Source organism: Zootoca vivipara, chromosome 2 (genome assembly GCF_965207765.1).
Source record: "Zootoca vivipara chromosome 2, rZooViv2.hap1.1, whole genome shotgun sequence".
Classification (NCBI taxonomy): Eukaryota; Metazoa; Chordata; class Lepidosauria; order Squamata; family Lacertidae; genus Zootoca; species Zootoca vivipara.
In genome coordinates this window covers 110,756,488-110,815,508 of record NC_142584.1, presented here as the reverse complement: position 1 = coordinate 110,815,508, position 59,021 = coordinate 110,756,488, and the positions used below count along the sequence as shown (strand labels likewise).

At 46.2% G+C, this 59,021-nt stretch overlaps 5 protein-coding genes across 7 annotated transcripts in view; all 5 read left to right on the top strand.

Moving 5' to 3' along the window:
* The first annotated feature begins 1,525 nt into the window (after positions 1–1,525).
* On the top strand, positions 1,526–11,156 carry LOC148687059 (zinc finger protein RFP-like). Its single transcript, XM_088663584.1, has 7 exons — positions 1,526–2,021; positions 3,054–3,149; positions 3,711–3,941; positions 4,917–4,939; positions 6,022–6,143; positions 7,909–7,941; positions 8,938–11,156. Exons 1-7 carry the CDS (start codon positions 1,593–1,595, stop codon positions 9,450–9,452), a joined length of 1,449 nt encoding a protein of 482 aa, XP_088519710.1. The 5' UTR covers positions 1,526–1,592; the 3' UTR covers positions 9,453–11,156.
* Positions 11,157–12,737: 1,581 nt separating this feature from the next.
* On the top strand, positions 12,738–21,616 carry LOC118080122 (E3 ubiquitin-protein ligase TRIM7-like). The gene is made up of 7 exons (XM_088663630.1): positions 12,738–13,364; positions 13,880–13,975; positions 14,273–14,503; positions 15,330–15,352; positions 16,614–16,735; positions 17,602–17,634; positions 20,011–21,616. The coding sequence occupies exons 1-7, from the start codon at positions 12,870–12,872 to the stop codon at positions 20,517–20,519; spliced, it is 1,509 nt and encodes a 502-aa protein (XP_088519756.1). The 5' UTR covers positions 12,738–12,869; the 3' UTR covers positions 20,520–21,616.
* Positions 21,617–24,995: 3,379 nt separating this feature from the next.
* LOC118080991 (E3 ubiquitin-protein ligase TRIM7-like) lies at positions 24,996–38,383 on the top strand. The gene is made up of 7 exons (XM_088663585.1): positions 24,996–25,445; positions 27,065–27,160; positions 27,734–27,964; positions 29,017–29,039; positions 31,279–31,400; positions 32,373–32,405; positions 34,963–38,383. Exons 1-7 carry the CDS (start codon positions 25,017–25,019, stop codon positions 35,475–35,477), a joined length of 1,449 nt encoding a protein of 482 aa, XP_088519711.1. The 5' UTR covers positions 24,996–25,016; the 3' UTR covers positions 35,478–38,383.
* A 1,802-nt stretch (positions 38,384–40,185) lies between these two features.
* On the top strand, positions 40,186–49,968 carry LOC132591587 (zinc finger protein RFP-like). Of its 2 annotated transcripts, XM_060270828.2 has the most exons (7): positions 40,186–41,008; positions 41,900–41,995; positions 42,288–42,518; positions 43,323–43,345; positions 45,239–45,360; positions 46,237–46,269; positions 48,116–49,968. In XM_060270828.2, the coding sequence occupies exons 1-7, from the start codon at positions 40,580–40,582 to the stop codon at positions 48,607–48,609; spliced, it is 1,428 nt and encodes a 475-aa protein (XP_060126811.2). In that variant the 5' UTR covers positions 40,186–40,579; the 3' UTR covers positions 48,610–49,968. The 2 variants fall into 2 exon arrangements, with proteins under 2 accessions (XP_060126811.2, XP_088519730.1); XM_088663604.1 differs by lacking the exon at positions 41,900–41,995 and having other exon boundaries at positions 40,450–41,008.
* Positions 49,969–53,861: 3,893 nt separating this feature from the next.
* LOC118080987 (zinc finger protein RFP-like) overlaps positions 53,862–59,021 on the top strand; it is a 21,699-nt gene continuing 16,539 nt past the window's right edge. The window contains exons 1-3 of one of the 2 annotated variants that reach the window (XM_088663607.1): positions 53,862–54,378; positions 55,262–55,357; positions 55,764–55,994. In XM_088663607.1, coding sequence (XP_088519733.1) covers positions 53,950–54,378; positions 55,262–55,357; positions 55,764–55,994 — 756 coding nt within the window. In that variant the 5' untranslated portion in view covers positions 53,862–53,949. Of the gene's footprint in view, positions 54,379–55,261; positions 55,358–55,763; positions 55,995–58,986 lie in introns of those variants that run through there. The other variant, XM_088663608.1, reaches the window with a different exon arrangement.

Below are 59,021 nucleotides of genomic sequence, written 5' to 3'. Positions count from 1 at the left end.
AAATTCACTCTCGACTCCGAGTATATTTAACCAATCAAAGGCAATTATGGGGTTGCAGTGCTCATCTAGCTTTCAGGCCGAGGGAGCCGGCATTTGTCCACAGGCAGCTTTCTGAGTCATGACTAAACCGCTTCTGGCGCAATGGGACAATGTGGCGGAAGTCAGACTGCATGGAAAAGCTGTTTACCTTCCCGCCGCAGCAGTATCTATTTATCTACTTGCATTGGCATGCTTTTGAACTGCTAGGTAGGCAGGAGCTGAGACAAAGAAAGAGGAGCTCACTCCATATGTTCCCTATCGGTAGGAGAAAACAGGCCAATCAGAGTATATTGAAAAGCAAAGCAGCTAGTAAGCCTGATCTTTATTAAAGGAACTGTTGCTACAGGATCCCCACTGACCCCATGCAGGAGGGAGGAGAACCCAGAACAGTGGTGTGCAAGCCCCTATATAGACTATTGAAACTGCCCAGCTGTAGCACAAGACCAAACTCCCAAAATATCAGACATACATTACAGAAGGAGGCGGTCTCCAGCAGAAATCAGGATACCTGTTAAAGGTCACTGATTGCATTACCTGGGGAGTCTGACCATGCTTTTGGCATGGTTAATACTTTAGTTCATGAATCCAGGTCACAGACTCACCCTATTCATACACAAATATGCCCTTAAGACCGCGTTTGTAAGCAAAAAGCCAATGGGAAGGCTTTCCCCATTTTTCTCCCTTAGTGCAGAGGAATATTTGAGCATAGCTGCCAAGTTTTCCCTTTTCTCGTGAGGAAGCCTATTCAGCATAAGGGAAAATCCCTTTAAAAAAGGGATAACTTGGCAGCTATGATATTTGAGGTTATTGGGAGAGTCAAAATGGCTTCAGCATTCCTCTCCCATACTATTTCAGACACATAGTTCATATATGTAGATATGTGTGCATTAATGAGTGTTTATTCTATATTGGAGACCTTAAAATTCTTATAACAAAGTGAGGTTTCACAGACAAAGGGCTGCATTCATTGAGAAAATGGGGCTAAGTGAAAGCACTTGATGTTAACAAGTGCCCTGCAGTGTGATTGGCAAATATCTGGATACCATTTAGCTGAGCAATGTTTGCAAAGTCCGTTTTCAGGGTCGGTTCCACATTATCAGACGCTGGCGATTTTGTCAAAACTACTCTAAAAACTGGCACTGGGATGGAGGGCTGGGCTGTTTCTCCTCCATATGTCTTGGCTACTAACTAGAAAGAGGAGTGTGAATGGAGCAAGGCGGGGGAGGGGGGAGACGGCAGTTCATTCATTAGCTTGCAAAGTGGTCTGAGGTTGACGTGCTGGTTGTAAACAAAACAACAACTACAACAAAACTCCACCAGCTCTCACAGGGAAATGATTCCTTAAACGAGCAGCCACCAAGGATGAGCACTCCATTTAAAATAAATAAAAATATATATTTCCACCATATCAAAGCGGCTCGGAGCTCCCGCCGACTTCAAGGCAGCAGGGATGCTGAGTAATCGCACCTGAATTTCCTGGAAAGGGGACACGCCCATTTGCAGACGCAAAAGAGAGGAAACGAAACCAGCTCTCTCTTCCTCGAGTCTCCGCCATGGCTGCTGCTCGGAGTCCCGTCCGCGATCTCTGCGAGGAAGCCACTTGCTCCATCTGCCTGGAGTATTTCAGGGATCCAGTGATCATCCCGGAGTGCGGGCACAACTTCTGCCGATCCTGCCTGATCCAGTGCTGGGGGAAATCCGAGGGAGAGGCTTCCTGCCCTCAGTGCAGGGAAACAGTTGAGCAAAGCAGCATCAGGCGAAACCAGCAGCTGGCAAATTTTGTGGAAATAATTAAGAAATTCAGCCATCTGGGGGGGAAAGAGGAGGGAAAAGGAATGGGGAGAATGTGCGAGAAGCACCAGGAGCCCCTGAATCTCTTCTGCAAGGAGGACGGAAGCCCCATCTGTCTCTTGTGTAATGTTTCCAAGGAGCACAAAAGCCACGAAGTGGTTTCTGTAGAGAAGGCGTCCCAGGAGTACAAGGTGGGAAAAGGCAGGGGGTCTTTCTCGGTGGTGGGGGTAGAATTGCAGCAGACAAGAGGGGCTTGCAAAAATAAAATTAAAAATAATAAAATGTAATTTATTCTCTCCACTTTTGCGGGATAAATAGCAAAACCCACATGTTTCTCAGTTCTGAGCCCCATTTCTGCCTCATATGGGATGAAAAAGGGGAACATTTGCAAAAGACCCAGGGATGTGGGGTAGGGAGATAACATACAACTCAGCTTGCCTCTTAATGTGTGTTGAAAAAAGCCTTGGGAGGGTCAAAATGGCTTCAGGATTGTCTTCCTGTACTGTTTCAGACATGTGGGTTATATATACAGTTATGAGTATCGGCAGGTTGTTCGGGCGCTCCGAGAGAGAGGGAAGGGCCGGTGCTCCGGCCAGCTGGAGACGCGCGGCTTTGCCGGCGGCCTCCTTTCCCTCCTGCACGTCCACCAGCTCAGCGGAGAGGAGGGAGGGAGGGAGGGGAGCGGGAAGGAGGGGCCATCCAGAGCTGGCGCACTGCCGGGCCGGATCCGTCCATGCCCAGGGGGCGAAGGCGGCTTGCTGCTGCTGCTGCTGCTGCCGGCTAGGCGGCGTAGCGGGGTAAGGCTACCTTCCCTTCCCGCCCTCCCTCTCCACCCTCCGGGCACCGAGCCTGCGTGCGCTCTTCACCTCTCTTGGACTCGGAGAGTTACGCGCGCTCTCCCGCCTGCCCTGGTGGGGGCGGCCAGGAGCAGCAGCCGCCTCCTCCCTCCCCTTCGAGTATCATGGACAGCAAGCCCCTCCAGGATAGACCCCCAGCTTACAGCCTTGCTAGCCAAGCGGGCGCCGGCTACGAGTACGCTGCGCATGTTGTCTCTGGTGGGCAATCCGCCGCCGCCGCCCGTGTTAAAGACGGTGGCAGTCAGCAGCTCTCTCGTTGCTGCTGCTGCTACTGCTGCCGCCGCCGCCACCGCCGGAGCTGTGCAAGCAGAATGAGCGGGAGCCTACAACATGTGTAACGCACCCCAATTTGGATTTTCTTTTCAGGATCAGATCAGCAGCTGCCTAGACAATGTGAGGAAGAGGAGAGAGAAAATTCTAGTATTGAAAGCCCACACAGAAAAGGAAAGCCAAGACCTACTTGTAAGCATCATTGTTACTTTAAAGTGAAAAAGTGCTATACCTGTAGTCTAGAATCAATATCTGGGGGAAATGAAGATGGAATACAGAAAGAGATTTATTTCTGAACAGCCTTATCTCCCACAGAATACGAAAGAGCATTTAAAGGGGGGGTGGGCTTGTAAATTTTTATCAAGCTCTTTTTCTGCTGAATATGTCAGAAGTGGCCCTCCAATGGAATTTGGATAACTGGCCTCTTCATCCTTTAACAGCAGACCTGCTTGTAAGCACCATTGTTACTTTAAGGTGAAAAAGTGCTTTAGTCTAAAATCAATATCTTTGAGCATTGGAGAAATGAATATGGAATACAGAAAGGGGTTTCTTTTTGAACAGCCTTATCTCCCACAGGGCATGAAAGACCGTTTTAAGGAGGTGGTGGACTTTTGCTTATGAATCTCTTTCCCTGCTGAATATTGGTGTAATCTCTCTAAAATAATTCCAATAACTGGCCTCTTCCTCCTGCAACAGCAGACTCAGTGCCTGATATTGGCCCACTGTTTCGTTATTTCTATCTCCTTGCTGCAGAAACAAACAGATGCAGAGAGGGAAAAGACTGTAGCTGAGTTCAGGCAACTGCAACAGTTTCTGGAAGAACAGGAGAAACGTATTCTGGTCCAGATGGCAGAAGTGGAGAAGGAGATTGCAGCAAAAAGGGAGGAGCACCTGGCTAGACTCACCGGGGAACTCTCCTCTCTTGACAGCCTCATCTGGGAGATGGAGGAGAAGCTTCAGGAACCAGCCAGTGAAATCCTGCAGGTCAGGCTTGGTCAGGTGGAGTGTGCTGCTTCAAACAGTGGTACCTCGGGTTACAGACGCTTCAGGTTACCGACACCACTAACCCAGAAATAGTACCTCGGGTTAAGACCTTTGCTTCAGGATGAGAACAGAAATCGTGTTCCGGTGGCGTGGCGGCAGCAGGAGGCCGCATTAGCTAAAGTGGTTCCTCAGGTTAAGAACAGTTCCTGGTTAAGAACAAACCTCCAGAACGAATTAAGTTGTTTACCCGAGGTACCACTGTACAGGCAGGAGGATAACATATCTAAGTCCCCGCCCCACAAAAGAAGCTGCTTTAAAGAAAACAATTGGCACATGAAGGGTGAAAGGGCCTGGGGTCACAAAAGGGGATCTGCTAGATTAAACTATAGGCCCCTTCATTCTAGCATCGTGTTCTTGCATTGACCAACCAGAGGTCTCTGGGGAAGCCTTAAGAACCAGTAGCGTTCTGCCCCCCCTCTGCTTCCCTGCAAGTGGAACTCAGCTGCTTAGTATTGATAACTGATCCGGAGGTTTGGAGCACGTTGTCAGCAATATGCTGGTGACTCTCCATCTGCAGGTGAGGCAGTGGAAGTGATGGACCAGTGTTTTGCCTCAGTAATGGACTGGATGAGAGCCAAAAACTGAAGCTCAATCCAGAGAAGACTGAGGCACTGCTAGTGGGTGGTTCCCTAGACCAGATGGGTGGGAGATGGCCTGCTCTTGATAGGGTTACACTTCCTCTGAAGGTGTGGGTACATAGGTTGGGGGTTGTAGGTGGGGCTGCCTCTAAAGACAGTTTGGATTATTTGGTTGCTCTTGTCTTTATTATGAATTTTATGTTTTTATATTGTGATTTTATCTTGTGAACCGCCCAGAGACCTGCGGGTATAGGGTGGTATAAAAAAATTGATATGAACAACAGCAACAACAAACTGATCACTTTTTCCTTTTTCCTTTTCCTTTCTTTCCCTCCAGGATTTTGGAAGCTTCTTACAGAGGTAAGTGATGGAAAACCCCTGCCTTATTCTGATTCAAGGAAAGTTCCTCTTTAACAAGTGAGAAACTCTGCTTCCAGTTCTTCCTTCCATTTCACAAAATCACAGACAGAAAGAGGGACACATTTTCGTTGTCATTTGTATCTATTGGTTCCATCTACAGTCACAGACCGGAAGCCATTCTCACTGCATATTTCTGAAGGCCTTTCTCTGTGAAAGGGGGGACACCCCAGAGGTGCTTGTAAATATATTCACTATAATTTAGAGTTAAATATCCAGTATATTTCAGGCTCCTGCAGGTTCTTCCTCAGTCATAAGAATGTGAGTAAGGGCCCTGCTGCATTCGACCAGTGGCCCATCTAGTCCAGCATCCTGTTTTCACAGTGACTAACCGGATGCCAGTGGGAAACCCATGAACAGGATCCGAGCCCCAGAGGGCACTCCCCTCCTGTGGTTTCAGAGGCACCATTGTCTTGGACACAGCCATCGTAAATAGTACCCTCTGAGAGCCTTGTCCTCCAGACAACTTCAGACACTCATGAATTTTGAGAATCTTCCATGTTTAGAAAATATTGCCTTAATTTCCAATATTTGTTCCATTTTTCAATGTAACCACTGTGCTAAAATACATTTCTAATGTGAATTGTAAAAGCCATCCTAAAGAATTATGAACTTCCTTATGTTTTAGAAATGCACAAAACAAATCTATTTTGTTTTGCTAATTTATCACGTGAAATGCTTCACTAAAATGGGTGTAATCCTAAAATCTCTATGCAAGGACCCAGTATTGTTCACTTTTTTCCAAAAATTAATTTGCATAGATCAGCTTTTTACCTTCAATTTCATATTCATATATTTCCTTAAATATGTTTTGGAAGCGGGTGTCTTTCAGTTTTTCTTCAACTTGTTAGATGCTTTCTAGATCCACACGTCATCTAGATGCTCCCTTCTGTCGTAGGAAAAGCCCTGCTCCCAAGTCTTCATGATATAAATCATGCCTTTATAATCAGATTGAGACGCCTGCCTTGTCAGAAGGCTTCTTGCATTGGAAGGATGTTGGCTTGACTTTGTTCTTCTCCTCCCAGGTCTCAGGCAAAGCAGAAATTTAGGAATCCTCCTGTGGCTTTTCCCCCTGCCCTAAAGTGGAGAATCTGGGACTTCTGTGATATAAATCCCTTCCTGGAGGCTGTCATGAAGAAATTCAGAGGTAGTAAAGGGCTGAAAATATTTTATACTGGATGTTGAACATGTTCCCAGTAGTGATGTATGGAAGTGAGAGCTGGACCATAAAGAAGGCTGATCGCCGAAGAATTGATGCTTTTGAATTATGGTGCTGGAGGAGACTCTTGAGAGTCCCATGGACTGCAAGAAGATCAAACCTATACATTCTGAAGGAAATCAGCCCTGAGTGCTCCCTGGAAGGACAGATCCTGAAGCTGAGGCTCCAATACTTTGGCCACCTCATGAGAAGAGAAGAATCCTTGGAAAAGACCCTGATGTTGGGAAAGATTGAGGGCACTAGGAGAAGGGGACGACAGAGAACAAGATGGTTGGACAGTGTTCTCGAAGCTACGAACATGAGTTTGACCAAACTGCGGGAGGCAGTGCAAGACAGGAGTGCCTGGCGTGCTCTGGTCCATGGGGTCACGAAGAGTCGGACACGACTAAACGACTAAACAACAAAAGGGCTGAAAATATTTTATACTGGATGTTGAACATGTTCATGATAGGCTCCAAGTTATTAGCAGTGCCAGGAAAATGGAGGGTTTATTTATTCTCTTTCAGTATCTAGAAGCCACACTTTCATATGTAGACGACTCACAATTGATTTTTCTTATTGAAATGGGACGGTAAACCCTTCTTGCTGGGATCTTGGGGGAGCCTCCCAGATGCCAGTCAGCAAGGCAAAGGGCTTGAAAGCGGTTGCCACGAAGGGGTTGGCCACCACGCAAATCACTTTTAAGACCAGGGGTCCCCAGACTACGGCCCGCGGGCCAGATGCGGCCCAATTGGCCTCCCAATCCGGCCTGCGATGACGCCCACTGCCGCTGCCCACTCTTACGGCACGCAGCGCGGTGGCGCACTTCCAGATCGGAAAAAAGTGCCGAGAATTGTTTGTGCGCATGCATATGGGCCTCTCCTGACCCAGAAGAGGTCATTTCCGGTGCACATCCGGGTCGGGGGAGGCCCATACGCATGCGCGCAAATGATTTTCGGTGATTTTTCCAACCTGGAAGCGCGCCATCAGGCCAGAAAGTGTGTGTGCGCATGGGTATGCGCACGGGTGCGCACTCCCCTGCCCTCCGGCCCAAAGCCGGGTAAGTCTGGGGACCCCTGTTTAAGACCTTATTCGGCTCTGAGAGACTCCTGTGAGATCTTATGGGACCGTCTTGAGGGTGATTCCGGGTGTCGCTCTGACTTTCACGACTTTCCTTTAGGCACAATCCCCAGGAATGTGACCCTCCCTTAAGTTGCCAGTTGTCTGTAAAAAATTGTACTTGACCACTTCACAATTTCTCAGCCAGGCTTTGGGTTCTTTCACACATCTCACTTTTTGGGCATTTCTCCTGTTCCTTTGGCCCTGAAATTGATGTAAGGGGGGGGGCAGATGGAGGGAGGGGCTGTCCAAGAGCCAGCCAGGAGCAGAGGGGACTGGGGTTGAGGCCTCTCATCCTGGAACAGGGATGTCTAGATCTTGTTGTGGATGGGGAGATCTTCTGGGGGTCTGCTCCTCCAAGATTTGAGAAGGCCTGAACCCTGACATCACCCCTGCCCTGGTGATGCATGGTGAATTTCAAATAGTTTTAACTGCAACTCCCATAATCTCCAGCTGGCATGTGCTATGGTTAGGGAGGATGGGACTTGTAGTACACAACACCTGGCTACAATCTCATGAGCTCATATTGTTCTTTCCAGGTTTGTTACCTGAATAATGGTTTGATGCTAAATCTCGGTTTCTTTTCCTCTTCCAGACACTGTGGAGTATGAACTTCAGCTGCGAAAAGGTACATTTCTGGGTCAAACAGAGGCACAAATTTGGGAGAGAGGGGATTCACACCTCAAAAGACCAGGCAGCTGCAGCTCTTCCGTCTGTGCCTTTTCTGTGCCGAATCTCAATCAGACACGGGTGGTGTGAAGCCAAATGCTCCTGGCACATGAGGGGGAAATATCCCTTGGATCCTCACAAGATCCTCTTAATTTCCCATTAAGAGTGGGCAATGCATGAGCACAGATAGCTCAGAAAATGGCTGCAACAGCCTTTGGGGGCTGGAAGGTAAATGGGTTCTGGTGTCAGTTTCAGGGAGGTGGGGGCTGCCTGAGTGTCAACTCCAGGGGTCCGGCTTCCCTGCAAGATGGGGGTCTTCCCTCAGCTTCTGTATTGGAGGGGAGAGATGACTTCTATAGATGACCCTTGGGGTCCCTTCCAACTCTATGATTCTATGAAGTGCTGTCAAGAATCCCAAGAAGGACATTTCACGGGGTTCAGGGAAGCCTAACCACTTTCTTGCTTTTCCTGGAAGGATGGAGTACAACATACCTTAAATATGTAACTGAAACATGAGAGCATCTGCTGCCAGTTTTACCTGGCATGTCAAGCACAGTCTGTCATGTGAGGTAAAAGATTAAGATGTGAATCAGGGAGTCCCTGCTTTGACTCCCCTCTGCCTTGAACTGTGGGGGTGGGGCTGGCCTTAGACAAGCCACTGTCTCTCAGCCTCAGTCCTCCCATCTGATAAATGGGCATAGTAAGATTGACTCAACTTACAGGGTCATTGCAAGGGTTCTATGCAGATAATGTGAGCTAAGTACTTCAAACACTCGAAAGAAGTGCAAATGTTTCAAGAATCCTTATGAAGAACTTGATGGAAATCCCTCTTTCGAATGCAGAGCCATGGAGTTCCTGTTCATTTCAGAGGGGATGCTATTTCTGTCATGTGCCTAAAGAAAAGTCAGCTTCCCAGTTGACGTCGTTTCTCTTCTTTCCTCCTCTGCCCCCACAGAAAACGTAACTCTGGATCCAGACACAGCAAATCCCTGCCTCATCCTGTCTGAGGATCGAAAGAGTGTGAGATGGGGAGAAGTGTGTCAAGACCTGCCAGACTACCCTGAGAGATTTGACACACGAGCCTATGTGCTGGGACGTGAGGCGTTCAGGGAAGGCAGACGTTTCTGGGAAGTCGCTGTGGGGAGTGAGGTGCAATGGTCTGTGGGGGTGGCCAGAGAGTCTGTGCAGAGGAAAGGCAATTTAATCCCTGGTCCTAAGGAAGGGATCTGGCGCATAGGGAAGTGGAAGGATCAATCCAGGGTCTCCACCTCCGATGGACACCCTGTTTCGATTCTGGGTGGGGAGCCCAAGAGGATCCGAGTGGCCCTGAACTGTGAAGGGGGACGAGTATCCTTTTACAATGCTGATACAGCAGTCCTTCTCCATTTATTCTCAGAAGCCTCCTTCTCAGGAGAGACCCTCCAGCCCTTCTTTAGCGTGGTCAAGAAAGCGAACCTGACACTCGCTTGACTGAGGGTGGAGACAGACAAGTGTATATTCATTGCCATCATGGCACATTCAGTCTCCTCTTCAGGACTGAGCTGACTGGCACTTGAGAAGCCATATTTGCAGAACTGTGATTGGCCATCCCTTGTGCCAATCATGATGCAACTCTCCCTTCTCAGGACAGCTTTGTAAATGACACTGATTGATTGGGTCACCTGTCAGTCCCCAAACTAGCCTGCTCTCTGTCCCTTGGGAATCGGCTATTTCTGTCAGTGCAGGAGGTGCAAAAGGAGGAAAGAAGCAAGAAAATGATTTAGGAAACAGCAGCAACCCCCAACACATTCCTGTTTCAATGTAGTTCTCTGTCCAACCTCCAATTCTGACAAGTTTTCGACAGACAATACCATCATCTTTTCTGAATAACATCAGAAATATGCACGAACATCACTTAAATTCTTCCTCAGCCTCAATCCTGAACTCAGATTCCCTTTTCCTCCCCCAACATCTTCACTGGCCAGGGAGATGAAAGTTCAAAAATCCCTTTTTTTGCTACTCCTCAGGGAAGCTTATGTAGCAATTCAGCAAAATCTCCATATCTAAAGAGACTTTTTGTGAGTTGAGTACAGTTGCCCAAAATTCACACACAACTTACTTGCGATTAAAACACAAATTAATAAATAGAAAGAGGGCTAGAGATGAGGAAAAACTGTTAGAAGCGACTCTTGAGAGCCAAGAAAAGTCTCCAGAACCCAGAGAGTTTCTAAGTCCACCTTGCTTACTGACCTCTAGGAAGGTCAAGATCTCTGGCTTCAGACAAGTGGGATGGTCGCTTAGGGGGCATTTTCAGGGGTCTTTTTGACTTACACTATATTGCCTTTGCATGCTAACCCCAGAAACATAACCCACCACCCCTCGGTGTAACAAAATTCCCTCTGACAGTGAAGAGCCTATGTCAGACGTTCTGAGGAAAGAAAAGTGACAATCTAGACTGGATTTGTGGAGGTGGGGGTGGGTAAATTACCATGTATACAATTATTTTCTCCAAGATGCTTTGTAGCGAACAATCAGATACTTATCTGTATTTTTTAGGGATAACATCTTCTTAGGAAGGCTTTTAATGTTTCATAGATTACTGTGTTTTATTTTTCTGTTGGAAGCTGCCCAGAGTGGCTGGGAAAACCCAGCCAGATGGGCGGGGTATAAATAGAAAGAGGGCTAGAGATGAGGAAAAACTCAGAAAAGTCTCCAGAACCCAGAAAGCAATGGGGGGGGCCCTTTGGCAATGATGGGAGGAGTTTCTAAGTCCACCTTGCTTACTGACCTCTATGAAGGTCAAGATATCTGGCTTCAGACAAGTAGGATGGTCGCTTAGGGGACATTTTCTGGGGTCTTCCTGACTTACACTATATTGCCTTTGCATGCTAACCCCAGAAACATAACCCCCCCCTCGGTGTAACAAATTTCCCTCTGACAATGAAGAGCCTCTGTCACACATTCTGAGGAAAGAAAAGTGACAGTCTAGACTGGATTTCCAGGGGAGGGGGTGAGGTGGGTAAATTCCCATGTATACAATTATTTTCTCCAAGATGTTTTGTAGCGATCAATCAGATACTTATCTGTATTTTTTAGGGATAACCTCTTATCCTTTTGTGTAATGGGACTGAAAGCATTTGGGGATATGTTTCATGCGCTAACGTGTTTGATTCTATTAAAATTATACTACTTGTTGCTCCTGTGTTGATTTGAACTAAACAGGTATAATATCCATTCCCCATGACACTTCCTGCAGGGATTTTAGGAGGGTGATATCCTGTTTTATCCTCAGAGGAACCCTGTGAGGTAGAAGAGGATGAGCTGAGACACTTAGAAAAAGTTTATGGTCAAAAGGGATTTGAACCTGGGCCTTGTCACCCCAAGTCCAACGCACTCTACACTCAGAATCTGAAATCTTAACAAGGGTCCCTTCAGAGATGTGCTTGAAAGTCCTCCCTGCAAAGTTACTCTACAGTGGTACCTCCGGTTAAGAACTTAATTGGTTCCGGAGGTCCGTTCTTAAGCCGAAACTGTTCTAAACATGAGGCGTGCTTTCGCTAAGAGGGCTTCCCGCTTGCATCCTGGGGCAAAGTTCGCTACTAGGTACATCTACTTCCAGGTTAGCGGAGCTTGTTACCCAAAGCGTTTGTAAGGAGGACGGTATGTAACCTGAGGTTCCACTTTATATGTTGTAGCTCCTCTTCAGACCTTCCTGTGTTGGCCGTGAATGTCTGCAGGAGGAGTCAATCCAATTATTCCAATTGAAAATGAAAGCATATCCCCCAAGTCTGCCCATCCCTTTATTTATGGAAATTACACAACCAGGAGAGAAGTGAGTCTCAGCCATATCTGCCAGGTCAGATTCCTTTTGTCGTAGTCGTCCTCCCCCCCAAAAAAAATTGCCCTACTTTTAAGCACACAGTCAGTTGTGGGCAAATGGGAATGAAATGAATGCCAATTGCAATAATTCCCCACCCCATTTTCATCTGAAGCATTGCAACCAGTGCCAAACAGATGGGGCATACAAACAGGGAGAGGTATTTTAATTCAACATTTTTACCATAGTCACCCAAATGGCGATTCTCAAATCGGAAGAGGAAGTGAAGGCAGCAGATCTTTCCAATCTATTCCGAGCTCTGTGGGGCAAAGAAGGAATAGTTCCATGCCCACTTCCCTGGGATAAGCCCCTTTGAACTTACTCAGAGTTGACATAGGAGTGCTCTTTATTTTCTGGATAGACAAAAAGGATTAGCTCACAGGTTTAGGTGATTGCGTAGAGAAAGGACTTCTTCACATATATGGTTTGGGCCACAGGCTTACACACCCATTCAAAGTTGGTGAGAGGAAGGGTTTGAGACCAAAAGCCCTTTCCTGTTGTTCACCTCCACAACTTCAACTTATTCAGAGGCACACTATCTCTGCACCAGGAGGTTTCATTGAGGAGGATGCTGTGCTTTGTTCCCTGTGACATTTCCCTGTTTAAACGGCAGGCGGCCACGCCCCCCGGCCACCCCGATTGGCCAGCCGGGGGCGTGACGCGACTAGGAGTACCAATGACGCGGGGGACATCCCTCTGCCCACAGAGACTTCTCTCCTGCAACTGCGCCCCCCCCCCAAGAAGGGAAGCAGTCTTCTCTCTACCTCTCCTAAGCACATGGCTCCTTAAATTAGCAGCAAGGAATTCTGCCAATTCTCTTTTTAAAAATAAATTTCGATGTCAAGGAGACCCTGTTCCACTTCAATGCATGTCTCTAAGGCAGCCGAGATCCTGAATTATTCTGCTTGAATTTCCTGGGTGGGGGAAGCAATACCCCAGATCTCCTTGCTAACTCCACATCTGCAGGGCGGAAGGGAAATCTTGAGTCACGCCCCCTGGGAAGGATCTCCCCCTGGGAAGGAAACGGAAACATGTCCATTCGGGCGCGAAAAGCCAAGAAAACGAAACCAGATCTCTCTCTCCGTCGAGAGGCAGCCATGGCTGTTTCTGGGGATCCCGTCCGGGATCTCTGCGAGGAAGCCACTTGCTCCATCTGCCTGGGTTATTTCAAGGATCCAGTGATCATTCATGAGTGCGGGCACAACTTCTGTCGATCCTGCCTGATCCAGTGCTGGGAGAAATCCGAGGGACAGGCTTCCTGCCCTCAGTGCAGGGAAACGGTTGAGCAAAGCAGCATCAGGAAAAACCAGCAGCTGGCAAATTTTGTGGAAATAATTAAGAAATTTAGTCATCTGGTGGGAAAAAAGGAGGCCGAAGGAAAGGGCAGAATGTGCGAGAAGCACCAGGAACCCCTGAAGCTCTTCTGCAAGGAGGATGGAAGCCCCATCTGTGTGGTGTGTGACAGATCCAAGGAGCACAAAAGCCACGAGGTGATTCCTCTAGAGGAGGCGTCCCAGGAGTTCAAGGTGGGAAAAGGCAGTGGGTCTCTCTTGGGGGTGGAATTGTTGCAGACAAGAGGGGCTTGTAAAAATAAAAATATAAAAGATAATGTTGTAATGTATTCTCTCCACTTACAGTCCAAAAGGAATTCTCCAACAAGAGATCTTGTGCAGCCTAATAAAACTAAACTTCTAAAACTTTATACAATAAATATTTCTTTTTCTTTTTGAAAAAATTAAGTGCACCAGTGGACCCCCCCCCCCTGAATGCAGGCTGCAGTGACTCCCCTGGGCTGAAAGAGGATTAATTTAATAAAAAGGAAGGGGGAAATGTTGGAGGTGCGTTCGGTGTGGGGGACAAATAGGAAAAAAAACCATGTTTCTCAGCTCTGATATAGGGCAGCCCCATTTCTGCCTCTTCTGGGATGAAAAGGGGGAACCTCTGCAAAAGACCCAGGGATGTGGGGCAGGGAGCAAATATACAATTCACCTTGTCTGTTGATGTGTAACGCAGCCCAACTTGAACTTTGTTTTCTTTTCAGGATCAGATCAACAGCTGTCTAGACAATGTGAGGAAGAAGAGAGAGCGAATTATAGTACTCAAAGCAGACACAGAAAAGGAAAGCCAAGACCTGCTTGTAAGTATCATTGTTACTTTAAGGAGAAAAATGCTATAGTCTAGAATCCATATCTGGGTAAAATGAAGATGGAATACAGAAATGGGTGATTTTTTAACAGCCTTATCTCCCACAGAATATGAAAGACCATTTAAAGGGGGACGGGCCTTGTAAGTTTTTACGAAGCTCTTTCTCAGCTGAATATGTCAGGTGTGCCCTTCCAATGGAATATGGATAACTGACCTTTTCATCCTTTAACAGCAGACTAGATGCCTGATATTGGCCCACTGTTCTCTTCTTTCAATCTCTTTGCTGCAGAAACAAACAGATGCAGAGAGGGAAAAGATGGTGGCTGAGTTCAGGCAAATGCACCAGTTTCTGGAAGAACAGGAGAAACTTCTTTTGTCCCAGATGGCAGAAGTGGAGAAGGAGATTGCAGCAAAAAGGGAGGAGCACCTGGCCAGACTCTCTGGGGAACTCTCCTCTCTTGACAGCCTCATCTGGGAGATGGAGGAGAAGCTTCAGGAACCAGCCAGTGAACTCTTGCAGGTCAGGCCTGGTCTTGATGCAAGAGGGAGGAGTGTGCTGCTTCAAATGACAGGCATTTCTTAGCACACACACCCCTAAAAATGCTGCTGGAATGAAAACAATTGGTACATGAAGGGTGAATGGCCTGGGGTCACAAAAGGGGCCCTGCTAGATCAAACCACAGGCTTCACTTTAGCATCGTGTTCTCGCATTGACCAACCAGAGGTCTCTGGGAAGCCTTAAGAGCCAGTAGCGCTCTTCCCCCCTCTGTTTCCCTGCAAGTGGTACTTAGCTGCTTAGTATTGATAACTGATTGGAGTCATCCAGAGGTTTGGAGCACGTTGTCAGCAATATGCTGGTGATTCCCCTTTACATCTGCAGGTGAGGCAGTGGAAGTGATGGACCAGTGTCTTGCCTCAGTAATGGACTGGATGGGAGCCAACAAACTGAAGCTCAATCCAGATAAGACTGAGGCACTGCTAGTGGGTGGTTCCCAAGACGGGATGGGTGGGAGATGGCCTGCTCTTGATGGGGCTAGACTTCCTCTGAAGGAGTGGGTACATAGCTTTAGGGTTATATATGGGTCTGCCTCTGAAGACAGTTTGGATTATTTGGTTGCTCTTGTTTTTGTTTTTATTATGAATTATATATTTTTATATTGTGATTTTATTTTGTGAACTGCCCAGAGACCTGCGGGTATAGGGTGGTATACAAAATTGATGATGATAACAACAACAACAGAATAGGCTCCCCTTACATCTTTCTTTCTTTCTTTCTTTCTTTCTTTCTTTCTTTCTTTCTTTCTTTCTTTCTTTCTTTCTTTCTTTCTTTCTTTCTTTCCCTCCAGGATATTGGAACCTTCTTGCACAGGTAAGTGATGGAAAAACCCTGCCTTATTCTGATGCTAGGAAAGTTCCTCTTCAACAGGTGAGAAACTCAATCTCCAGTTCACAAAATCACAGACAAAAATAGGGACACATTTTTGTGGTAGCTATTGGTCCCGTCTACATTCACAGACAGGAAGCCATTCCCACTGAATATCTCTGAAGGTCCTTCTCTGTGATGGATTCATCTACTCTGCAATTGATACCAAAAGGGGGGACATCCCAAAGGTGCTTGTAAATATCTTCACTATTACTTACCCTTAAATATCCAGTGTATTTCAGGCTCCTGCAGGTTCTTCCTCAGCCATAAGAATGTGAGAAAGGGCCCTGCTGGATCTGGCCAGTGACCCATCTAGTCCAGCATCCTGTTTTCACGGTGACTAACCAGATGCCAGTGGGAAACGTGTGAGCAGGATCCGAGCCCCAGAGGACACTCCTCTCCTGTGGTTTCAGAGGCACCTCTGCCTTGGATCCAGCCATTGTGAATAGTGGCTGCTGAGAGGCTTGTCCTCCAGACAACTTCAGACACTCATGAATTTTGAGAATCTTCCATGTTTTCAAAATATTGCTTTAATTGCTAATATTTTCTCCATTTTTAAAATATACCAGTAACCACTGTGCTAAAATACATTTATAATGTTAATTGTAAGTGCCATTCTAAAGCATTCTGAACTTCCTTATGTTTCAGAAATGCACATACCATTTTCATTTTATTTTGCTCATTAATCACTTGAAATGCTTCACTAAAACGGGTGTAGTCCTAAAATCTCTGCGTAAGGATCCAGTATCTTCCTTAAAAAATATAATTTGCATATATCGGCTTTTTTACCTTCAACCTCTTATTCATATCAAAATAAAAAAAATTCCTTCAGTAGCACCTTCTATCTGACCAAGTGTGCATGCACACAAAAGCTCATACCAAAATAAAAACTTAGTTGGTCTTTAAGGTGCTACTGAAGGAATTTTGCTTCGACTCAGACCAACACGGCTACCTACCTGTAACTCATATTCATATATTTCCTTCAGTATATTTTGGAAGCAGGAAATGCTGGTTTTTCTTCAACTTGTTAGATGCTTTCTAAATCCAAACATCATCTAGATGCTGCCTTTTGCCATAGGAAAAACCCTGCTCCCAAGTCTTCATGATATAGCTATCATGCCTTTATCGTCAGGATGAGACGCCTGCCTTGTCAGAAACCTCCTTGCATTGGAAGGATGTTGGCTTGACTTTGTTCTTCTCCTCCCAGGTCTCAGGAGAAGGAGAACTTAGAGAATCCTCCTGTGGCTTTTCCTCCTGCCCTGAAGTGGAGGATCTGGGACTTCTGCGATATTCATCCCTTCCTGGAGGGAGTCATGAAGAAATTCAGAGGTAATGAAGAAGGGCTGAAAATATTTCATACTGGACATTTAAAATTGTTCATGAAAGGCTCCAGGTCATTAGCAGTGCCAGGAAAATGGAACTCTTGCGAGATCTTGGGGGAGCCTCCCAGATTCCAGTCAGCAAGATAAAGGGCTTGAAAGTTCTTGCCACAAAGGGTTTAGCCACTACTCAAATCACTTTTAAGACCTCTGCCATGATCACTGGGCTCTGAGAGGCTCCTGCAAAATCTCATGGGGCCATCTTGAGATCTCAGATGGCAGGGGTGATTCTGGGGTTTTTCTGACTTTGCACAATTTGCCTTTATGCACAATCCCCAGGAATGTGACCCTCCTTTAAGTTGTGAGTTGTCTGTAAAAATTTGTCCTTGACCTCTTCGCATATTTCTCAGCCAGGCTTTGGGTGCTTTCCCACATCTCACCTTTTGGGAATTTCTCCTGTTCCTTTGGCCCTGAGATTGATGTAAGGGAGGGGGGGGCAGAAGGAGGAAAGAAGGGGTTGCTGTCCCAGGAGCAGAAGGGACTGGGGTTGAGGCCTCCCATCCTGGAACAGTGATGTCTGGATCTTCTTGTCGATGGGGAGATCTTCTGGGGGTCCTGCTCCTCCAAGATTTGGGAAGGCCTGAGCCTTGACATCACTCCTGCGCTGGTTGTGCAGGGATAGCCTGAATTTCAGATAGTTTTAACTGCAACTTCCATAATCTCCAGCTGGTGTGTCCAGTGGTTAGGGATGATGGGATGATGGGACTTTTAGTCCACATTACCTGGCTATAATCTCATGAGCTCATATTGTTCTTTCCAAGTTTGTTATCTGAATGATGATGTGATGTTAAATCTCAGTTCCCTTTGCTCTTCCAGACACTGTGGAATATGGACTTCAGCTGCAAAAAGGTACAAATAATAATAATAATAATAATAATAATAATAAATTATTTATACCTCGCCCATCTGACAGGGTTTTCCTAGCCATTTCTGGGTCAAACAGAAGATGTGATCTACTTCTCAAAAGACCAGCCACTGCAGATCTTCCATCCATGCCTTTTTCTGTGCCCAATCTCAGTTTGACACAGGGGTGGTATGAAGCCAAATGCTCCCGGCTCATGAGGGGTAATATCCCTTTGAGCCATACAAGATCCCAATCTCTTTTAGGAGAGTTTATGTAAGAGTAAGGTGTAAGAGTGGGAAATGCATGAACACAAATAGCTCAGAAAATGGCTGCAACATCCTTTGGGGGCTGGAAGGTAAATGGGTTCTGGTGTCAGTTTCAGGGAGGTGGGGGCTGCCTGAGCTGGAAAAGGTGTAGCAGATGGCAGCATAAAGGAAACTGTTACTTATCTTTAAAATTATATTCTGGGATTCTTTTAGACAACAGCAGTGAGTAAAATGTGTTGGGATATCACCATTGGGAGGTCCAGCCGGCAGCCCCCTCTTCGTCCTCAGTCCCGGTGATTCCCATGGAACACGACTCAAGGTCTCAGTGACCTGAGCACGCAATCAGCAGAGATGCCCACGCAGTTTCAGCGGAGATGATAAGGCAGCAGAGAGGCATTTTAAAGCGGTTTATTTACAGTGTCTCTGAAGAGAGAGCGAATGAAGCTTGCTTTCTTCCATCAGTCCAAACAGTACAGTAAAGAAAGTACAAACAGAAATGCCTAGACATGTGACATACATCAGCAGCAACATGCCTAAGCCTTAAGGTGGAACTGAATCTCCTGACAAAATGCATAAAGGCTCACCAATACAACAATAAACTAGAAAAACCCATTACATTTTTTTTTTAAAAAAAGACTAATACTGTAGCAGCACTGGCAACATCCAACATCCCACATAATCTCCAAAGTACAGATGTGTGTCTTTAAAAGAAATCGCTTGACTAACTTTCCATAATGGGGGGGGGGGGACAGGGAACTGCAGAGCAGATCTTCTTCCTAATGTCCACCAGCCTGGCAAATTTTTAATAGGCCTTCTCATTATGCTTCCACTGCCCACCTTTTCCATAAATGTGAGGAACAGTGAAGAAAAAGATGAATCATATAGCAAATCAGGTCTGGGGAGCCAGGATGGGGCTTTTGCATTGAAGGTGACAGGTGGGAATGGGACTTCCTATCTTTTACTGAGTTTGGCTTTAATAAAGTTATTTAATTATATATATATATATATATATATATATATATATATATATATATATATATATCCCTTTATCTTGGGATTGCAACAATAAATGCATTAACACAATTCATAGGAAAAGAAAGCCATTCATATCAACAATGTAATAGATGTCCATTTAAAAGATAGAACTATCATTTTTCTGCATCGCTCTAACCAAACTGCAAGAGATAATCGAGTTAGTTCTTGGCTGACTGCTCATAGTTTACCCGGGGGAAAGAAACCATCGGCCCAAAGGCCTACCAGGGACTCCTGACAACACAGCAATAAACCTAAGGTTACGTACAAGTTACAACTCAAACACAAACAGTGTAACCGGCTTCGTTATACCACAAATAAAATCTGTTCTTTACTGTATCATATTAACAAATCAACAAAGATGAGACATACAATTCAGCTGAAGGATCAGAAGACCCAGAGGGTCAGATACTGAAGTCCATTCCACATGTGTTTGTTAATTTAGTCCAATAGTAATTCCACAATGCAGAAGTTCAAACAATTACCGGTACAAAAATCCATACCAAATGTATTTGTTCATGAAGTCCAAAAACAATCCATACGTGGGTTTTTGAAATTTCATACGATTACAAGAGTTCAATCCATACGTAGGTTATTGAAATTTTATAAGATGACAAGGGTGGAAAAGGACAATTTTCTTTCCTTGGAGGTTTTTAAGCAGAAGATGGGGGAAGGGGTCTGTCGTAGATACTTTAGTTCGGATTCCTGCATTACAAGGGGTTGGACTAGAGGACCCTTCTGCCAGGAACGGTGGGGGGTGGGGGTGGCCTTTGACAAGCCGCTCTCTCTCAGGCTCAGTCTGAAAATGGGCATATTAAGTCTGAAAAATGGACATAGTAAGATTGACTTAATTTACAGGGAAGTTGCAAGGGTTTTATGTAGATACTGTGTGTTAAGTGCTTCGAACACTTGAAAGAACTGTAAATGTTTCAAGAATCATTATTAAGAACTTGATGAACATCCCTGTCTCGAATGGAGTCCCTGTTCATCTCAGAGGGGATGCTATTTCTGTCATGTGCCTAAAAAAGAGTCAGCTTCCCAGGTGACGTCGTTTCTCTTCTCTTTCCTCATCTGCCCCCACAGAAAACGTAACTCTGGATCCAGACACAGCACATCCCATCCTCATCCTGTCTGAGGATCAAAAGAGTGTGAGATGGGGGGGGAAGCCTCAAGACCTGCCAGACAACCCTGAGAGATTTGACACACATGGCAATGTGCTGGGATGTGATGGTTTCACAGCAGGCAGACATTTCTGGGAGGTCATTGTGGGAAGAGAGGAGATATGGGCTGTGGGGGTTGCCAGAAAGTCTGTGAAGAGGAAGGGCGAGTTCTATTTTGATACTATGGAAGGGATCTGGGGTTTGGGAAAGTGGGACGGTGGGTACAGGTTATGCTGCCCCCATGAGGACCCTGTTCCAAGTGAGGAGCCCAAGAGGATCCGAGTGACCCTGAACTGTGAAGGGGGACGGGTGTCCTTTTACGATGCAGATACAGCAGCCCTTCTCCACGCATATCCGGCAGCCTCCTTCTCAGGAGAGACCCTCCAACCCTACTTTTACGTGACGGATAAAGGGAACCTGAGCCTCTCTTGACTGAAGGTGCAGAAAGACAAGCGTATATTCATTGTCATTAAGACATATTCAGTCTCCTTCAGGACTCAGCAGACAGGCACTTAAGGAGAAACCATATTTGGAGAACTGTGATTGGCCATCCCACTTAAAACCTTCCTCAGCCTCAGTCCTGCTCTCAGATTCCATTTTCCTTCCATTTTCCTTCGTCAAAACCTCCACTGGCCAGGAAGATGGAAGTTCCAAAATCCCTTTTTTTGCTACTACTCAGGGAAGCTTCTGTGGAAATTCAGCAAAATCTCTATATCGAAAGAGACCCTTTTGTGAGTTGAGCAGTCGGCCCAAAACTCACACCTTACTTGCGTGACTGCAGCCTGGAGCCCTTTGTCAAAACACATTAATATATAGAAAGAGAAAACTGTTGGAAGGGACTGTGTGAGATCTCACAAGAGTCTCCAGAGCCCAGAAGACAATAAAGAATTTTTTATCCAGAAAAAAGAGGAAACAATGGGGGGCCTTTGGGAGTAGAGCAGGCATGTCAAACCTGCGGCCCTCCAGATGTTTTGGACTACAATTCCCATCTTCCCCAACCACTGGTCCTGCTAGCTAGGGATCATGGGAGTTGTAGGCCAAAACATCTGGAGGGCCACAGGTTTGACATGCCTGGAGTAGAGGGAAGAGTTTCTAAGTCCACCTCTAGAAAGGTTGCATAAAGCTCTCAATATCTCTGGCTTTCGACAAGTAGGGATGGTTGCTTGGGGGGGGCATTTTCTGGGGACTTTCTGACTTATGCAATATTGCCTTTGCATGCTGACCCCAGAAATGTAACCCCCCTGTGCAAGCCTTGGGCCTTGATGTAACAAAATCCCCTCAGATTGAAGAGCCTCTTGTCAGAAGTCTGAGGAGAGAACAGTAAAAATCTAGAGGATTTCGTGGGGTGTGGGGGTGTAAATTCTCATGTACACAATTATTTTCTCCAAGATGCTTTGTAGCGAACAGCCAGATTCACTATAGTTAGATTTGTATTTTCAGAGATCCCCAGTTCTTATCCTTTTGTATAACGGGCCTGAAAGAATGTTTCCTGTGCTAACATGTTTGGTTCTATTAAAGATTCTACTTCTTGTTGCTCCTGTGTTGTTTCAAACTCAACAGTATAATGTCCATTCCCCATGACACTTCCTCCAGAGATTTTAGGAGGGTCATAATCTGCTTGATCCTCAGAGAAACCCTGTGACATAGAAGAGGCTAAGCTGAGAGATTTAGAAAAAGGAGACATGTTAAAAGTTTATGGTCAAAAGGGATTTGAACCTGGGCCTTGTCATCCCAAGTCCAACACACTGGGCACTCAGAATGTGAAATCTTAACAAGGGTCCCTTCAGAGATGTGCTTGAAAGCCCTCCCTGCAAACTTCCTGTTGTAGCTTCTCTTCAGACCTTCCTGTGTTGACTGAATGTCTGCAGGAGGAGTCGATCCAGATTGAGTGAGGGGCAGATTTCAGGGGCTTCCCTGCATAAGCTCACGATTAAAAACGAAAGCAAATACCCGAAGTCCTAGAAGGCTTAAGGTTGGGGCTATCTGCCACCCATAACCTGAGCATAAAGGTTTTCTTCCACATGGGCAGGTGATAAATGGGTTCAGTGGGGGAAAGCTAGGAGTTGTACAACAGATTAAAAATCCACTAGCATCCATCCTATATTATATGACTGCAGAAGCGACCTTTTCCCATCTTTCGCACTAGCATTCTTAAAAAATACAATTTTAAAAATCCATATGAAAAAGGCTCTGAAGTCCAGCTACCTTCACACCTGCAGGGGGCAGCAGAGACCACGAGTCACCGGCTTCAATTTCCTGGAAAGGACAACGCCCCCCCCCCCCCGCTCATTCTTGAATGGGCAAGAGAGAGAGTGGAACTTAACCCGCCCTGCCGCCCCATAGCTGCCTCTGGGGTCCCATCCATGCAGGACCTCTGTGAGGAAGCCACTTGCCCCATCTGCCTGGAGTATTTCAGGGATCCAGAGATCATCCCTGATTGTGGACACAACTTTTGCAGAGCCTGCCTGAGCCAGTGCTGGGGGGAGTTGCAAACTGGGGCATGGTGTCCTCAATGCAGAAATACGGCTCAGCGAAACGGCGTCTGCCCAAACCGGCAGCTGGCAAATGTGGTCGAAATTACCAAGAGAGTCAATCTTCAGGGGACCCCAAAGGACCAGAAGGAAAGGGGGGTTCTGTGGGAAGCTGCAGCAGTAGATCCTGAAGCTCTTCTGCCGTTGTGTGTGACAGATCCAATGAGCACAAAAGCCATGAGCTGATTCCTCTAGAGCAGTGCTCCCCAACCTTTTTATCGCCGCGGACCAGTCAACGTGTGATCATTTTACTGCGGCCCGCTGAGGGGGGGACGTTGATTGCTTATATTTTATTTAGATTGTTTTGATTTAATAATTTTAATTTAATTGTATTTAATGTTCCTTGGGTGGACCGGTACCAATTGATCCATGGACCGGTACCGGTCCGTGGCCCGGGGGTTGAGGACCACTGCTCTAGAGGAGGCTCCCCAGGAGCACGAGGTGGGAAAAGGCAGTGGGTCTTGATGGGGGGGGTGGATTTGCGAGTGACATGTGGAGGGGAGTCTCTCCTTCCACTCCAGCTTCTGCCATGAACTTTAGCGGCAGGTGGGGTGGCCTCAAACCTCCTGTTTGAAAAACGGGGACGATAAAATTGACTTTGCACACAGGGTCCACCTAAGGATTCGATGCAGATAATCTGTTTGAAGTGCTTTGAATACTTGAAAAAACATGTGACTTCATGAATTATTATAAATAACTTGTGGAGCATCCCAAACGCAGTGCATTGAGCGGGAATGAAATTTCTGTCATGTGCCTAAAGAAAAGTTCGTCTCTGAGCTTATGCTCTGTGTGTTCTTGTTCCTCGCCTGCCCCCAGAGAAAATGCAACTTTGGACTTGCCTCATCCTGTTTGAGGATCAAGAGAGTATCAGAGATGGAGATGTGGATCAAAATCTCCCCAACAATCCTGAAAGATTTGACACACTCGTCTCCATGTGCTGGGGCATGAAGGGATCACAGCGGGCAGACATTTCTGGGGGGTCATTGCAGGGAGTGAGGAGCATTGGGCTGTAGGGGTGGGTGGCCAGGAGGTGAAGGGCAAGTTCACTCCTTGTCCTGAGGGTGGGGTCTGGGAGATGGAGAAATGGGAAGCTGAATCGGGCACCTCCTTCCCTCCTGATGCCACTATTCTGTCCCTGCACAAGGAGCCCAAGAGGATCTGATGGACCCTGAACTCTGAAGTGTCCCTTTCACGGTGCAGATCCAGCAGCCCTTCTCCATGCATTCCCAGCACCCACCTTCTCAAGCCCTTTTTTCTCTCCAGGGAAAACCCATATATGCAGGATAGCAATGGGCCGGCCCTTGTGTAAGTCGTGGTGAAACTCGCCCTTCTCAGACCACCTTTCTACACAGCACTGATTGGCTTGCTGTTGGATCAGTCGGGAGAGGAAGCCGGTCTGCAACAGAGGAAGCAGTCAACAGCAGAAATCCTGTCTCCACGGGATACCTGATAATGGTTACTGATTGCACTACTTGGGGAGTCTGGCCATGCTTTTGCGATGGTTAATACTTTAGTTCCTGAATACAGGTCACAGGCTCACCCTATTCATCCACAAATATGCCCTTAAGGCTGGATTTGTAAGCAAAAAGGCAATGGGAAGGCTTTCCGCATTTTTCTTCCTTACTGCAGAGGAATATTTGAGGTCATTGGGAGAGTCAAAATGGCTTCAGCATTGCTCTCTCGTACTATTTCTGACACATAGTTCATATATGTAGATATGTGTGCATTTATGAGTGTTTATTCTATATTTGAGACCTTAAAATTCTTATAACAAAGTGAGGTTTCACTGACAAAGGGCTGCATTCATTGAGAAAATGGGGTTAAGTGAAAGCACTTGATGTTAACAGGTGCCCTGCGGTGTGGTTGGCAAATATCTGGATACCATTTAGTTGAACAATGTTTGCAAAGGCCGTTTGCAGAGCTGGTTCCACAGGTTATTGCACATTATCAGACGCTGCCGATTTTGTCAAAACGACTCACTAAAAACTGGCACCTGGATGGGGGGCTGGGCTGTTTCTCCACCGTATTTCTTGGCTACTAACTTGAAAGAGGAGTGTGAATGGAGGGAGGGGGGAAGGGGGCGGCAGTTCATTCATTAGCTTGCAAAGTGGTCTGAGGTTGACGTGCTGATTGTAAACAAAACAACAACTACAACAAACTCCACCAGCTCTCACAGGGAAATAGTTCCTTAAACGAGCAGCCATCAAGGATGAGCATTCCATTTAAAATAAATAAAAATATATATTTCCACCATATCAAAGCGGCTCGGAGCTCCCGCCGAGACCTAGGCAGGAGGGATGCTGAGTAATCGCATCTGAATTTCCTGGAAAGAAAACACGCCCATTTGCAGACGTAAAAGAGAGAAAACGAAACCAGCTCTCTTCCTGGAGTCTCCGCCATGGCTGCCGTTCGGAGTCCCATCCGCGATCTCTGCGAGGAAGCCACTTGCTCCATCTGCCTGGAATATTTCAGGGATCCAGTGATCATCCCGGAGTGCGGGCACAACTTCTGCCGATCCTGCCTGATCCAGTGCTGGGAGAAATCCGAGGGAGAGGCTTCCTGCCTTCAGTGCAGGGAAACGGTTGAGCAAAGCAGCATCAGGAGAAACCAGCAGCTGGCAAATATTGTGGAAATAGCCAAGAAATTCAGTCATTTCGGGGCAAAAGAGGAGAGAGAAGGAAAGGGGGAAATGTGTGAGAAGCACCAGGAGCCCCTGGAGCTCTTCTGCAAGGAGGACAGAAGCCCCATCTGTGTCTTGTGTGATGTTTCCAAGGAGCACAAAAGCCACGAGGTGATTCCTCTAGAGGAGGCGTCCCAGGAGTACAAGGTGGGAAAAGGCAGTGGCTCTTTCTTGGGGGTGGAATAGCTGCAGACAAGAGGGGCTTGCAAAACAAAACAAAAAGTAATGTACAGTATTCTCTCCACTTGCAGCCCAAAAGGATTTCTTGTGCAGCCTGATAAAACTAAACTTCTGAAACTTTATATAATAAACATTTCTTTTTCTTTTTGAGGGATTAATGTGTGTCACTGACCCCCTGAATGCAGTAACTTCACTGGGGGAAAAGATTATAACATCTAGGATTTAATTTAATAAAAAGGAGGGGCCATGTTGGAGGTGTGTTCGTTCTGGGGGATAAATAGGAAAACCCACATGTTTCTCAGCTCTGATATAGGGCAGCCCCATTTCTGCCTCATCTGGAATGAAAAAGGGGAACATTTGCAAAAGACCCAGGGATGTGGGTCCCTAGGGTGCTACCATACAATTCAGCTTGCTTCTTAATGTGTGTTGAAAAAAGCCTTGGAAGGGTCAAAATGGCTTCAGGATTGTCTTCCTGTACTGTTTCAGACATGTGGATTATATATACAGTTATGAGCTTTTATGTTTATATATATATATATATATATACACACACACACACACACACACTAGGTGGCCCTGCACGCGTTGCTGTGCGTTAGTCTGTGAAATGGAGGGTAATAGTCCCCCTTCAGATCCCCCTGAGCCTCAGAGTCGAGGCGAGACACTATGGAGAGGGCAGGTTTCATCCCTGTGTCTCCCCCCCCCCCGTTCTGACCCATTACGTATCCCTGCCCTCTATTGCCCCCCCCCCACCTCCACTTGGCCTAGTCTGGAAAGCGGCCTAGTCTGCAAAGCCGAGGGGAGATATTGTGGAGAGGGCAGGTTTCATCCCTGTGTCTCCCCCCACCCTGTTCTGACCCATTACGTATCCCTGCCCTCTATTTCCCCCCTACCTCCACTATGACCAGTGTATCTCATGATGTTTTGAAGGATGGTATTTATTTTTGTCTTGTGGATTTGGGGGGGGGTAGTGTTTCTAAATGGTAAAGTAAAAACCCCTTGCCGTGCAGGGGCCTACATAAGTCAAAGGCCGTGCTGCGTTCTGTGCCAACCCCCCCCCCCTGGCAGGCCCCGACCTCCACTTGGCAATGTTGGTTTTTTTTGGGGGGTAGTGGTGCTAAATGGTGAAGTAAAAACCCCTTGCCGTGCCCCAAGTGCGTTGCTGTGGGTTCCCCCCCCCGGCCTGTCAGGGGCCTACATAAAACAAAGGCCTAGATAACGGCCGCCTTGGTGGTTTCAGTTGCTTGGTTGATGAAGATGTCATTTGGTTTGTGGGTGTGGTTTAGATTTCACAGGAAGGGAGGGGGTGTACTGTGGGAGGAATTCCACTTGAGGGCGCTGTTTGACTTGGTGGAAATCCAGGTCTGTACCTGCCCAGGTATGCGATTTGAGGGATTTTTGTCCGCAACAACGTGCGGGGAGTGGCCTGGATCGTTGTGTCAAAATTTCAGGACGATCGGTCAAGCGGTTACGGAGAAAAGTGGAACCTGGATTTTCACGATTTTTACATTTTTATATATATAGATATATATGACCAAAATTCCTACAACATGTGTAACGCAGCCCAATTTGGATTTTCTTTTCAGGATCAGATCAGCAGCTGCCTAGATATTGTGAGGAAGGAGAGAGAGAAAATTCTAGTATTTAAAGAAGACACAGAAAAGGAAAGCCAAGAACTGCTTGTAAGCATCATTTTTACTTTAAGGAGAAAAAGTGCTATAGTCTAGAATCAATATCTGGGGGAAATGAAGATGGAATACAGAAAGAGATTTATTTCTGAATAGCCTTACCTGCCACAGAATATGAAAGAGCATTTAAAGGGGGGTGGGCTTGTAAGTTTTTATCAAGCTCTTTTTCTGCTGAATATGTCAGAAGTGGCCCTCCAATGGAATTTGGATAACTGGCCTCTTCATCCTTTAACAGCAGACATGCTTGTAAGCACCATTGTTACTTTAAGGTGAAAAAGTGCTTTAGTCTAAAATCAATATCTTTGCGCATTGGAGAAATGAATATGGAATACAGAAAGGGGTTTCTTTTTGAACAGCCTTATCTCCCACAGGGCATGAAAGACCGTTTTAAGGAGGTGGTGGACTTTTGCTTATGAATCTCTTTCCCTGCTGAATATTTGTATAATCTCTCTAAAATGTCAGGCATGCCCTTCCAAGGAAATTCCAATAACTGGCCTCTTCCTCCTGCAACAGCAGACTCAATGCCTGATATTGGCCCACTGTTCTCTTTCGATCTCCTTGCTGCAGAAACAAACAGATGCAGAGAGAGAAAAGACTGTGGCTGAGTTCAGGCAACTGCACCAGTTTCTGGAAGAACAGGAGAAACGTATTCTGGCCCAGATGGCAGAAGCGGAGAAGGAGATTGCAGCAAAAAGGGATGAGCACCTGGCCAGACTCTCCAGGGAACTCTCCTCTCTTGACAGCCTAATCTGGGAGATGGAGGAGAAGCTTCAGGAACCAGCCAGTGAAATCCTGCAGGTCAGGCCTGGTCTTGATGCGAGAGGGTGAAGTGTGCTGCTTCAAACTACAGTGGTACCTCGGGTTACAGATGCTTCAGGTTACAGACACCACTAACCCAAAAATAGTACATCGGGTTAAGACCTTTGCTTCAGGATGAGAACAGAAATTGTGTTCCGGTGGCGTGGCGGCAGCAGGAGGCCGCCTTAGCTAAAGTGGTACCTCAGGTTAAGAACAGTTCCTGGTTAAGAACAAACCTCCAGAACGAATTAAGTTGTTTACCCGAGGTACCACTGTACAGGCAGGAGGATAACATATCTAAGTCCCCGCCCCACAAAAGAAGCTGCTTTAAAGAAAACAATTGGCACATGAAGGGTGAAAGGGCCTGGGGTCGCAAAAGGGGATCTGCTAGATTAAACTACAGGCCCCTTCATTCTAGCATTGTGTTCTCGCATTGGCCAACCAGAGGTCTCTGGGAAGCCTTAAGAACCAGTAGCGCTCTGTCCCCCTCTGTTTCCCTGCAAGTGGTACTTAGCTGCTTAGTATTGATAACTGATCCAGAGGTTTGGAGCACATTGTCAGCAATATGCTGGTGACTCTCCATCTGCAGGTGAGGCAGTGGAAGTGATGGACCAGTGTCTTGCCTCAGTAATGGACTGGATGGGAGCCAACAAACTGAAGCTCAATCCAGAGAAGACTGAGGCACTGCTAGTGGGTGGTTCCCAAGACGGGATGGGTGGGAGATGGCCTGCTCTTGATGGGGCTAGACTTCCTCTGAAGGAGTGGGTACATACCGGTAGCTTGGGAGTTGTACATGGGGCTGCCTCTGAAGACAGTTTGGATTATTTGGTTGCTCTTTTTTATGTTTTTATTATGAATTTTATATTTTTTAATTGTGATTTTATCTTGTGAACCGCCCAGAGACCTGCGGGTATAGGGTGGTATAAAAAAATTGATATGAACAACAGCAACAACAAACTGATCACAGTTTCCTTTTCCTTTTTCCTTTTTCCTTTTTCCTTTTTCCTTTTTCCTTTTTCCTTTCCTTTTCCTTTTCCTTTCTTTTCCTCCAGGATTTTGGAAGCTTCTTACAGAGGTAAGTGATGGAAAACCCCTGCCTTATTCTGATTCTAGGAAAGTTCCTCTTTAACAAGTGAGAAACTCCGCTTCCAGTTCTTCCTTCCATTTCACAAAATCACTGTCAGAAACAGGGGCACATTTTCGTTGTCATTTGTATCTATTGGTTCAATCTACAATCACAGACAGGAAGCCATTCCCACTGCATATTTCTGAAGGCCTTTCTCTGTGAAAGGGGGGGACACCCCAAAGGTGCTTGTAAATATCTTCACTGTAATTTAGAGTTAAATATCCAGTATATTTCTTTTTTTTTTGACCAATAAGTTTTTATTCATTTATACAACAAACCAACAATACGTTTATACACATATATGACACAAATTCAATACCTTTTGACTTCCCTCCTCCCACCAAAATGGTAAATTAGTTCAAGCTATTCTCGTACTTTCTAGTTTTGTCACATTCTCTTCGATGTAGGAGTTATGTCAAAACCGTTAGCGATTTCATACTTTTGTAATTGTCTTTAGCATAATTTATAAATTTACTCCATTCTAATTGAAATTTCTCGTCTCCCCGGTCCCGGATTCTATGGGTTAACCTGGCCATTTCCATATATTCCAAAACCTTCGTTTGCCACTCCGCTATCAAAGGAATCTCTTGGGTTTTCCATTTCTGGGCAATTAACGTTCTGGCAGCCACAGTGGCGTACAGAAAAAATCTTTGATCTACTTTTGGGATTTCTTTACCAACCAACCCCAGCAAGAAGGCTTCAGCCTTTTTTGGAAAAGTATATCTCAGGATTTTTTTCAACTCGTTATACACTTGTTCCCAAAATTTCTTAATCTCTCCACAATCCCACCACATGTAGAAGAATTCCCCAGCTGATGTTTTATACTTCCAGCACAGTTTGTTTTGATTCCTGTACATTTTTGCTAATCTTACAGGCGTCAAGTACCAGCGATAAACCATTTTCATGATATTTTCTTTCAATACAACACAAGCTGTGAACTTTAAGTTCTCATTCCATGGTTTTGACCACGTATCAGCTGGTATATTATGCCCTAGATCTACACCCCATTTTATCATTGATTCTTTTACAGTTTCATCTAAGGTGTACCAGTCTAGTAATAAACTATACATTTTGGACAGCAGTTTTTGATTATTTCCCAACAGTTCAATTTGGAAGATAGATTTTTTTGAGGTGTGGGAACGTAACAAGATGCTTCTAGAGAAGAAAACTCCTTGGTGGATCTCCCCAGTAAATGTTGTAGCTTTGCAAAAATTCAATATGGAAGAGAAGGGTGTCATCTATGAAGAAATCATGATCAGGACGAACGACGATTATAAATTAAAAACATATGAACAAATTAAGGACCGAATGGCAGGATGGCTGCAATATTATCAAAAAAATGATCTATTCAACAAAGATAAAAGAGATCAGGGCTTTGAGGAAATATCCAGTATATTTCAGGCTCCTGCAGGTTCTTCCTCAGCCATAAGAATGTGAGAAAGGGCCCTGCTGGATTCGGCCAGTGGCCCATCTACTCCAGCATCCTGTTTTCACAGTGACTAACCAGATGCCAATGGGAAACCCATGAACAGGATCCGAGCCCCAGAGGACACTCGCCTCCTGTGGTTTCAGAGGCACCATTGTCTTGGACACAGCCATCGTGAATAATAGCCGCTGAGAGGCTTGTCCTCCAGACAACTTCAGACACTCATGAATTTTGAAAATATTCCATGTTTAGAACATATTGCCTTAATTTCCAATATTTGTCCCATTTTTCAATGTAACCACTGTGCTAAAATACATTTCTAATGTTAATTGTAAAAGCCATTCTAAAGAATTATGAATTCCTTATGTTTTAGAAATGCACAAAACATCTATTTTGTTTTGCTCATTTAGCACGTGAAATGCTTCACTAAAATGGGTGTAGTCTCTATGTAAGGACCCAGTATTGTTCACTTTTCTTCAAAAATTAATTTGCATATATCAGCTTTTTTACCTTCAATTTCATATTCATATATTTCCTTAAATATGTTTTGGAAGCAGGTGTCTCTCGGTTTTCCTTCAACTTGTCAAGTGCACTCTAGATCCACATGTCATCTAGATGCTCCCTTCTGCCATAGGAAAAACCTGCTCCCAAGTCTTCATGATATATCCATCATGCCTTTATTGTCAGAATGAGACACCTGCCTTGTCAGAAAGTTCCTTGCATTGGAAGGATGTTGGCTTGACTTTGTTCTTTTCCTCCCAGGTCTCAGGCAAAGCAGAAATTTAAGAATCTTCCTATGGCTTTTCCTCCTGCCCTGAAGTGGAGGATCTGGGACTTCTGTGATATAAATCTCTTCCTGGAGGCTGTCATGAAGAAATTCAGAGGTAGTAAAGGGCTGAAAATATTTTATACTGGATGTTTAACATGTTCATGACATGCTCCAGGTCATTAGCAGTGCCAGGAAAATGGAGGGTTTATTTATTTATTCTCTTTCAGTATCTAGAAGCCACACTTTCATATGTAGACAACTCACAATTGACATTTCTTATTGAAAGGGGACTGTGAACCCCTCTTGCTTGGCTCTGGAAACTCTTGCAAGATCTTGGGGGAGCCTCCCAGATGCCAGTCAGCAAGGCAAAGGGCTTGAAAGCGGTTGCCACGAAGGGTTTGGCCGCCATGCAAATCCCTTTTAAGACCTTACTGGGCTCTGAGAGACTCCTGTAAGATCTCATGGCTCCGTCTTGAGATCTTGGTGGCACAGGTGATTTCGAGGGTCGTTCTGACTCTGCACAATTTCCCTTTATGCACAATCCCCAGGAATGTAACCCTCCCTTAAGCTGCCAGTTGTCTGTAAAAAGTTGTACTTTACCACTTCACAATTTCTCAGCTGGTTTTGGGTGCTTTCACACATCTCACTTTTGGGGCATTTCTCCTGTTCCTTTGGCCCTGAAAGTGATGTGGGGGGGGGCAGAAGGAGGGAAGGAGGGGGGCTGTCCAAGAGCCAGCCAGGAGCAGAGGGGACTGGGGTTGAGGCCTCCCATCCTGGAACAGGGATGTCTGGATCTTGTTGTGATGGGGAGATCTTCTGGGGGTCTGCTCCTCCAAGATTTGGGAAGGCCTGAACTTTGACATCACCCCTGCCCTGGTTGTGCAGGGATAGCCTGCATGGTGAATTTCAGATAGTTTTAACTGCAACTCTCATAATCTCCAGCTGGCATGGCCAGTTGTTTAGGGATGATGGGACTTGTAGTCCACAACCACCCTAACTACAATCTCATGAGCTCATATTGTTCTTTCCAGGTTTGTTACCTGAATGATGGTGTGATGCTAAATCTCGGTTTCTTTTCCTCTTCCAGACACTGTGGAGTATGAACTTCAGCTGCGAAAAGGTACATTTCCGGGTCAAACAGAGGCACAAATTCGTGAGAGAGGGGATTTGCACCTCAAAATACCAGGCCACTGCAGCTCTTCCGTCCATGCCTTTTTCAGTGCCAAATCTCAATCAGACACAGGGGTGGTGTGAAGCCAAATGCTCCTGGCACATGAGGGGGAAATATCCCTTGGATCCTCACAAGATCCTCTTAATTTCCCATTTAGAGTGGGAAATGCATGAGCACAAATAGCTCAGAAAATGGCTGCAACAACCTTTGGGGGCTGGAAGGTAAAAGGGTTCTGGTGTCAGTTTCAGGGAGGTGGGGGGTGCCTGAGTGTCAACTCCAGGGGTCCGGCTTCCCTGCAAGATGGGGGTCTTCCCTCAGCTTCTGTATTGGAGGGGAGACATGACTTCTCTGCTTAAACTAGAGAAACTTGAGTAAAATTAAAAGTGCAGGACAGAATTACAGCACCGACCAGGGGGAACAGCTCAATTGGAAGACAGAAGTCCAGTCTGGCCTGATCCTGGACACCACAAAAAGGGAATCATAAGAACGGGAAAAGGTGCAGCAAATGGCAGCATAAAGGAAACTCTGATATATCTTTAAAATTATATTCTGGGATTCTTTTCGAAAACATCAGTGAGTAAAATGCATAAAGGCTAATCAATACAACAATAAACTAGAAAAAGCCCATTACATTTAACAATGATTTTTTTACTAATAGCAGCACTCACAACATCCAATATCCCACATAATTTCCAAAGGCCGCTGTACAAATGTGTGTCTTTAAAAAGAAATCGCTTGACTAATTTCCCATAACGTGGCAGGAGGGGGAGAGGATGGCAGAGCAGATCTTCTTTCTAATGTCCACCAGCCTGACCAATTTTTCAATGGGTTTCTCATGATGCTTCCACTGCCCCCTTTTCCATAAATGTGAGGAACAGTGGAAAGAAAGCTGAATCATATAGCCAATCAGGTATGGGGGGCCAGGATGAGGTCTTTGCATTGCAGGTGACAGGCAGGATTGGCACTTCCTAGGTTTAACTGTGTTTGGCTTTAATAAAGTTATTTAATAATTATATATATTAATAATATATATACAATAATAATTTATTATTTATACCCTGCCCATCTGGCTGGGTTTCCCCAGCCACTCTGGGCGGCTTCCAACAGAATATTAAAAACAACACAGCATCAAACATTAAAAGTTTCCCTAAACAGGGCCACCTTCAGTTGTCTTTTAAAAGTAAAATAGTTTCTTATTGCCTTGACATCTGCTGGGAGGGCGTTCCACAGGGCAGGCGCCACTCCCGAGAAGGCCCTCTGTCTGGTTCCCTGTAACCTCACTTCTCACAGCGAGGGAACCGCCAGAAGGCCCTCGGCGCTGGACCTCCGTGTCCGGGCTGAACGATGGGGGTGGAGACACTCCTTCAGGTATATTGGTCCGAGGCCATTTAGGGCTTCAAATGTCAGCATCAGCAATTTGAATTGTGCTCGAAAACGTATATATATAAACCACCCTTTATCTTGGGATTGCAACAATAACTGCATTAAAACAATTCATAGGAAAAGAAAGTCATTCTTATCAGCAATGTAATAGATGTCCATTTAAAGGATAGAACTATCGATTTTCTGCATCACTCTAACCAAACTGCAAGAGATAATCAAGTTTGTTCTTGGCTGAAACAAACCGTCAGCCCAAACGCCTACCAGTGACTCCTTGGCTGACTTCTCATAGTTTGCCTGTGGAAAACAAACCATAGATCCAAAGGCTACCAGGGACTCCTGCAGAACACAGGAAGGGGGTCGACTCTCCTTCCTTGGAGATTTTAAAGCAGAGGCTGGGTGCCCGCTGTCATTAATGCTTTATTTGGGATTCCTGTATTGCAGGGGGTTGGACTAGATGACCCTTGGGGATCCTTCCAACTCTATGATTCTATGAAGTGCTGTCAAGAATCCCAAGAAGGACATTTCACGGGGTTCAGGGAAGCCTAACCACTTTCTTGCTTTTCCTGGAAGGATGGGGCACAACATACAAATGAAACTTGAGAGCATCTGCTGCCAGTTTTACCTGGCATGTCAAACACAGTCTGTCATGTGAGGTAAAAGATTAAGATGTGAATTAGGGAGTCCCTGCTTTGACTCCCTTCTGCCATGAACTGTGGGGGGTGGGGCTGGCCTTTGACAAGCCACTGTCTCTCAGCCTCAGTCCTCCCATCTGAAAAATGGGCAAAGTAAGATTGACTCAACTTAGAGTCATAGCCTGGCGTGCTATGGTCCATGGGGTCACGAAGAGTCGGACACGACTAAACGACTAAACAACAACAACAACAAAAGAGTCGTTGCAAGGGTTCTATGTAGATAATGTGTGCTAAGTACTTCAAACACTTGAAAGAACTGCAAATGTTTCGAGAATCCTTATTAAGAACTTGATGAACATCCCAGTCGTGAATGCAGAGCCATGGAGTCCCTGTTCATCTCAGAGGGGATGCTATTTCTGTCATGTGCCTAAGGAAAAGTCAGATTCCCAGTTGACGTCGTTTCTCTTCTCTTTCCTCCTCTGCCCCCACAGAAAACGTAACTTTGGATCCAATCACAGCAAATCCCTGGCTCATCCTGTCCAAGGATCGAAAGAGTGTGAGAGAGGGGAAAGTGTGTCAATACCTGCCAGACAACCCTGAGAGATTTGAGAAACATCCCTATGTGCTGGGACGTGAGGCGTTCAGGGAAGGCAGACGTTTCTGGGAAGTCGCTGTGGGGAGTGAGGGGGAATGGTCCGTGGGGGTGGCCAGAGAGTCTGTGAAGAGGAAAGGCGTGTTAATCCCTGGCCCTAAGGAAGGGATTTGGCGCATAGGGAAATGGGATGATCAATACAGGGTCTCCACCAACACTGGGTGCCCTGTTCCCATGCTGTGTGGGGAGCCCAAGAGGATCCGAGTGGCCCTGAACTATGAAGGGGGACGGGTGTCCTTTTATGATGCAGATACAGCAGCCCTCCTCCACTCATTCTCAGAAGCCTCCTTCTCTGGAGAGACCCTCCAGCCCTTATTTAGCATGGGCAAGAAGGCAAACCTGACACTCTTTTGACTGAGGGTGGAGACAGACAAGCTTATATTCATGGCCATCATGTCACATTCAGTCTCCTCTTCAGGAATGAGCTGACTGGCACTTGAGAAGCCATATGTGCAGAACTGTGATTGGCCATCCCTTGTGTCAATCATGATGCAACTCTCCCTTCTCAGGACAGCTTTTGTAAATGACATTGATTGATTGGATCTCCTGTCAGTCCCTTAACTTGCCTGATCTCTGTCCCTTGGGAATCGGCTACTTCTGTCAGTGCAGGATGAGCAAAGGGGGAAAGAAGCCGAAAAATGATTTAGGAAACATCAGCAAACCTCCGCCCGCCCTACACACATTCCTGTTTCAATGTAGTTCTCTCTCCAGCCTCCAACTTAAGATTTCTAGAGATAATACCGTCATCTTTTCTGAATAAAATCAGAATTATGCACGGGCCTCGCTTAAAACCTTCCTCAGCCTAAATCCTGCTCTCAGATTCCCTTTTCCTCCCCCAAAACTTCCACTGGCCAGGGAGATGGAAGTTCCAACCCCCCCCTTTTTTTTGCTATTCTTCATCATAACTTATGTGGCAATTCAGCAAAATCAGAGACCTGTTTCCTAGTTGAGTACAGGTTACAGGTAGGTAGCCGTGTTGGTCTGGGTCGAAGTAAAATAAAAAAATTCTTTCAGTAGCACCTTAAAGACCAACTAAGTTTCTATTTTGGTATGAGCTTTCGTGTGCATGCACACTTCTTCAGATACAGTGAAATAGAAGTCCCCAGGCACTTATGTAGAGAAGGGGTGGGGATGGGGAGGGGAGGGGGGATCACTCAGAAGGGTGGTGGAAGTGGGTGATTGACTGACTGATAGCTGTTGATGACCGAAAACGACTGCAAATGGTTTTGCATGAAAAAGCAAGGGTTGAGATGGCTGAAGATCGCTTATCATGTATAATGAGATAAGAATCCGATATCTCTGTTCAAACCAGGTCCCTCCATGGTTTTGAGCTTGGTGATAAGTTGCAATTCAGCAACTTCTCTTTCCAGTCTATTTCTGAAATTCTTTTGTAGTAAGACAGCTACTTTGAGATCTTGTATAGAATGTCCTGGGAGATTGAAGTGTTCTCCTACTGGTTTTTCTGTCTTCTGGTTCCTGATGTCAGATTTATGTCCATTTATCCTTTGGCGTAGGGTTTGGCCTGTTTGTCCAATATAGAGAGCTGAAGGGCACTGTTGGCATTTGATGAGTACTAGTTGAGTACAGTCGGCCCAAAACTCATATGCAACTTAATTTCCGTGATCGCAGTCTGGAAACGTAACCCCCACATAGGTCCATGTAACAAAAATCCCCTGAGATAGTGAAGAGCTTCTGTGAGAGGTTTTGAGGAGAGAACAGTAACAATCTAGAGGATTTCAGGGTTTGTGTGTTAAATTCCCATGTATACAATTATTTTCTTCAAGGTTCTCTGTAGCTAAGTGTCAGATACTTACCTGTATTTTTAGAGATCCCCTCTACACCAGTGTGGTGTAGTGGTTAAGAGCGGTAGACTTGTAATCTGGGGAACAGGGTTCGCATCTCTGCTCCTCCACATGCAGCTGCTGGGTGACCTTGGGCTAGTCACACTTCTTTGAAGTCTCTCAGCCCCACTCACCTCACAGAGTGTTTGTTGTGGCGGAGGAAGGGAAAGGAGAATGTTAGCCGCTTTGAGACTCCTTCGGGTAGTGATATCAAATCCAAACTCTTCTTCTCTTCTTCTTCTTATCCTTTTGTATAACGGGCCTGAAAGAATTTAGGGATATGTTTCCCCTGCTAACATGTATGTATGTTTCGATGTAGCTCTCTCTCCAACCTCCAATTCTGACAAGTTTTCGACAGACAATACCATCATCTTTTCTGAATAACATCAGAATTATGCACGAACATCACTTAAATCCTTCCTCAGCCTCAATCCTGAACTCAGATTCCCTTTTCCTCCCCCAACATCTTCACTGGCCAGGGAGATGAAAGTTCAAAAATCCCCCCCTTTTTTTGCTACTCCTCAGGGAAGCTTATGTGACAATTCAGCAAAATCTCCATATCTAAAGAGACATTTCTGAGTTGAGTACAGTCACCCAAAATTCACACACAACTTACTTGCGATCAAAACAAAATTAATAAATAGAAAGAGGGCTAGAGATGAGGAAAAACTGTTAGAAGGGACTCTTGAGATCTTAGAAAAGCCTTCAGAGCCCAGAAAGCAATGGCAATGGGGGGGGGAAGAGTTTCTAAGTCCACCTTGCTTACTGACCTCTAGGAAGGTCAAGATCTCTGGCTTCAGACAAGTGGGATGGTTGCTTAGGGGGCATTTTCGGGGGTCTTCCTGACTTACACTATACAGTGGTACCTCTACTTACGAATTTAATGCGTTCCGAACGCACATTTGTAAGTCGAAAAAAATTGTAAGTCGAATCCCATAAGAATGCATTGGGAGAAAAAATTCGTAAGTAGAAGCAACCCTATCTAAACCACATCCAAGATGGCGGACGGAGCTCCATTCGTAAGTAGAAACATTCGTAAGTAGAGTTATTCGTAAGTAGAGGTACCACTGTATTGCCTTTGCATGCTAACCGCAGAAACATAACCCACCAACCCCCATGCAGGTTTTGGACCTCGATGTAACAAAATTCCCTCTGACAGTGAAGAGCCTCTGTCACACGTCCTGAGGAAAGAAAAGTGACAATCTAGACTGGATTTCTGGGGGTGGGGGTGGGGGTGGAGTAAATTCCCATGTATACAATTATTTTCTCCAAGATGCTTTGTAGCGAACAATCAGATACTTATCTATATTTTATAGGGATAACCTCTTCTTATCCTTTTGTATAATGGGCCCGAAAGAATTTGGAGATATGTTTCCTGTGCTAACGTGTTTGATTCTATTAAAGATTATACTTCTTGTTGCTCCTGTGTTGTTTCAAACTCAACAGTATATTATCCATTCCCTATGACAATGACACTTCCTCCAGGGATTTTAGGAGGGTGATTTCCTGTTTTATCCTTAGAAAAGCCCTGTGAGGTAGAAGAGGATGAACTGAGACACTTAGAAAAAGGAAACATGTTAAAGTTTATGGTGAAAATGGATTTGAACCTGGGCCTTGTCACCCGAAGTCCAACGCACTCTACACTCAGAATCTGAAATCTTAACAAGGGTCCCTTCAGAGATGTGCTTGAAAGTCCTCCCTGCAAAGTTACTCTACAGTGGTACCTCCGGTTAAGAACTTAATTGGTTCCGGAGGTCCATTCTTAAGCTGAAACTGTTCTAAACATGAGGCATGCTTTCGCTAAGGGGGCTTCCCGCTCGCATCCTGGGGCAAAGGTCGCTACTAGGAACATCTACTTCCGGGTTAGCGGAGCTTGTTACCCAAAGCGTTCGTGAGGAGGACGGTATGTAACTTGAGGTTCCACTTTATCTGTTGTAGCTCCTCTTCAGACCTTCCTGTGTTGGCCGTGAATGTCTGCAGGAGGAGTCAATCCCGTTTGAGTGAGCGGGAGATTTCAGGGGCTTCCCTGCATAAGCTTGTATTTTGCACCTGGATCCATTTCTTGATCTCAGCATTCCAATTAAAAATGAAAGCAAATGCCCCAAGTCTGCCCATCCCTTTATTTATGGGGATCACACAACCAGGAGAGAAGTGAGTCTCAGCCGTATCTGCCAGGTCAGATTCCTTTCGTTCCCCTCCCCTTCCATCTGCCCTATTTTTAAACACACAGTCAGTTGTGGGCAAATGGTGGGAACGAAAGGAATGCAAATTGCAATAGTTCCCCACCCCATTTTCAGGTGAAGCATTTCACCCAGTGCTAAACAGATGGGGCATAGAAACAGGGAGAGGTATTTTAATTCAACATTTTTACCATAGTCACCCAAATGGCAATTCTCAAATCGGAAGAGGAAGTGAAGGCAGTGCACATCTTTCCAATCTGTTCCGAGCTCTGTGGGGCAAAGAAGGAAGTGACCCTATAACCCCGTGCCCACTTCCATGGGATAAGCCCCTTTGTACTTAGGGCTGCCTTTAGGTATTTTCTAATTGTCAGGTAGTAGTTTATCTCTCTGACCTGTGATGGGAGGGCGTTCCACAGGGTGGGTGCCACTACCGAGAAGGCCCTCTGCCTGGTTCCCTGTAACTTGGCTTCTCACAGTGAGGGAACCACTGGAAGGCCCTCTGCGCTGGATCTCATAGGAGTGCCCTTTATTTTCTGGATACAGACCAAATGGATTAGCTCACAGGTTTAGGTGATTGCGTAGAGAAAGGACTTCTTCACATATATGGTTTGGGCCACAGGCTTACACACCCATTCAAAGTTGGTGAGAGAAAGGGTTTGAGACCAAAAGCCCTTTCCTGTTCACCTCCACAACTTCAACTTATTCTGACACTTCTGTTTCTAGTGTATCTGAAGAAGTGTGCATGCACACGAAAGCTCATACCAAAATATAAACTTAGTTGGTCTTTAAGGTGCTACTGAAGGAATTTTTTTATTTTGCTTCGACTCAGACCAACACGGCTACCTACCTGTAACTAGAACTTATTCAGAGGCAGACTGCCTCTGCACCAGGAGGTTTCATTGAGCAGCATGCTGTGCTCTGTCCCCTGTGACATTTCCCTGTTTAAACGGCAAGCGGCCGCGCCCCCGGCCACCCCGATTGGCCAGCCGGGGGCGTGACGCGGTTAGGAGTATCCATGACGTGGGCGACATCCCTCCGCCCACAGACAGTTCCCTCCTGCAACTCCGCCCCCCTCGGAAGGCGAGCGGTCTTCTCTCTACCTCTCCTAAGCGCATGGCTCCTTAAATTAGCAGCAATGAATTCTGCCCATTCTCTTTTTAAAAATAGATTTCGATATGAAAGAGACCCTGTTCCACTTCAATGCATGTCTCTAAGGCAGCCGAGATCCTGAATTATCCTGCTTGAATTTCCTGGTTGGGGGAAGCAATACCCCAGATCTCCTTGCTAACTCCACATCTACAGGGCGGAAGGGAAATATTGAGTCACGCCCCTTGGGAAGGATCTCCCCCTGGGAAGGAAACGGAAACATATTCATTCGGCGCGAAAAGCCAAGAAAAGGAAACCAGCTCTCTCTCTTCCTGGAGAGGCAGCAGCCATGGATGCTTCTGGGGATCCCGTGAAGGATCTCTGCGAGGAAGCCACTTGCTGCATCTGCCTGGAGTATTTCAGGGATCCAGTGATCATTCATGAGTGCGGGCACAACTTCTGCCGATCCTGCCTGATGCAGTGCTGGGAGAAATCTGAGGGAGAGGCTTCCTGCCCTCAGTGCAGGGAAACGGTTGAGCAAAGCAGCATCACGAGAAACCAGCAGCTGGCAAATTTTGTGGAAATAGCCAAGAAATTCAGCCATGTGGGGGGGAAAGAGGAGGGAAAAGGAAAGGGAAGAATGTGCGAGAAGCACCAGGAGCCCCTGAAGCTGTTCTGCAAGGAGGACGAAAGCCCCATCTGTGTCGTGTGTAATGTATCTAAGGAGCACAAAAGCCACGAGGTGGTTCCTCTAGAGGAGGCGTCCCAGGAGTTCAAGGTGGGAAAAGGCAGTGGGTCTTGGGGGGGTGGAATAGGGGCTTGCAATAATAATAATAAATAAATAATGTTGTAATGTATTCTCTCCACTTGCTGTCCAAAAGGACATGTCCAAAAGGAATTCTCCAGCAAAAGATCTTGTGCAGCCTGATAAAACTAAACTTCTACAACTTTATACAATAAACATTTCCTTTTCTTTTTGAAAAATTTAAGTGCACCAGTGACCCCCCCTGAATGCAGGCTGCAGTCATTCCCCTGGGCTGAAAGCTCTAGGATTAATTTAATAAAAAGGAGGGGGGATGTTGGAGGTGTGTTCGGTGTGGAGGACAAATAGCAAAAAACCCATGTTTCTCAGCTCTGATATTGGGCAGCCCCATTTCTGACTCTTCTGGGATGAAAAAGGGGGAGCCTCTGCAAAAGACCCAGGGATGTGGGGCAGGGAGCAAATATACAATTCACCTTGTCTGTTGATGTGTTGTTTGTTTAGTCGTGTCCGACTCTTTGTGACCCCATGGAGCAGAGCACGCCAGGCACTCCTGTCTTCCACTGCCTCCCGCAGTTTGGTCAAACTCATGTTCGTAGCTTCGAGAACACTGTCCAACCATCTCATCCTCTGTCGTCCCCTTCTCCTTGTGCCCTCCATCTTTCCCAACATCAGGGTCTTTTCCAGGGAGTCTTCTCTTCTCATGAGATGCCAAAGTATTGGAGCCTCAGCTTCAGGATCTGTCCTTCCAATGAGCACTCAGGGCTGATTTCCTTCAGAATGGATAGGTTTGATCTTCTTGCAGTCCATGGGACTCTCAAGAGTCTCCTCCAGCGCCATAATTCAAAAGCATCAATTCTTCGGCGATGAGCATAACACAGCCCAACTTGGGCTTTGTTTTCTTTTCAGGATCAGATCAGCAGCTGCCTAGACAATGTGAGGAAGAAGAGAGAGAAAATTCTAGTATTTAAAGCAGACACAGAAAAGGAAAGCCAAGACCTGCTTGTAAGCACCATTGTTCCTTTAAGGTGGAAATGCTATAGTCTAGAATCCATATCTGGGGGAAATGAATATGGAATACAGAAAGGGGTTTCTTTTTGAACAGCCGTATCTCCCACAAAATATGAAAGACCGTTTTGGGGGGGGCTTTTAAGTTTTTACGAAGCTCTTTCTCAGCTGAATATGTCAGGTGTGCCCTTCCAATGGAATTTGGATAACTGGCCTCTTCATCCTGAAACAGCAGACTAAGTGCCTGATTTTGGCCCACTGTTCTCTTCTTTCAATCTCTTTGCTGCAGAAACAAACAGGTGCAGAGAGGGAAAAGATGGTGGCTGAGTTCAGGCAATTGCGCCAGTTTCTGGAAGAACAAGAGAAGCTTCTTTTGGCCCAGATGGCAGAAGTGGAGAAGGAGATTGCAGCAGAAAGGGAGGAGCACCTGGCCAGACTATCTGGGGAACTCTCCTCTCTTGAGAGCCTCATCCGGGAGATGGAGGAGAAGCTTCAGGAACCAGCGAGTGAACTCCTGCAGGTGAGGCCTGGTCTTGATCCGAGAGGGTGAAGTGTGCTGCTTCAAACTACAGGCAGGAGGATAACATGTCTTAACCCCCAACCCCCAAGAAAGCTGCTGTAAAGAAAACAATAGGTACATGAAGGGTGAAAGGCCTGGGATTGCAAAAGGGGACCTGCTAGATCAAACCACAGGCCCCTTCATTCTAGCATCGGGTTCTCGCATTGACCAACCAGAGGTCTCTGGGAAGCCTAAAAAACCAGTAACACTATTCCCTCCTCTGTTTCCCTGCAAGTGGAGCTGAGCTGCTTAGTATTGATAACTGATTGGGGTTATCCAGAGGTTTGGAGCAGGTTGTCAGTCAGGTGAGGCAGTGGAAGTGATGGACCAGTGTCTTGCCTCGGTAACGGACTGGATGAGAGCCAACAAACAGAAGCTCAATCCAGATAAGACTTAAGCAGTATAAGCGGGTGGTTCCCTAGACTGGATGGGTGGGAGATGGCCTCCTCTTGATGGGTTGACACGTCCTCTAAAGGAGTGGGTACATAGCTTGAGGGTTGTGCATGGGGCTGCCTCTGAAGACAGTTTGGATTATTTGGTTGCTCTTGTTTTTGTTTATATTATGAATTTCATATGAATTTTATTATGAATTTCTTATTTTTGTCATTTTATTTTGTGACCTGCTCAGAGACCTGCAGGTATAGGGTGGTATACCAAATTGATGACGACAACAACAACAACAACAGTAGAACAGGCTCCCCTGACATCTTTCTCTTTCTTTCTTTCTTTCTTTCTTTCTTTCTTTCTTTCTTTCTTTCCCTCCAGGATATCGGAAGCTTTTTGCACAGGTAAGGGATGGAAAACCCCTGTCTTATTATGATGCGAGGAAGGTTCCTCTTCAACAGGTGAGAAACTCCAGTCTTCAGTTCACAAAATAGGGACATATTTTTGTGGTAGCTATTGGTCCCCTCTACATTGACAGCAGGAAGCCATTCCCACTGAATATGTCTGAAGGCCCTTCTCTGTGATGGATTCATTTACTCTGCAATTGATACCAAAAGGGGGAACATCCCAAAGGTGTTTGTAAATATCTTCACTATAAAGGCCCATTAGGTCCAGTCGTGAACGACTCTGCGGTTGCGGCGCTTATCTCGCGTTATTGGCCGAGGGAGCTGGCGTACAGCTTCCAGGTCATGTGGCCAGCATGACAAAGCCGCTTCTGGCGAACCAGAGCAGTACATGGAAACGCCGTTTACCTTCCTGCCGGAGTGGTACCTATTTATCTACTTGCACTTTGACATGCTTTCGAACTGCTAGGTTGGCAGGAGCTGGGACCGAACAACGGGAGCTTGTGAGGGATCCCGTTTCCCACCCCTCATTGTGTTAACAACAGAGGCTCTCCCTGTGCTTCTCTGCAAACAGGAGAAAAAACCTCCAGTGTCCAAATTGGACTTGTCTCCAGAGTACCTCAGGCACTGCGTTCGAAACCTATTGCCACCAGTGGGTCTCCCTCCCTGGGATCCCTACTGCTACAAGGTGCCTCTCCCTTAGGCAACTATTTGGCTCCTTTGGCTTTGCTAACCAGCCCTTTGTATGACAGGAGAAAAAGAAAACAGTTTCCTCTTCCACAGGAAAGCTTTGTTCTCCCCTCTTTGTCACACCTCTGAAGGTACTGAGACACTGCCGAGTCAGTGAACGTTTAAGCACATTTAACTTTATTATTTAACTTATAAACATGAATTTCTCTGGTTCTTCAAAGCACATATCTTCTTTTCATATAACACAGACATGTTACCACAGCTCCTGCATCTCTCTCTAACCCTCTACTCCCAACTGCCAACCCCCAACTGCCATTTAGAATGCCCTCTAGCTCCGCCTCCCAGGGAACACCTGCCTATAATGGGAGTGATAGATTAACCCATGATGAACCGGAATCATCATCAGGCACCATTCCGCCACAGAGCTCACCCCGTCGCAGGGATTCGAACTGCCGACCTTCTGATCAGCAAGCCCTAGGCTCTGTGGTTTAACCCACAGTGCCACCCGCGTCCCTTCACTATAACTTGCCCTTAAATATCCAGTGTATTTCTGGCTTCTGCAGGTTCTTCCTCAGATATAAGAATGTGAGAAAGGGCCCTGCTGGATTCAGCTAATGGCCCATCTAGTCAACCATCCTGTTTTCATAGTGACTAACCAGATACCAGTGGGAAACCTGTGAGCAGGATCCGAGCCCCAGAGGACACTCCCCTCTGGTGGTTTCAGAGGCACCACTGCTTTGGACCCAGCCATCGTGAATAGGAGCCACTGAGAGCCTTGTCCTCCAGCTTCAGACACTCATGAATTTTGAGAATCTTCCATGTTTAGAAAATACTGCTGTAATTTTTAATATTTTCTGCATTTCTAAAATGTAGCCACTGTGCTAAAATACATTTATAATGTTAATTGTAAAAGCCATACTAAAGCATTCAGAACTTCCTGATGTTTCAGAAATGCACATACCAGTTCTATTTCATTTTGCTCATTAATCACTTGAAATGCTTCACTAAACCTGGTGTAATCCTAAAATCTCCGCGTAAGGACCCAGTATTGCTCACCTCCACATGCCATCTAGATGCTCCCTTTTGCCATAGGAAAAAACCAAGTCTTCATTCTGCCTTAATCATCAGGTTGAGACACCTACCTTGTCAGAAACTTCCTTGCATTGGAAGGATTTTGGCTTGACTTTGTTCTTCTCCTCCCAGGTCTCAGGGGAAGGAGAACTTAGAGGATCCTCCTGTGGCTTTTCCTCCTGCCCTGAAGTGGAGGATCTGGGACTTCTGTGATATAAATCCCTTCCTGGAGGGAGTCAAGAAGAATTTCAGAGGTAGTAAAGAAGGGCTGTAAATATTTTATACTGGATGTTTAGAAGCGTTAACGACAGGCTCCAGGTCATTAGCAGTGCCAGGAAAATGGAGGGTTTATTTATTTATTCTTTTTCAATATCTAGAAGTCACACTTTCCTATATAGATGACTCACAATGGAAAGAGGAGGATAAACTCTTCTTGCTGGGCTCTGGAAGCTCTTGCGAGATCTTGGGGGAGCCTCCCAGATTCCAGCCAGCAAAGTAAAGGGTTTGAAAGCTCTTGCCACAAAGGGTTTGGCCACCACGCAAATCACTTTTAAGACCTCTACCATGATCACTGGGCTCCGAGAGGCTCCTGCAAAATCTCATGGGGCCATCTTGGGATCTCAGATGGCAGGGGTAATTCCGGGTGTCGTTCTGACTTTGCACGATTTTCCTTTAGGCACAATCCCCAGGAATGTAACCCTCCCTTAAGTTGTAAGTTGTCCGTAAAAATTTGTACTTGACCACTTCACATCGCTCAGCCAGGCTTTGGGTGCTTTCACACATCTCACTTTTTGGGAATATCTCCTGTTCCTTTGGCCCTGAGATTGATGGGGGGGCAGAAGGAGGAACGAAGGGGTTGCAGTCCCAGGAGAAGAGGGGATCTTCTGGGGGTCCTGCTCCTCCAAGATTTGGGCAGGCCTGGACCTTGACATCACCCCTGCCCTGGTTATGCAGGAATAGCCTGTATGGTGAGTTTCAGATAGTTTTAACTGCAACATCCATAATCTCCAGCTGGCGTGGCCATTGGTTAGGGATGATGGGACTTGTAGTCCACAATGCCTGGCTACATTGTCGTTGCCAGGTTTGTTATCTGAATGTTGGTTAAATCTCGGTTTCCTTTTCTCTTCCAGACATTGTGGAACATGGACTTCAGCTGCGAAAAGGTACATTTAATAATAATAATAATAATAATAATAATAATAATAATAAATTATTATTTATACCTTGCCCATCTGCCAGGTTTTCCCAGCCATTTCTGGGTCAAACAGAAGCTGGGATCTACTTCTCAAAAGACCAGCCACTGCAGATCTTCCGTCCATGCCTTTTTCTGTGCCGAATCTCAATAAGACACAGGGGTGGTGTGAAGCCAAATGCTCCTGGCACATGAGGGGGAAATATCCCTTTGAGCCATACAAGATCCCCAATTGGCAGCAGCTAGCGATTCCGGCCCGCTCTCACTCAACCACCCCCCCCCCACTCTCAAACAACCCACCCAAGGCTAGGGATGCTTAATGCAAGCTGTAGTCAGAGTTCAGCAAAATGAAAAGCCAGCTGCAGCGAAAAGGGGGGAACCAAATTATAACGGAGAGAACCGGGGACCCGAAGGCTGAACAGACCTGACACAGGAACCCCAGAAGCCTCCTCTCGTGTAAGCGGCTCCTCTCCCACTTTGCTGCCATGGCTCTCCTTCCTTCCCGACTCAACTCCGCTCACTGTAAAGCAAGGAAAGCGGGGGCCGTGTAAGCGACTCCTCTCCCGCTTTGTAGCAACGCAAAAGCGAGCCACGGAGGAGGGAAGGAAGGGGAGTCCAAGGTAGTGGAAGGTGGCGGAGGCAAGGCCAGGCAGTGCGCCTAGTGGGAAGTGCGCAGACTCTAAGCAGGTTGAGGCGCATGCAGGCCGGCCGTGCCTCAACGCCTCCCGCGCACAGTCTGCCCGCCGCTCCTAAACCTTCCCGGGGCTTCAGGGGAAAGGGGAGACTGCTGGCAACAGGGGAGGGTGCGGCAAGGGCGTGCGCCGCACTCGGGCAATTTGGCTCCAGGGACCACACATTTGCTCCATAAGGCGCACAGACATTTCCCCTTTTTAGAAGGAAAAAAGTGAGTCTTATGGAGCGAAAAATACGGTAATCGAGTTTGTTCTTGGCTGACTGCTCATAGTTTTGCTGGGGGAAACAAAACATAGATCCAAAGGCCTACCAGGGACTCCTGGATCGCTCAGAAGGAAGTGAATTTTTCTTTCCTTGGAGGTTCTTAAGCAGAGGTGGGGGGGGGGGGTCCTGTCATGGATGCTTTAGTTCGGATTCCTGCATTACAGTAGGTTGGACTAGAGCAGCGTTTCTCAACCGCTGTTCCGCGGCACACTAGTATGCCGCGAGACGCTGGCTGGTGTGCTGCGACGTGCGGCGACGAGAAGGGCGATTTGCATTGTCACGTGCCTGGCGGCCGCCAATATGCAACACTGACCCGGCGGAAAGCAATATTTCTCCTCCTCTTTCCCAAAGCTCAGTGCAAACGAGCCTGGCGGCCGCCAATACATACCACTGACCCACCGGAAAGCAATATTTGGCAAGTGTTTCTTACAGTCATAATTATAATATAGGGCGGCACAGAGTTAAATTTTTTAACTTTTTTAATGGTGGTGTGCCTCGTGATTTTTTTCACGGAACAAGTGTGCCGTGGCCCAAAAAAGGTTGAGAAACACTGGACTAGAGGACCCTTCTGCCATGAACGGTGGGGGTGGCCTTTGACAAGGCGCTGTCTCTCAGCCTCAGTCCTCCCATCTGAAAAATGAGCAAAGTAAGATTGACTCAACTTAGAGTCGTTGCAAGGGTTCTATGTGGATAATGTGTGTTAAGTGCTTCGAACACTTGAAAGAAGTACAAATATTTCAAGAATCATTAATAAGAACTTGACAAACATCCCTGTCCCTGTTCATTCTGTCATGTGCCTAAAGAATAGTCAGATTCCCCCTTGATGTCGTTTTTCTTCTCTTTCCTTCTCTGCCCCACAGAAAACGTAACGTTGGATCCAGACACAGCACATCCCTGTCTCATCCTGTCCAAGGATCGAAAGAGTGTGAGATGGGGGGGAAAGCCTCAAGACCTGCCAGACAACCCTGAGAGATTTGACACATATGGTGATGTGCTGGGATGTGAGGCGTTCAAGGAAGGCAGACATTTCTGGGAGGTCACTGTGGGAAGAGAGGAGGAATGGTCCGTGGGGGTTGCCAGAAAGTCTGTGAAGAGGAAAGGCACGTTTACCGCTGCTCCTGAGGAAGGGATCTGGGGTATGGAGAAGTGTGACTGCTACCCCAATAATGCCCCTGTTCCAAGTGAGGAGCCCAAGAGGATCCGAGTGACCCTGAACTGTGAAGGGGGACGGGTGTCCTTTTACGATGCTGATACAGCAACCCTTCTCCACTCATTCTCAGAAGCCTCCTTCTCAGGAGAGATCCTCCAGCCCTACTTTTATGTAATGGAGAAAGCGAACCTGACACTCTCTTGACTGAAGGTGCAGGCAGACAAGCGTATATTCATTGCCATTATGACATACCCAGTCTCCTCTTCAGGACTCAGCAGACAGGCACTTAAGGAGAAACCACATTTGCCGAACTGTGATTGGCCATCCCTTGTGTCAATCATGATGCATCTCTCCCTTCTCAGGCCAGCTTTGTAAATGACACTGATGGATTGGGTCCCCTGTCAGTCCCCAAACTTGCCTCTTCTCTCTCCCTTGGGAATCGACTACTTCTGTCAGTGCAGGAGGTGCAAAGGGGAAAAGAAGCAAGAAAATAGTTTAGGAAACAACAGCAAACACCCCCCTCCACATTCCTGTTTTGATATAGTTCTCCCTCCAACTTCCAACTCTGACTTAAGATTTCTAGAGATAATACCATCATATTTCCTGAATTATGCACAGGCTTCACTTAAAACCTTCCTCAGCCTCAGTCCTGCTCTCAGATTCCATTTTCCTCCCCCAAAACCTCCACTGGCCAGGGAGATGGAAGTTCCAAAATCCCTTTTTTTGGTTCTCAGGGAAGCTTATGTGGCAATTAAGGAAAATCTCCATATTGAAAGGATTGTTTGCGAGTTGAGTACAGTTGACCCAAAACTCACGTGTAACTTACTTGCGTGATTGCAGCTTGAAGCCCTTCGTCAAAACACAAATTAATAAATTGAAAGAGGGTGAGAGATGGGGGGAAACTGTTGGAAGGGACTGTGAGATCTCACAAGAGTCTCCAGAGCCCAGAAAGCAATTTTGGGGGGGGGGGTGGATTGGCAGTGGGGGAAAGAGTTTCTGTGTCCACCTTGCTCACCTGCCTTTAGAAAGGTTGCATAAAGCTCTCAAGGCTTTCAGACAAGTAGAGAAGGTTGCTTGGGGGGCATTTTCGGGGTCTTCCTGACTTAGCAATATTGCCTTTGCATGCTGACTCCAAAAACATAACTCCCATGTAGGTTTCGGGCCTCAATGCAACACAGCGAAGAGCCTCTGTCAGAAGTTCTGAGGAGAGAACAATGACAATCTAGAGCAGGCATCCCCAAACTTCGGCCCTCCAGATGTTTTGGACTACAATTCCCATCATCCCTGACCACTGGTCCTGTTAGCTAGGGATCATGGGAGTTGTAGGCCAAAACATCTGGAGGGCCGCAGTTTGGGGATGCCTGATCTAGAGGATCTTGGGGTGATGGTAAATTCCCATGTATACAATTATTTTCTCCAAGGTGCTTTGTAGTGAACAGTCAGATACCTGTATTTTTAGAGATCCCCTCTTCCTATCCTTTTGTATAACGGTCCTGGAAGAATTTGGGGATGTGTTTCCTGTGCTAACATGTATGATTCTATTAAAGATTGTACTTCTTGTTGCTCCTTTGTTGTTTCGAACTCAACAGTACAGTGGTACCTCTACTTACGAATTTAATGCGTTCCGAACGCACATTTGTAAGTTGAATCCCATAGGATTGCATTGGGAGAAAAAATTCGTAAGTCGAAGCAACCCTATCTAAAAATTCGTAAGTAGAAAAAATCCTATCTAAACCGCATCCAAGATGGCAGACGGAGCTTCGTTCGTAAGTAGAAACATTCGTAAATAGAGTTATTCGTAAGTAGAGGTACCACTGTATAATATCCATTCCCCATGACATTTCCTCCAGGGATTTTAGGAGGGTGATAACCTGTTTTATCCTGAGAGGAACCCTGTGAGGTAGAAGAGTCTGAGCTGAGAGACTTAGAAAAAGGAAACACTTTAAAGTTTATGGTCAAAAGGGAATTGAACCTGGGCCTTGTCATCCCAAGTCCAACACACTGGGCACTCAGAATGGCTCCCTTCAGAGATATGCTTGAAAGTTCCTGCAAAGTTCCTATATATGTTGTGGCTCATCTTCAGACCTTCCTGTGTTGACTGTTAATGTCTGCAGGAGGAGTCGATCAAGATAGAGTGAGTGGCAGGTTTCAGGGGCTTCCCTGCATAAGCTCATATTTCGCACCTGGATCTCAGCATTCCGATTAAAAATGAAAGCAAATCCCTGCAGTCTGCCCATCCCTTTATTTATGGGAGTCACACAACCAGGAGAGAAGTGAGTCTCGGCCGTATCTGCCATGTCAGTTACAATATCGGTAGTTCCTCACCACATTTTCAACAGAAGCAGCCAGTGCCAAACAGATGGGGGCATACATCTAAAAATGCTCAACAACTTTGTCCTCCCCTTAAAAAAGCTTGGTCCTCCCCCCCTCCAATGACAATGGGTAGATCATTGCCAATTGCTTTATACTAAGAGCAGTGTTAGTGATATTTCCAGTGAGAGAGAGAAAGAACTTTGTGGAGGGGCCACAAAGTGGGAACATGGGCGGGGCTACAGGCACGGCTGCAGTTACGACGGCTCCGAGGCATTGCTGCATATCAGCATAATATTTCAACCATGTCATGGGTTCAAGCCCCACCTTAGGAAAAAATTCCTGCATTGCAGGGGGTTGGACTAGATGACCCTTGTGGTTCCTTCCGACTACAATTCTATGATTCTATTGATATATTACTATAGCATATGCATCATTCTGCTTTCTTGAATTGTCCTACTCCTAGGCATAGCAGCCAACTACTAGAGGCCTAGGTGTCCCCCCCCCCAATTACTGGTAAATACTGTATTTGAAAGAGTCATCACCCCATGTTGATGGGCTTTCTATGTGGGGCTTATCTGGCCCCCCCCCCGGATTTTATGAAGGATGGAAGAGGGAGGGAAGGAAGGAAGAAATAGAGAGAGGGATAACTCACATTTGTGGGTGCCTCTGGGTGACGCTGTGATGCTGGAACTCTGCAGCAAGAGGAAGATACCGGCACGCCTGTACAGGAGCCTTGTAAGCAGCTTTCTCTCTGCTTGATTTACAGCAGGCACGTCCAACAGGTAGATTGTGATCTACCAGTAAATCACTGGATGTCTGTGGTAGATCACTGCTAGATCACTGACACCCCAAAAAAAAGCTCAACCAAAATTTTCCTCCTCCCTAAAAAAAGCTGAACTATGACCTGAAGCCCTAAACAAAAATGGGCCCCCCTCCCTCCTAAAAGAAGCTCAACAAGTTTGACCTAAACCCCAAAAAACAGGGCTTCCCTTCCTTAAAAAAACTCAACAGCTTTGACCTGAACCCCCCAAAAGGGGGTAGATCACTCCCAGTTTTTAACACTGTGAGTAGATCAGTCTCTTGGGAGGTGGCCACCCCTGATTTACAGTATACAGATGCAGGAGGAGTGGCAGACTGGAACACCACTGCTTTTTATAAACATCACTGTGTCTATCAAAGGTACAGCCCCCCCCCGCTTTTCTTATTCACTTCCTTTTAGCCTTGCAGAGCCACCTTAGTCAATGCACCCTCATTAAATCGCCAATAGAACTCTAAATGTGATCCCTGAATGCTCATTAACAACTCCCACTGAAGAACAATAGGGTGAAGTGGTGGCTATCAAATCTTGCCTTAAAGGGTATTCTGCTCCGTTGTCTTAACTGCTTAACTACCGGTAGCCACTTTGCTTTATTTATTTGATGTGTTTTTGTTACAGCTGTGTTCCCACCCCCCGCCCCCAGCAAGCAGAGACTGAGCTGCTCTTGCTAAAGCAAAGCCCTTTCCACTTCAGTTTTTGGAGGGGAAAAGTGCTGGTTATGGTCTGTAAAATACATTAATTTTTTGCTTCGGGGGGGGGCAGCTGGCCCCCCTGCCTACGCCCATGTTATCGGCAGAAGTGCTTTTGCACTCAGCACCTCTCACATTCCATGCCGCAGCGAGAGCCAGGTACTGAAGCCCGTTCCCCCTGTCCCTGGGGGGAATTTTCAAGGATGATTACCCTCAATCTATTATTTCTCAGACCTTTCAAAATGATCCTGGCTCCACCCATAAATATTAAAGGCATTCACCTCTCTTTCAGTCTTTCCCCACTCATTCATCAGTTAAAGGTGGGTGTGAGACATTGGCGTTAGATCAAGGACTGCAGGTTTAGCGTGCAAACTATTACCTTCGAGTGGGGCACACTTTTTAAATATTAAAATAATAATATCCAACCCATCTGCTGGGTTTCCTCAGCCATTCTGGGAAGATTACAACATACCTAGAAACATAATAAAAAACACCAAGCATTAAAAACCTCCCAAAACAGGAGGTTTTCCTATGGAAAGGACCTAAAATTCGGAGCCTTGCAGCATTTGGCACATATAAGAACTTTAGCCCACAGCCCACGAGGGAGGAAACAATATTCCTGTTCACTTTTGCCACATTTTCTATAGGTATTACCATGCCTCCCTATTGTTCACTTTTTTCCAAAAGGAGTTAGAGTTTGTTTTTCAGGCACCGCAAAATTAATCAGATTCCCACGAAATCCTGTGTGAAGAGAAGTCCTTCCTTAGGGAGCTGGGTATGTTTAGCCTGGAGAAGAGAACATGGTAGCCATGTTCAAATATATAAAAGGATGTCATATAGAAGAGGGAGAAAGGTTGTTTTCTGCTGCTCCAGAGAAGCGGACACGGAGCAATGGATTCAAGCTACAAGAAAGACTATTCCACCTAAACATTGGGAAGAACTTCCTGACAGTAAGAGCTGTTTGACAGTGGAATTTGCTGCAAAGGAGTGTGGTGGAGTCTCCTTCTTTGGAGGTCTTTAAGCGGAGGCTTGACAGGAATTATTTGATGGTGTTTCCTGCTTGGCAGGGGGTTGGACTGGATGGCCCTTGTGGTCTCTTCCAACTCTATGATTCTATTATTCTTTTGTATGCCCTGACTCTCCCTCCCTTCAGCATCACTGGGTCTTCACAGCATATTAAAAAGGACCCAATCATGTTTTGATTTTGAAAGACCCAGTTTCTTGTATTGCTAAAAATGCCATGTAATCTGAGTTTTCACTTTGGGCCCCCCAGTGTTTTTGCACATTATCAGAGTCTGAGAGGCTGGCGATTTTGTCCAAACTCACTAAAAACAGGCACCATGATGGAGAGTTGGGCTGCTTCTCTTTACATCAAGGCTAAGAGGTGAAAATGGAGCAAGTTGTGGGGGAAATGGAGTTAGGATTCATTCATCGGTTTTCAAAGTAGTCTGAGGCTCATATGAAGTTAGGGGAAAAACAACCACACTTCTCTCCAGCTCTCACTGGAAATGGTTCCCTAAACGAGCAGCTGCCAAGAGCATTCTTTTTAAAATAAAGAAATTAGTTTCCTCTACACGAAAGAGGCTCTGCTCCAGCTAACCACAGCTCCATATCAGCAGAGATCCGGAGGCACAGAGTCTGAATTTCCTGGAAAGGAAACGCCCATTTGCAGATGCAAAAAGAGAGAGAAAATGAAACCAACACTCTCTTCCTAGGGAGGTGGCCATGGCTGCTTCTGAGGGTCCCGTCGTGGAGCTCTGCGAGGAAACCACTTGCCCCATCTGCCTGGAGTATTTCCAGGATCCAGTGATCATCCCGGAGTGTGGGCACAACTTCTGCCGAGCCTGCCTGACCCTGCATTGGAGGAAATCCAAAGCAAAGGCTTCCTGCCCTCAGTGCAGGAAAACAGTGGCGCAAGGCAGCATCAGGCGAAACCTGCAGCTGGCAAATTTTGTGGAATTAACTCAGAAATTCAACCTTCTGGGCAGAAAAAAGGAGGCAGAAGGAAAGGGGAGAGTTTGTGAGAAGCACAAGGAGCCCCTGAAGCTGTTCTGCAAGGAGGATGAAGCCCGCATCTGTGTCGTGTGTGACAGATCCAAGGAGCACAAAAGCCACGAGGTGGTTCCCATAGAGGAGGCATATCCGGAATACAAGGTAGGAAAACACTCTGGATCAGTGGTGGAGCGTTCCTTGCTGGTGCCCGGGGCATGCCGCACTCTGTGGGGACAGGTTATGCCAGTGGAGCGACCCACAGTAACTGGGGCTAAGTGGGGCTGCATTGAGCTGCCTGCTCAGCCATGCAGTGAGTGGGGATCTTGGCCAGCCAACGTGGCCGCTGCTGCCCTGCTTTGAGGGGTGCAAGTCTCACAGCACACTGGAGTCCAGCACTGCTTTGTGAGACTTGCAAATGCTGTGTGGGGCTGGCAGGGTGCCAGCCTGTTGAGTCCTTCTTACCTGCCTTACAGATGGAAGACGTTGCGCGAAGGACGCACGCAACAGCTCACGACAGGTGCCCCCTAGGCTGCCCCATGCTACGCCTCTCCTCTGGATTTGCTTGGGGGATGGAATAGCTGTAGACAAGCCAGGCTTGCAAGATCATAGAATCATAGAGTTGGAAGGGACCCAAGGGTCATCTAGTCCAACCCCCTGCAATGCAGGAAAAATGCCAAGATAATCTTGAAATAATGTATTCTCCCCACACACTCTAGCAGGAGCGTTTGTGCAGCCTTATGAAACTTCTGAAAACTATTCAATAAACAGTTTCATCATCTTTTGAGGGATTAATTTCCCTCTATGTCTCCTGTAGCTTATTGGAGTAACTCCCCACAGTTCTTCCTCTGGAAACAGCTCCCAGTCAAAGCTCCTAGAACTGGAAGGTGGGGCAAGGCAGGAGGCAGGAATGAAGGGGAACCTCTGCAAAGGACTGGGGAATGTGGGGCAGGGAGCAAGCATATGATTCAGTTGCCTGTTATTATGTGTACTAAAACGCCAAAAAGGGGGGGAAAGCAACCAAAGTTTGATTTTGTTTTCTTTTCAGGATCAGATCAGCAGATGCCTAGACTATGTGAGGAAGGGGAGAGAGAAAATTCTGGTATTTAAAGCAGATGCAGAAAAGGAAAGCCAAGACCTGCTTGTAAGCATCATTCTTTGTTTAAGGTGAAAAAGTGCTATAGTCAAGAATCCATATCTGAGGGGAAAATGAATATGGAATATAGAAAGAGGTTTCTTTTTGAACAGGCTGATCACCCACAGGGCATGAAAGACCATTTGAAGGAGGGGGTGGGATTGTAAATTTTTATGAAACTCTTTTCCTGCTGGTTACAGGTAGGTAGCCGTGTTGGTCTGGATCGAAGTAAAATAAAAAAAATTCCTTCAGTAGCACCTTAAAGACCAACTAAGTTTTTTTCCTGCTGGAATGATCTCTCTAAAATGGCAGACTTGCCCTTCCAAGTGAACTCTGATAACTTGTATTTTCATCCTGCAACATTAGACTATATGCCTGATATGTTCACTTCCTTTTTCTGTTTTTGCTGGTGCAGAAGCAAATGGAAGCAGAGAGGGGAAAGATGGTGGCTGAGATAAGGCAGATGCATCAGTTTCTGGAAAAAAAAGAGAAGCTTCTTCTGGCCCAGATGGCAGAAGTGGAGAAGGAGATTGCAGCAAAAAGGGAGGAGCACCTGGCCAGACTCTCCTTGAAACTCTCCTCTTTTGAACACGCCATTCGGGAGATGGAGGAGAAGCTTCAGGAACCAGTAAGTGAATTCCTGCAGGTCAGGCCTCATCTTGATGAGAGAGGGTGGAGTGTGTTGCTTCAGGCTACAGGCATTTTTTAGTCCTCCCCCACATAAAAATACATGGTAAAAAGTGTCAGCCCTGGCATAGGAGCCAACTCCCTTGGACACCCCAATAAAACATTTGAGCCCCCCCCCCTAATAATTGGCATTTCTATTGAAATGGGGGGTGTACTGCATCCTGCGATTGATTATGTGGGGCAGAGCTTACCTGCTTCCCCCTCCCAATATTTTGTTCAAGTCGTCACCCCTGAGCCCCCCAGGGTTGGCAAGAAGGGCCCTGCTAGATCAAACCTCAGGCCCTCTCAGTTCTGCATCCTGTTCTCACATTGGCCAACCAGAGGTCTCTGGGAAGCCCACAGGCCAATAGAGCTCTGTAATTTTGTTGTTGTTGTTGGTTTTAATTTTAATACAATTCCAGTAGAGGCCACATTATCATAATGCCAATTAAAAACAACAGCCAATTATTCATAAGCCAAATTAAAACATTTTTGGATGACTTCCCATGTTCTGGATTTCAGGATGCAGATGATCTTATTTCTTACTGCTTTCGTAATCTTGATTAATCCAATTACCACCATTCCGATCTTAGTCCCTTATTTGAAAGCCACAACTTTCTTGACTTTCATTTGTTGTTACAAATTTACTAACCGTCTGCTTCATTGACTATGCAAAAGCCTTTGACTGTGTCGACCACAGCAAACTATGGCAAGTTCTTAAAGAAATGGGAGTGCCTGATCACCTCATGTGTCTCCTGAGAAATCTCTATGTGGGACAAGAAGCTACAGTTAGAACTGGATATGGAACAACTGATTGGTTCAAAATTGGGAAAGGAGTACGACAAGGTTGTATATTGTCTCCCTGCTTATTTAACTTATATGCAGAATTCATCATGCGAAAGGCTGGACTAGATGAATCCCAAGCCGGAATTAAGATTGCTGGAAGAAATATCAACAACCTCAGATATGCAGATGACACAACCTTGATGGCAGAAAGCGAGGAGGAATTAAAGAACCTTTTAATGAGGGTGAAAGAGGAGAGCGCAAAATATGGTCTGAAGCTCAACATCAAAAAAACCAAGATCATGGCCACTGGTCCCATCACCTCCTGGCAAATAGAAGGGGAAGAAATGGAGGCAGTGAGAGATTTTACTTTCTTGGGCTCCTTGATCACTGCAGATGGTGACAGCAGTCACGAAATTAAAAGACGCCTGCTTCTTGGGAGAAAAGCAATGACAAACCTAGACAGCATCTTAAAAAGCAGAGACATCACCTTGCCGACAAAGGTCCGTATAGTTAAAGCTATGGTTTTCCCAGTAGTGATGTATGGAAGTGAGAGTTGGACCATAAAGAAGGCTGATCGCCGAAGAATTGATGCTTTTGAATTATGGTGCTGGAGGAGACTCTTGAGAGTCCCATGGACTGCAAGAAGATCAAACCTATCCATTCTTAAGGAAATCAGCCCTGAGTGCTCCCTGGAAGGACGGATCGTGAAGCTGAGGCTCCAATACTTTGGCCACCTCATGAGAAGAGAAGAATCATTGGAAAAGACCCTGATGTTGGGAAAGATTGAGGGCACTAGGAGAAGGGGACGACAGAGGACAAGATGGTTGGACAGTGTTCTCGAAGCTACGAACATGAGTTTGACCAAACTGCGGGAGGCAGTGCAAGACAGGAGTGCCTGGCGTGCTATGGTCCATGGGGTCACGAAGAGTCGGACACGACTAAACGACTAAACAACAACAATGTTTGAAAGAGGAGTTTATGTCCAGTAAATTTCCTGCGTGAGATATAAATATTCCAGCTATTTCTTGGGTCCAGCCAGAGAGGGGTGGGTGGGTGACCTATTTATTTATTTATTTATTTATTTATTTATTTATTGTTATCTCTCTCTCTCTCTCTTTTTGGCGATCACTCGTAGCTGAGTAAGATTGTCTTCCATAAACACGGTTTTAACAATGGGTCCGTAAGTGACTGTGGAGGCCAATTCTGGATCCACACGTCCCTCCACAGTGGGGACATTGGTTTCCAGGCGGGAGTTGATCACGGTGTGGATTTGCCAAGAGTGCCTTCCTCTTAGCACGTTTCTCCCTTGTGTCCTGAGATCGAGTGTCTTCAAAGACCTTGACAACTTTGGTAAAGGCTGTTCTCCAACTGGAGTGCTAGCAGGCCAGTGTTTCCCAGTTGTCAGTGTTCATACTACATTTTTTTAGATTTGACTTGAGACAGTCTTTAAACCTCTGCCCTATACCCACAGGTCTCAGGGTGGTCTCCAGGATATCATTGAGTGTGGGATGTACATAGCAGTGAACCAATTGGTCGCAGGTGAACACAGAACCAGCCTGCACTGCATGGCAAAATAGCAGATCAGGGAGGTGGGATTGAATCTCTCAGGTGTTTGGGTGACTTGGTCAAAAGAGAAGAAAGGGACCTTTTATTAGTCATCACTGGAATGGCTGACTTTTGCCATTTGATGGTTATTCCAAAATTATGTGGCAATGTGTATTTTATTGGGGATCTTTTGTTTTGTGCTTGGCTAACCTCTCTCCATAGCTGCCAAGTCTCCCGTATTCGGCGGGAAACCCCCGGATTTAAATCCGTTTCCCGCCGCACCCCTGTATTGTTAAAAACCCCATAAATTTACCGTAAATTTACAGGGAAGCAGTTCCGTACGGCTCTCCCCGTGTCTGGGCATTGAGCGGCCGGCCTGACTGCCTGGCTGCAGAGCGCAGCGGGAGTGTGGCAGCAGCAGCTGCTGGCTCCTCCCTCTTCTGCTTTCTCCTCTGGCCATTCTGCGACTGGCTCCTGTCCCTGCTGGCTGGGGGAAAGAAGGTTCCTTCAGGGACGGCCAGCAAGTCTATCCCAATCGACTGGTTGATCCTGGACCTGGGGAGGCTGCAGTCAATCTTTGCCGATCGCGGGCTCCTTTTCCATTGCTTTTCCCTAAGAGCACCTGGCCCCGCCCCCTCTTTCCTCCCTGCATTTTATGCTGCTCCATGGAAGGAAG

Coding starts and splice junctions, on each gene's coding strand:
- LOC148687059 (XM_088663584.1), top strand. CDS start 1,593: ATGGCTGCTGCTCGGAGTCCCGTCCGCGATCTCTGCGAGGAAGCCACT. Junction 3,150..3,710: donor AGGAAAGCCAAGACCTACTT/GTAAGCATCATT, acceptor TCCTTGCTGCAG/AAACAAACAGATGCAGAGAG. Junction 4,940..6,021: donor TTTGGAAGCTTCTTACAGAG/GTAAGTGATGGA, acceptor TTCTCCTCCCAG/GTCTCAGGCAAAGCAGAAAT.
- LOC118080991 (XM_088663585.1), top strand. CDS start 25,017: ATGGCTGCCGTTCGGAGTCCCATCCGCGATCTCTGCGAGGAAGCCACT. Junction 25,446..27,064: donor AGGCGTCCCAGGAGTACAAG/GTGGGAAAAGGC, acceptor TTTTCTTTTCAG/GATCAGATCAGCAGCTGCCT. Junction 32,406..34,962: donor TGAACTTCAGCTGCGAAAAG/GTACATTTCCGG, acceptor CTGCCCCCACAG/AAAACGTAACTTTGGATCCA.
- LOC118080122 (XM_088663630.1), top strand. CDS start 12,870: ATGTCCATTCGGGCGCGAAAAGCCAAGAAAACGAAACCAGATCTCTCT. Junction 16,736..17,601: donor AGTCATGAAGAAATTCAGAG/GTAATGAAGAAG, acceptor TTGCTCTTCCAG/ACACTGTGGAATATGGACTT. Junction 17,635..20,010: donor TGGACTTCAGCTGCAAAAAG/GTACAAATAATA, acceptor CTGCCCCCACAG/AAAACGTAACTCTGGATCCA.
- LOC132591587 (XM_060270828.2), top strand. CDS start 40,580: ATGGATGCTTCTGGGGATCCCGTGAAGGATCTCTGCGAGGAAGCCACT. Junction 43,346..45,238: donor ATCGGAAGCTTTTTGCACAG/GTAAGGGATGGA, acceptor TTCTCCTCCCAG/GTCTCAGGGGAAGGAGAACT. Junction 45,361..46,236: donor AGTCAAGAAGAATTTCAGAG/GTAGTAAAGAAG, acceptor TTTCTCTTCCAG/ACATTGTGGAACATGGACTT.